Raw genomic sequence first — 72,089 nt, forward strand, 5'->3', positions numbered from 1 at the left:
GGGCCATGAAGAAGAAGGAGAAGCAAGGAGGAATGGACTGGAAGGGCACGCGCAGCCACGTACTTATAGCCGGCGAAGGCTAACCGCCAGCCTCCACGATCGCAGGTAATCATGACACGATTTGCATGCAGGGACTTGTCCAACTCGCGCGATCACCGAGGCATCATGGGGAAGTGGAGACGCCCACGTCCCATCAACCGTCACGCGGCGCCCAAGGCCGCAGGCTGTTAGGGCCCGCGGCGCTTCACCCTTGCCCTTTCGCCTCTCAGCACGGCCAAGCCCGGGCGCGCCTTCGGCCCGGGGGCTACTGTCGGCGTTCTGGGAACGGGGGTCCCCAGACTTGCCTGCCTGCGGCCTGCGGCGTGGCTCAAGGGAGGCCCAGCACGGCCCATCTTCATCAGCACAAGACTCAAGACCCTCGCGAGGGGCCAAGCCTCGCGAGGCGGACGACACGAAGCTTCCTCAGGCACGGCCTCGTCAGGCTGGCTCGCGAGGAGGCGGAGAGATCAAGGCGGTGTACCTCGCGAGGTGCCTGTGACGCAAGCCATGACGACTCAGGGCGCCAGGCGGGTGCCAACGCGCGCAACATCCTTCTTTCCTCTTTGGTGCAAAGGGGGCAAGCGCAGCCACGGAGTACCGAGGCATCAGGCAAAGGTTGCCATATCGGTGCAACGAGACCAAGGCCAGGAGGACTACGAGATGGAGGTCACCGTGGAGCCCAAGACGGCGTCATCACCGGAGCTTTGCGCAGGCGAAGACTGCTTTTGTCAGATTAGTTGATACTTGCTATCCCCCTTCAAATTAGCCCGCCATTGTTGGCTCCCTTCCTGCTCAATATTTGGGAAGAGGACCAGGGCGTCTATAAATAGGACCAGCCGCCCACGTAGCAAGGGGTTCGGTTCGTTCGTTCGGTTGGCTAGTAAGAGCAAGGGAGAGAAAGAGAGAGAGAAAGAGAAGGGTGGCTGAACTCCTCCTAGCAGTTCATCACCCCAGCCAAGAATAGACCCTCGCGAGGCTGTTCTTCCTTGTATTATTCATCATCATCAGCCACAAGAGGCAATCCACCAACCACACACTGGAGTAGGGTATTACACCACAACGGTGGCCTGAACCAGTATATATCTTGTGTCTCTTGTGCAGTTCTTTCAGTAGTCCAGATCTTTGCGAGACGGGGAGGTAGAAGGCGTAATCTCCGCGCGCACCCCAGTGTTCGAACCTTAAGGGTCTGCCGGAACCCGAAATCCGACAGAGGGTGGCGTGGTTGATGACAGTGAAGATAGCGGCAGCGACAGCGCCAGCAGCATGTCCTGGAGCGATTCGAAAGACGCGGCGAGCGACATGTCTGACTGAGCCCGCGCTCCTTTATTTTGAACCTGCATGCAAACGCTTGGGCATGGCCCCTCACATTGTAAGAGAATTTTGGGGAGGGGGGGCCCTCATGTAAATGGGCTACCATTTTACTTCGTAGGTTAGGCTTAAAACGCGCTTTTGTGAGCTTGCGGGCTTGCTGTTGTAACTTACCTTAGTCCAATCGGGCTTCAAACTGATTTGGCAGCTGCGGATGTGCATTTCTTCCGAGGGGAGTCCTTTGCGGGCTTGCGAGGTTTTGGTCTCCTGAGGGGTCTGCTAGTCCGCCCGAGAGGGCCTCGCGAGAAGCGAGCGCCAGTCATGGCGGGGTGCGCGCATAGTGCGTGTATGCCACGGCCAGCCCCCGCTCGCGAGGTGCTCGGAAGGGGGATGTAGCAGACGCAAATCTCAAAACAAGGCAGGAATCTAGAAACTCGAGAAATCAACACGAACGAGAAAGGATGCCCCCCATGCTTGGCAACAAAAATACAATTTCGAGTTCAGATCCACAAAAGGCGGCAAAACGAGCTATAGAAAAGAGGGGTTGAAAGCAAATGGCCGCGTCTGGCACCTAGCTAGTCTTCTTGTCTTCCCACCAGTGTGGAGCTAAGTGCTTTCACAGGCCATGAGCATAATCATTGGGGGACAGTGTCGACGGCCAGCGCGGAGCATGGTGCTTCCACTAGGACGTGGGCGGGAGCCCCTGAGGCCTGAGGGCGGCTCTCCGGAGACTCCGGGGCATGTACAGCCCCACTCATTATTACGTGAGAGTGTCACGGGTGGAGACCTTCACAGGCGTGAGCCTTGCTTCATATCGCCAGACAAGGGCCCCGCCTTGCGCCACCCTCGACCACCATTGGGGCGTCCAAAAACTAGGACGATACCAAGGGGCAAAGGGGACGCTAGCGGCGCCCTCGGTGACCACGGGCCCTCTGCCGGGGAGAAGGCTCGCCAGTGCCTCCCTGACAGAGGACCTACCTTCGGGTGAAGCCTTTCTCCGTGCGATGCGGAGGGGGCCTTGCTCCAGGCCCCTCCCATGCAACCCCAGTGTGCTTCCCCTGGTGGAAGTGAGGCTGCCATGCTGGGGCTGTCGTCCACCGCTGTGACCTGATCCACCTGCAACCCATGGTTAGCGTAAGCCTGCTCCTGAGAGATTAGCGGTACCCTGCGGTTGTTGTTGCCGGCGGGGTCGGCGAGGCTCCTGGGTGGCTCCTGGAAGGCCTCAACTTCCAGCATCTCCTCTTCCCAATCCGGCTCGAGGACGAGCCGGGGTCATCCTCCGGCGTGTACTCTCGGTCCAACATCCGGGGCACATAGGCCTCCGGAGCCGCCGTCCCGGAACTCCCACCGAAACGCCCCGCGCTCCATGCCACCTGGCCCAGCGCGCCGCCCCGGGGATGGTAGGGTGGCATCCTGCTGGGGCCGTAGGGGGCAACATTCGTGACTGCGCCCACTGGGGGAGGCACAGGTGCGGCTGGGTGCCCGGCTCCGCTGGCCGCGTCGTTGCCGATGAACCCTCCTGGTGCGCCTGGGAGCACGCGAGCGCGGCGAGGCCCTCCGTGCTATCTAGCCACAACTTGAGCCATAGGTAAGGAGCAGAAAGGTGGCGTACCCCTGGTTGCGGCGTCCAACAGCTCAGCGACGCGCTCCAGCAATGCATCGCGGTCCCTCTCTGCCAGTCGGCACCGCAGCAGCTTCCACGCCACTATGAGTGCGGCTCTCATGTTTGCTTGTTCCCGTCGGGTGTGCGGCGTCGTTGCCGCGGTGTAACTCGAGGCCCTTGCAGCGGCCCATGCGCGCCGCGAGGTAAGGGTGGAAGGCGCCGGACCGCGCCGCCCGTGCCCCACGGCGTTCGGCGGTGCGCGGGTCGCTTGGAGCACGGAGTTGAGGTCTTCTTGGGCGGACGGTGCCCCCGGACTGGCCAAGCTGCCCAGTGGTCGGCGTTCGTCCTCAGGTCGCCGGACATCGGCACCGCGGGATGTTGGCGGGTCGGCTGATGGAAGAGAGGCTTCGGCGCACCCCTACCTGGCGCGCCAAATGTCGGATTACGGGTTCCGGCAAAACCCTTGAGGTTCAAACTCTGGGGTGCGCACGAAGATCTCTCTCCCCCTAGCTCACGCTCTCACTTCAATCTCAAAGCTCAGCTCACCCAACCCGAAGAACAAGGGACACAAGAGTTTATACTGGGTCAGGCCACCGATGTGGTGTAATACCCTACTCCAGCGTGGCGTGGTGGATTACCTAGTAGGATTGGATGAAAAAGTACAAGGGAAGAACTGCCTCCTAACGAGATGTGTTCTTGACCTCGGTGAGCTTGTGCGTGTGAGGGTGGAATGGATCTGATCCAAGGTTTGTCCCCATCCTATGGTGGTGGCTAGTCCTATTTATAGAGGCCTCGGTCCTCTTCCCAAATGTTAGGCGGGAAGGGATCCCACAACGGCCAATTTGAAGGGGGGCATCTAGTACAAGCTTATCCTGACAAAAGGTGGTCTTCGTCTGCCAAAGGCTCTGGTGGTGACGACGTCGTGGGCTCCGTGGTGACCTCCGTCCTGCTGTCCTGCTGGTCCTGGTCTCGTTGCACCGATATGGAAACCTTTGCCTGATGCCTTGGGACTCTTTGCCTGTGCCCGCTCCTTTAGCACCAAAGAGGAAACGAGTACTCCACGCCCGCTGGCGCCCGCCTGGCCTTGGTCGTCATGGCTCACGTCACGGGAACCTCACGAGGTGCCCCTCGCCTTGATCTCTCCGCTCCTCGCGAGCCAGCCTAGCGAGGCTGCCCCTGAGGAGGTCTTGTGTCGCCCGCCTCGTGAGGCTTGGCCCCTCGTGTGGGTCTTGAGTGTTTGTTGGTGAAGATGGGCCATACTAGGCCGTTAGTGGAGCCACGCCGTGGGACACAGGCATGCAAGTCTGGGGACCCCCATTCCCAGAACGCCGACAGATCCAATGATGTGTTGCCATCCTATGATGTTTTGAGTAGATATCCTTTGTCTTTGGGTTGATTGATGATCTAGATTGGTATGAGTTGTATGTTTTATTTTGGTGTTGTCCTATTGTGCCCTCCGTGTCGTGCAAGCATGAGGGATTCCCGCTGTAGGGTGTTGCAATACGTTCATGATTCGCTTATAGTGGGTTGCTTGAGTGACAGAAGCATTAACCCGAGTAAGGGGGTTGTTGCGTATGGGATAAAGGGACTTGATATGTTAATTCTATGGTTGGGTTTTACCTTAATGATCTTTAGTAGTTGCGTATGCTTGCTAGAGTTCCAATCATAAGTGCATATGATCCAAGAAGAGAAAGTATGCTCGCTTATGCCTCTCCCTCATATGAAATTGCAATGACGACTACCGGTCTTGTTAACGATTGCCTAGGATAATTTCGCACACTGACCCATCATTATTCCACACTCGCTATTTATAATATTTAGTAATATATTCTAACTTTATGATAACAGCACCTACTTCTATATTTTAGCTCTCTGATACCATGCAAAGTTATCCTCTTCATACCCACAACGTAGTTTTATTTCTCGTTTCTAGTTGGAAGAAAATGTTCGGTGTACGTAGAGTCGTATCAGTGGCAGATAGGACTTGAGAGAATATTGATCTTACCTTTAACTCCTTGTGGGTTCGACACTCCATACTTATCACTTCCACCTTTGGGAATTGTTATGATGATTCCCTGCACTTGGGGATTATCGGTGTCCACCTGGGAGCAGTAAACGAACATGGTCGTCGCATCCTCGAGCTGGTGATCTCTAATGAAATAGCCAACTTGGAGCTCGAGATCGCACTCCAGATGTACCGCGAGTGTGTCGACCGCTTGGACAAACGCCTGCACGAGTTCAGGTAGAGCCAAGAGCTACCGTAGGCAAGGGCTGCTGGTCATGGTCTCATAGATGAGTTTTACTTTGTTTAGTCGTTTCGACGTGGATAGCTATGTATTCACAGCAATCATGCTATTGCTTTGTTTCAATGTGTGTACTCTGTTTTCCGTTCTTACATGTTCTATTTCAATGTGTTTATATACGCTTTCCATTCTGTGTATGTGCATGATAACGGCTAGATTCAAATTAGTATACAAAAACAGATAGAAAATGGAATTCATAATATATATATATATATATTAATTGTTCATTAGTTCATCACAGAATATATATATATATAATATCATCACATATACGTGATGATACTTAACTACTTGGTACAATGCATAAAATTGAAAATGAACAATACTAAAACTAATAATCCCTCTCGGGCCCAGTATTCCGGCAGCCCCTCGCCAGCAGCTCCCTGGTGCGCGGCGTCTTCCCAGTGCGGAGGCAGTACTCCGCCTCCTCCACCTCGCAGTGCTTAACGTACCGATCTGCCTCTTGCTGGTGGACGAGCGCGAACGATGTTGCCATTTCGTTGGGCGCCAACTGGAGCTTCTCATCGGAGGCACGCTGGAGCTTATCGGCCCACCTCCACGCAACGACAAGGCGCCCAACGCCTTTGACCTTCCTCGTGAAGTACCCGTCTTCGTACACCTCCTCCGCACGACGACGCGCCCGCCCCCAAAGCTCCGCCGCCTCCTTTTTCCAGGCGGCATCACGGGCTTCACAGGCCGCCTGGTACCTGGCTTCCTCCACCGCCATCTCCTTCTTGAACGCCACTTGCCTAGCTTTCTCAGCCGGTGGCAGCGACTTCCATAGACAAAGATTGTACTAGCCCAAAAACCAATCCAAAGTTGGGGGGTCCGGCGCAACCTCGTCTGGCGGCGCGTAGGATTCCTCGTCACTGTTATTCGAGTGAGCATCCTCGGGGGCCAGCGACTCCTCGTCGGCGCGTGGGCAGACCAGCGGTGCCATGGCAGAGATTTAATAGAGAAAGAGGGCGAGCGAGGGGACGATGCAGATGAGAATGCAGGCGGGACGATGTGAGCAAGGTAGTATTTATTGGCGGCCGGAATCTAGATCGAAGGTAACAGTACACACGCTGGTCGCCGGAATTTATGAGTACTGTAGTTTGAATTACACACGATTCTCGCAGCAAAATCCGTGAGTGAACATAATAGCTGATGGTTTCCAATACAGTACCGTGTCTGATTAATGATCCCCGCCACTCACCTACCAAACATCGAGCCGCGAGATAGAGTGTCAATCGTGTGGGGGCCAGTTGTCTTACCAGATCTTTAAATTTTCTTTTTTGAACACCAGATATTTACATCGTCCGATGATTTTTTAACTCGCACACAAGTACACAAAAATATGATTTTTTTAAAACTGTTATGGTTAGCCGTTGCATGTAGACGTAGTTCAAATTTGAATTACGGTCATTAAATGGCTAGAAAATCACTTAAATGTCTTTAAAAGGTCAAATGACCTCTGAATTTTTCCAAATTTTCACATGACAGTTGTATTAGTGCATGTTAAACGTAGAAAAAAATTGAAGGCCGTAAGAGGAAGCTATCTCCCGTTCGTCATCAAACATGCATTGTTCCTTCTCGGAACCACGAACCTTCTAGTGAGTTGCTCCGGTTGTGAGGGTGTGTGTCCAAACTTTCGTCAAATAGGCCAATTTTTTTACCACATCGTCTTGGTGGCATGACATTACATCAAGCAAGGTTTCATGTTTTTCTAAACATTTTTTAATTTTTTGGAATTAAAATGCCATGGCACTCCATGCATACATATGCATGTGTCCATGTCGTGAGACCAATATGCTTGAAAATTCCTTCTAATTTACTGCACATGGAATTAACTCGCACCCAAGTACACAAATATGATTTTTAAACCGTTATGGTTAGGCGTTGCATATAGATGTAGTTCAAATTTAAATTACGGCCATTAAATGACTAGAATATCACTTAAATGTCTTTAAAAAGTCAAATGACCCTTAGAATTTTCCAAATTTTCACATGGCAGTTGTAGTAGTGCACGTTAAACATAGAAAAAATTTGAAGGCCGTAAGAGGAGGCTATCTCCCGTTCGTCATCAAACATGCATTGTTCCCTCTCGGAACCACGAGCCTTCTAGTGAGTTGCTCCGGTTTGTGAGGGTGTGTGTCCAAACTTTCGTCAAACATGCCAATTTTTTTACCACATCATCTTGGTGGCATGACATTACATCAACCAAGGTTTCATGTGTTTCTGATTTTTTTTTGATTTTTTGGAATTAAAATGCCATGTCACTCCTTGCATATATATGCATGTGTCCATGTCGTGAGACAAATATGTTTGAATTTTTTTTCTAATTTATTGCACATGGAATTAACTCACACATAAGTATACAAATATGATTTTTTTACACCGTTATGGTTAGGCGTTGCATGTAGATGCAGTTCATATTTGAATTACGGTCATTAAATGGATAGAAAATCACTTAAATGTCTTTAAAATGTCAAATGACCCCTAGAATTTTCCAAATTTTCACATTAGAGTTGTAGTAGTGCATGTTAAACGTAGAAAAAAGTTGAAGGCCGTAAGAGGAAGCTATCTCCCGTTCGTCATCAAATATGCATTGTTCCCTCTCGGAACCACGAGCCTTCTAGTGAGTTGCTCCGGTTTGTGAGGGGTGTGTGTTCAAACTTTCGTCAAACATGCCAATTGTTTTACCACATCATATTGGTGGCATGACATTACATCAACCAAGGTTTCATGTGTTTCTGATATTTTTTCTTTTTTTGGAATTAAAATGCCATGGCACTCCATGCATACATATGCATGTGTCCATGTCGTGAGACAAATATGTTTGAAAATTCCTTCTAATTTACTGCACATGGAATTAATATATGATTTTTCAAACCGTTATGGTTAGCCGTTGCATGTAGATGTAGTTCAAATTTGAATTACGGTCATTAAATGGCTAGAAAATCACTTAAATGTCTTCAAAAGGTCAAATGACCCCTGGAATTTCCCAAATTTTCACAAGACAGATGTATTAGTGCACACTACATGTAGAAAATTTTTGAAGGCCATAAGAGGAGGTTATCTCCTGTTCGTCATCAAACATGCATTGTTCCCTCTCGGAACCACGAGCCTTTTAGTGAGTTGCTCCGGTTTGTGAGGGGTGTGTGGCCAAACTTTCGTCACACATGCCAAATTTTTTACCACATCATCTTGGTGGCATGACATTACATCAACCAAGGTTTCATGTGTTTCTGATTTTTTTAAAAAATTTTGGATTTTTAAATGCCATGGCACTCCAAGCTTAATTGTGTCATGGCCGTTAGACCAATATATTTGAAAATTCCTTTCAGTTTACTGCACATGGAATTAAATCACACACAAGTACACAAAATATGACTTTTCAAACCGCTATGGTTAGCTGTTGCATGTACATCTAGTTCAAATTTCAGTTACGGTTATTAAATGGCTAGAAAATCACTTAAATGTCTTAAAAGGTCAAATGACCCCTAAAATTTTCCAAAATTTGACATCACAGTTGTATCAGTACTAAAAAAATTCTCGTACATTTAAAACACCATCCGTTGCCACTTTACTCCAAATTTGCCTTTCATAGCTAATAAAAAATATCTACAACATCACACATAGTTGTTTTCTAGGAACCGTTTGCGATGAAAATATCTGGGTCTATTTAAGTCTCCCTCCTTAAGCTTCGCCGGCTCATCTGCTCCAGTACCGGCAACCTCCGAATCCACGAATCTCGATCCCCATTCCAGCACCCCCTTCTTGCAAAGATGGCGCTGTGGAAACGCTTCGTGAAGGCCCGTACGATGGCCGCGTCAAGGAAATATGCCCTAGAGGCAATAATAAAGTTATTATTTATTTCCTTATATCATGATAAATGTTTATTATTCATGCTAGAATTGTATTAACCGGAAACTTGATACATGTGTGAATACATAGACAAACAGAGTGTCACTAGTATGCCACTACTTGACTAGCTTGTTGAATCAAAGATGGTTAAGTTTCCTAGCCATAGACATGAGTTGTCATTTGATTAACGGGATCACATCATTAGAGAATGATGTGATTGACTTTACCCATTCCGTTAGCTTAGCACTTGATCGTTTAGTATGTTGTTATTGCTTTCTTCATGACTTATACATGTTCCTATGACTATGAGATTATGCAACTCCCGTTTATCGGAGGAACACTTTGTGTGCTACCAAACGTCACAACATAACTGGGTGATTATAAAGGTGCTCTACAGGTGTCTCCGAAGGTACTTGTTGAGTTCGCATATTTCGAGATTAGGATTTGTCACTCCGATTGTCGGAGAGGTATCTCTGGGCCCACTCGATAACGCACATCACTATAAGCCTTGCAAGCATTGTAACTAATGAGTTAGTTGCGGGATGATGTATTATGGAACGAGTAAAGAGACTTGCCGGTAATGAGATTGAACTAGGTATTGAGATATCGACGATCGAATCTCGGGCAAGTAACATACCGATGACAAAGGGAACAACATATGTTGTTATGCGGTTTGACCGATAAAGATCTTCGTAGAATATGTAGGAGCCAATATGAACATCCAGGTTCCGCTATTGGTTATTGACCGGAGACATGTCTCGGTCAAGTATACATAGTTCTCGAACCCGTAGGGTCCGCACGCTTAAAGTTCGGTGACGATCGGTATTATGAGTTTATGTGATTTGATGTACCGAAGGTAGTTCGGAGTCCCGGATGAGATCGGGGACATGACGAGGAGTCTCGAAATGGTCAAGACATAAAGATCGATATATTAGAAGGCTATATTCGGACATCGGAAAGGTTCTGAGTGATTCGAGTATTTTTCGGAGTACCGGGGAGTTACGAGAATTCGTCCGGGGAGTCAATGGGCCTAGGGCCGGCCTCCTCCTCCCTCCCTCCTTTATATACAGGGGCAATGGGCATCCCAAGACACAACAATTAATCATTGATCTCTTAGCCGTGTGCGGTGCCCCCCTCCACCATAATCCACCTCGATCATATCGTAGCAGTGCTTAGGCGAAGCCCTGGGTCGGTAGCATCATCATCACCATCACCACACCGTAGTGCTGACGAAACTCTCCCGTGAAGCTCTGCTGGATCAGAGTTCGCGGGACGTCATCCAGTTGAACATGTGCAGAACTCGGAGGTGCCGTGTACTTGGATCGGTCGGATCGTGAAGACGTACGACTACATCAACCGTGTTGTGCTAACGCTTCCGCATTCGGTCTACGAGGGTACGTGGACACACTCTCCCCTCTCGTTGCTATGCATCACCATGATCCTGTGTGTGCGTAGGAATTTTTTTTGAAATTACTACGTTCCCCAACAGTGGCATCCGAGCGAGGTTTATGCGTAGATGTTATATGCATGAGTAGAACACAAGTGAGTTGTGGGTGATACAAGTCATACTGCTTACCAGCATGTCATACTTTGGTTCGGCGCTATTGTTGGATGAAGCAGCCCGGACTGACATTACGCGTACGCTTACGCGAGACTGGTTCTACCGACGTGCTTTGCACACAGGTGGCTGGCGGGTGTCAGTTTCTCCAACTTTAGTTGAACCGAGTGTGACTATGCCCGGTCCTTGAGAAGTTTAAAACAACACTAACTTGACAAACTATTGTTGTGGTTTTGATGCGTAGGTAAGAACGGTTCTTGCTCAGCCCGTAGCAGCCATGTAAAACTTGCAACAACATAGTAGAGGACGTCTAACTTGTTTTTGCAGGGCATGTTGTGATGTGATATGGTCAAGACATGATGCTATAATTTATTGTATGAGATGATCATGTTTTGTAACGGAGTTATCGGCAACTGGCAGAAGCCTTATGGTTGTCTCTTTATTGCATAAGATGCAAGCGCCAAACAATTGCTTTACTTTATCGCTATGCGACAGCAATAGTTGCAAGAGCAATAGTTGGCGAGATGACTATGTGACGACACATTGATATAGATCAAGATGATGGAGATCATGGTGTCATGCCGGTGACGATGGAGATCATGACGATGCTTTGGAGATGGAGATCAAAGGCACAAAATGATGATGGCCATATCATGTCACATATTTTGATTGCATGTGATGTTTATCTTTTATGCATCTTATTTTGCTTAGTTCGAGGGTAGCTTTACAAGATGATCCCTTACTAAAATTTCAAGGTAAAAGTGTTCTCCCTGAGTATGCGCCGTTGCCAAAGTTCGTCGTGCCGAGACACCACGTGATGATCGGGTGTGATAAGCTCTACGTTCAGCTACAACGGGTGCAAGCTAGTTTTGCACACGCAGAATACTCGGGTTACACTTGACGAGCCTAGCATATGCAGATATGGCATCGGAACACTGGAGACCGAAAGGTCGAGTGTGAATCATATAGTAGATATGATCAACATAGTGATGTTCACCATTGAAAACTACTCCATCTCACGTGATGATCGTACATGGTTTAGTTGATTTGGATCACGTGATCATTTAGATGACTAGAGGGATGTCTATCTAAGTGGGAGTTCTTAAGTAATATGATTAATTGAACTTTAATTTATCATGAACTTAGTCCTGATAGTATTTGCATAACTATGTTGTAGATCAATAGCTTGCGATGTTGCTCCCCATTTATTTTGATATGTTTCTAGAGAAAAACTATGTTGAAAAATGTTAGTAGCAATGATGCAGACTAGCTCCGTAATCTGAGGTTTATCCTCATTGCTGCACAGAAGAATTATGTCCTTGATGCACCGCTAGGTGACAGACCGATTGCAGGAGCAAAAGCAGACGTTATGAACGTTTGGCAAGCTCGATATGATGACTACTTGATAGTTTAGTGCACCATGCTTTACGGCTTAGAATCGGGGCTTCAAAGACGTTTTTGAAACGCCACGGAGCATATGAGATGTTCCAAGAGTTGAAATTAGTATTTCAGACTCATGCCCATGTCGAAAGGCTTAAGACCTTTGACAAGTACTTTGCCTACAAGATGTAGGAGAATAGCTCAACTAGTGAGCATGTGTTCAGAATGTCTGAGTACTACAATCGCTTGAATCAAGTGGGAGTTAATCTTCCAGATAAGATAGTGATTGACAAAGTTCTCTAGTCACTATCACCAAGTTACTAGAACTTCGTGATGAACTATAATATGCAAGGGGTAACGAAAACGATTCCCAAGCTCTTCGTGATGCTGAAATCGACGAAGGTAGAAATCAAGAAAGAGCATCAAGTGTTGATCGTTAACAAGACCACTAGTTTCAAGAAATGGGAAAAGGGATAGAAGGGGAACTTCAGGAACAACGGCAAGCAAGTTGCTGCTCAAGTGAAGAAACCCAAGTCTGGACCTAAGCCTGAGACTGAGTGCTTCTACTGCAAAGGGACTGGTCACTGGAAGCGGAACTGCCCCAAGTATTTGGCGGATAAGAAGGATGGCAAGGTGAACAAAGGTATATTGGATATACATGTTATTGATGTGTACTTTACTAGTGTTTATAGCAACCCCTCAGTATTTGATACTAGTTCAGTTGCTAAGAGTAGTAACTTGAAACGGGAGTTGCAGAATAAACAGAGACTAGTTAAGGGTGAAGAGACGATGTGTGTTAGAAGTGGTTCCAAGAATGATATGATCATCATCGCACACTCCCTATACTTTCGGGATTAGTGTTGAACCTAAATAAATGTTATTTGGTGTTTGCTTTGAGCAAGAATATGATTTGATCATGTTTATTGCATTACGTTTATTCATTTAAGTTAGAGAATAATTGTCATTCTGTTTACATGAATAAAACCTTCAATGGTCATACACCCAAGGTGAATGGTTTATTGAATCTCGATCGTAGTGATACACATATTCATAATATTGAAGCCAAAAGATGCAAAGTTAATAATGATAGTGTAGCTTATTTGTCGCACTGTCGTTTAGGTCATATTGGTGTAAAGCGCATGAAAAAAATCCATGCTGATGGGCTTTTGGAATCACTTGATTATGAATCAGTTGATGCTTGCGAACCATGCCTCATGGGCAAGATTACTAAGGCTCCGTTCTCCGAAACAATGGAGCGAGCAACATACTTGTTGGAAATAATACATACTGATGTATGCAGTACGATGAGTGTTGAGGCTCGCGACAGGTATCGTTATTTTCTGACCTTCATAGATGATTTGAGTAAGATATGGGTATATCTTCTTGATGAAACATAAATCTAAAACATTTGAAAAGTTCAAATAATTTCAGAGTGAAGTGCAAAATCATCGTAACAAGAAAATAAAGTTTCTACGATGTGATCGTGGAGGAGAATATTTGAGTTATGAGTTTGGTCTTCATTTGAAACAATGCAGAATAGTTTCGCAACTCACGCCACCTGGAACACCACGAGCGTAATGGTGTGTCCGAACATCGTAACCGTACTTTATTAGATATGGTGCAATCTATGATGTCTCTTACCGATTTACCACTATCATTTTGGGGTTATGCATTAGAGACAACTGCATTCACGTTAAATAGGACATCATCTAAATCCGTTGAGACGATGCCATATGAACTGTGGTTTGGCAAGAAACCAAAGTTGTTGTTTCTTAAAGTTTGGGGTTGCGATGCTTATGTGAAAAAGTTTCATCCTGATAAGCTCAAACCCAAATCGAAGAAATGTGTCTTCATAGGATACCCAAAGGATATAGTTGGGTACACCTTCTATCACAGATCCGAAGGCAAGACATTTGTTGCTAAGAATGGATCCTTTCTAGAGAAGGAGTTTCTCTCGAAAGAAGTGAGTGGGAGGAAAAGTAGAACTTGATGAGGTAACTGTACCTGCTCCCTTATTGGAAAGTAGTTCATCACAGAAATCTGCTCCTGTGACCCCTACACCAATTAGTGAGGAAGCTAATGATGTTGATCATATAACTTCAGATCAAGTTACTACCGAACCTCGTAGGTCAACCAGAGTGAGATCCGCACCGGTGTGGTACGGTAATCCTGTTCTGGAAGTCATGTTACTTGACCATGATGAACCTACGAACTATGAGGAAGCGATGATGAGCCCAGATTTTGCAAAATGGCTTGAGGCCATGAAATCCGAGATGGGATCCATGTATGAGAACAAAGTATGGACTTTGATTGACTTGCCCGATGATCGGTGAGTCATTAAGAATAAATGGATCTTCAAGAGGAAGACGGACGCTGATAGTAGTGTTACTATCTACAAAGCTTGAATTGTCACAAAATGTTTTCTACAAGTTCAAGATGTTGACTACGATGAGATTTTCTCACTCGTATCGATGCTTAAAAGTCTATCCGAATCATGTTAGCAGTTGCCGCATTTTATGAAATCTGGCAAATGGATGTCAAAACTGTATTCCTTAATGGATTTCTTAAAAGAAGAGTTGTATATGATGCAACTAGAAGGTTTTGTCGATCCTAAAGGTGCTAACAAAGTGAGCAAGCATCTCGGAGTTGGAATATATGCTTTGATAAAGTGATCAAAGCATATGGTTTTATACAAACTTGCGGTGAAGCCTGTATTTACAAGAAAGTGAGTGGGAGCACTACTGCATTTCTGATAAGTATATGTGAATGCTATATTGTTGATCGGAAATAATGTAGAATTTCCTGGAAAGCATGAAGGAGTGTTTGAAAAGAGTTTTTCAAAGAAAGACCTTGATGAAGCTGCTTACACATTGAGCATCAAGATCTATAGAGATAGATCAAGATGCTTAATAAGTTTTTTCAATGAGTACATACCTTGACAAGATTTTGAAGTAGTTCAAAATGGAACAGTCAAAGAAGGAGTTCTTGTCTGTGTTGCAAGGTGTGAAGTTGAGTGAAGACTCAAAGCCCGACCACGGCAGAAGATAGAAAGAGAACGAAAGTCATTCCCTATGCCTCAGCCATAGGTTCTATAAAGTATGCCATGCTGTGTACCAGATCTATTTTATACCCTACACTGAGTTAAGCAAGGGAGTAAAATAGTGATCTAGGAGTAGATCACTGGATTGCGGTCAAAATTACCCTTAGTGGAATAAGGATATGTTTCTCGATTATGGAGGTGACAAAAGGTTCGTCGTAAAGGGTTACATCGATGCAAGTTTTGACACCGATCCAGATGAATCTAAGTCTACATCTGGATATATATTGAAAGTGGGAGCAATTAGCTAAAGTAGCTCCGTGCAGAGCATTGTAGACATAGAAGTTTGCAAGATACATACGGATCTGAATTTGGCAGACCCGTTGACTAAACTTCTCTCACAAGCAAAGAATGATCACACCTTAGTACTCTTTGGGTGTTAATCACACAACGATGTGAACTAGATTATTGACTCTAGTAAACCCTTTGGGTGTTGGTCACATGACGATGTGAACTATGGGTGTTCATCACATGGCAATGTGAACTAGATTATTGACTCTAGTGCAAGTGGTAGACTGAAGGAAATATGCCCTAGAGGTAATAATAAAGTTATTATTTATTTCCTTATATCATGATAAATGTTTATTATTCATGCTAGAATTGTCTTAACCGGAAACTTGATACATGTGTGAATACATAGACAAACAGAGTGTCACTAGTATGCCTCTACTTGACTAGCTCGTTGAATCAAAGATGGTTAAGTTTCCTAGCCATAGACATGAGTTGTCATTTGATTAACGGGATCACATCATTAGAGAATGATGTGATTGACTTGACCCATTCCATTAGCTTAGCACTTGATCGTTTAGTATGTTGTTATTGCTTTCTTCATGACTTACACATGTTCCTATGACTATGAGATTATGCAACTCCCGTTTACCGGAGGAACACTTTGTGTGCTACCAAACGTCACAACGTAACTGGGTGATTATAAAGGTGCTCTACAGGTGTCTACGAAGGTACTTGTTGAGTTGGCGTATTTCGAGATTAGGATTTGTCACTCCGATTGTCGGAGAGGTATCTCTGGGCCCACTCGGTAACGCACATCACTATAAGCCTTGCAAACATTGTAACTAATGAGTTAGTTGCGGGATGATGTATTACGAAACGAGTAAAGAGACTTGCCGGTAACGAGATTGAACTAGGTATTGAGATACCGACGATCGAATCTCGGGCAAGTAACATACCGATGACAAAGGGAACAACATATGTTGTTGTGCGGTTTGACCGATAAAGATCTTCGTAGAATATGTAGGGGCCAATATGAACATCCAGGTTCCGCTATTGGTTATTGACCGGAGACGTGTCTCGGTCATGTCTACATAGTTCTCGAACCCGTAGGGTCCGCACGCTTAAAGTTCGTTGACGATCAGTATTATGAGTTTATGTGATTTGATGTACCAAAGGTAGTTCGGAGTCCCGGATGAGATCGGGGACATGACGAGGAGTCTCGAAATGGTCAATACATAAAGATCGATATATTGGAATGCTATATTCGGATATTGGAAAGGTTCCGAGTGATTCGGGTATTTTTCAAAGTATCGGGGAGTTACGGGAATTCGTTCGGGGAGTCAATGGGCCTTAGTGGGAAGGAGAGGCATCAGCCAGGAGGTGGTGCGCGCCCCTCCCAAGCCCAGTCCGAATTGGACAAGGGGTTTCGGGCGTGGCCCCCCTCTCCCCTCCTTCTCCACTCCTCCTCCTTTCCCCCTTCTCCTAGTTGGACTAGCAAAGGAGAAAACCTACTCCTACTAGGAGTAGGAATCCTACTCCCTTGGCGCGCCCCTCCTAGAGTCGGCCTCCTCCTCCCTCCCTCCTTTATATACGGGGGCAAGGGGGCACCCCAAGACACAATAATTGATCATTGATCTCTTAGCCGTGTGCGGTGCCCCCCTCCACCACAATCCACCTTGATCATATCGTAGTAGTGCTTAGGCGAAGCCCTGTGTCGGTAGCATCATCATCACCATCACCACGTCGTTGTGCTGACGAAACTCTCCCGTGAAGCTCTGCTGGATCGGAGTTCGTGGGACGTCATCGAGTTGAACGTGTGCAGAACTCGGAGGTGCCGTGCGTTCGGTACTTGGATCGGTCGGATCGTGAAGACGTACGACTACATCAACCGCGTTGTGCTAACGCTTCCGCATTCGGTCTACGAGGGTACGTGGACACACTCTCCCCTCTCGTTTCTATGCATCACCATGATCCTGTGTGTGCGTAGGATTTTTTTTTAAATTACTACGTTCCCCAACACCGCGTCCCCCCGAGCGCCGCCGCCTGCGCCGAGAGCGTGGCCGCCTTCGCCGAGAGTGCCGCCGCATCCGCATTGAGCACAACCGCTTCCACTGAGAGGGCGTCTGCGGCAGCCGACAGGGCAGCTGCAGCAGCCAAGACAGCTGCAGTTGTTGCTGCTGTGATAGCGGCTGCAAACGCCGAGAGCGCTCGAGCTACCGTCTGTGCCGCCGATGTCGCCCTGGCCCGGGTCGAGGCCGTCCACGCCAATATCGAGGATGCACACGCCAAGATGTTCCAGGCCACCTCGGACTCCAGCATGCAATCCACGTATGAAAAGGCGGTGGTGGCCATGGAGCACCTGCTTTCCCATGAGGTCGCCGAGCGGGAGCTGGAGATGCAGGAGGCGGCGGAGATCGAGGAGCGCCGGGAGGAGGAGTTGCGCGTGGCCGAGGTCGAGGTAGAGAAGAGTCTGTCTGTCGAGGAATCGGCGGTGGAGTAACAACGCGAGCTGGCGCATCCACTACTACGAGTACTACAACCTTGAGGGCGGCGCCGAGGACGAGGACGAGGACGCGGTCAACTTCAGTAGAGGGACGCGGAGTCCACCAACGGCAGCATGTCGCCAGGACAAGTCATCGACGTCTCATCTCACACCGGCGATGCATAGGCCAGCGCGGCGACGGGATTGTTAAAATTATGCGTACTTAGGCTTTGTTTTTAATGCTGGTCTTTTGTTAGAGCAATGTTTAGGTCAACTGGCTCTGTTTAATTACTAAAATTGCTCGATTCAGTAAGTGTGGTATGTCTACTATACGCTCTTTTGTGTGCCCAAATTAGCAAGCGATGTTAAATTGTGCAATGACGTGCCCGGGGAAATTTCCACCAAAATTTGAATTATCAAACTCATCCCATGCGCGTAAAGCAGAAGAATCGTTTTGCGATGCACACAATCATTCAAAATGAATGGTCCGGCGGCACCGCGTGCAAAGTTTCCCTCCATATTTTTAAAATTTTGGCCTACCGCCAAAATATCTACTCCTGCCCCCTCCCCTCTTCCCCACCCTTTTCTCCCCGACCACAAGTCACATTTCCCCTGTTTTCTCCTTCCTTCCTAAGCTATAGCCACTTTCTCGCTCTCGCCGTCTCGCATCCTACCGCCGGGGTCACCATGGTCTTGTTCAAAGACCTCTCCAGCGGTTCCTCCTCCGGCGACGACTCCTTCACTCCCCGGGTATGCCTCTCTTCTCTCTCTCGGGTTATGACTTGGAATGAAGAATTTTTACCCGGCGGTCGATTTGAGTCATTTCTTCCTCTTGTAGCTTCCTAGAACCATCAGTGGCAACGAATGGAGCGGGGTGGCTGAAGATCTATCTGCTCATTGTCACCATCAATCTCCATGCGTGAAGTTAGTTGCGTTTGAATCTGTGGACAGTGGGAGGAAGTTTATGGCATGTGCAGAGAAGGTTAGACCCTCTTTCGTTGTTACAAAACATTTATTAGATGTGATTCAGACACTGTCATGGTCCCAACCCATTCATACCACACCTTCAACCAAACGCATCCTAAGACAGTGTCACAATTTGTACCTAGTATCTAAAATTATTGCCATCTCATCAGCGCTGCCATTAGAAAATTATTTAGCACCGCTTCAACAGTTTGTGCAGCCAACTTTGGTCCACACATCCGAGCAGCCAAGCAGTAAAATACTAAATCTTTATGGCACGAAGGAACTGGGCATCGAAGCAACTAGGTGCTCCGGAGTCCGGGTCCCTGAATTTTTCCACTGCATCGGCTCGCCCATGCACGACACCGATGCGAGATGTAGCAACAATTGTCTTTACTCCAGTTCTGGCATACATAGTGGACGGCCTTAGTGCTATTAGTTCTATGTTACTAAATTTGTGCATGTACACACCTATTAGTATCAATTTGCTGTCATCCAAACATTGTCGCTATGTTGTTGCAGTTATATTTACCTTCCTCATAAAATGGTCAATTTTTTATTTATTGTACATGACTAAGAACTTGTAGTGTTGTTGTAGTTAATATAGCTTCCGATGTTTCAGAATTTGGTTGTTGTCTCAGTAACAATTAATTCATTTGCACATTGATCTTTTTGAGAAGATATGTCATAATTAACATGTTTCTTCAGTTTTTCAAAATAAGCATTGGTGATTTTCTATGTTGCTATAAACCCATTTCCCCAACAATTGTTACCGATCTAGTTTTAAATATTATAAGATAAACGGAAGTGTTCTTACTTGGAGTGGGTTGATCAAGAGTGGCCATAGTCTTTGAAGATGTGCCTAGTGAACAGAGGTAGGCTTAGAGAAAGTGTTGTCAACGCTGAAGAATATTTAAAGGTGCGGGATAAAAAGAGGAAGGTGGAGAATGAGCTCATATTTTTTAAATTAGACTTTGCTAAGATGGTGTTGGTGAAGGAGGAGGCACTTTCCCAGTTGGCCAGTGCAAAACAAGTTCTTATTGAACTGAAAGCAGAGGTGGATAAGACGAGCCTGGATGATCTCGATTAGAAAAATAAATATATTGTTCTAATATTGTTCTTATGAAGTTGAACTAGTTATATGTTGTATTGTGTTGTTTTCATGTAGCTATCGTACTATGATGTTATAATATATTTATGCGCCTGATATGAAATTGGCAAACAACTGTTCGATATGAAATGTGAATTTGCGTAATACTGGAATTATTAATTATAAACTAATAAACTTGCTAAATGTGTCATGAAACTTTGCAAACGGTTCTAGCAGTAAAAGCGCTTGTGATGGATAGTCCAATGCCAACAGTTTTCTTTATCAAATCGTGTGTGATGTAGTTGATAAAAGCAAATAGTTAATCAAGGCAGAGCGTGTGTGATAGTTACACCTTTCACACACGAGGCTACACATAAAACTGTGTGGGATGTACATACAAACGAAAACGTTTCCGCTGGGTTGACTGCGTGGAATGTACATAAGAACGGAAACATATTTCTTCGATTGACTGTGTGTGATATACATACCTACGAAAATGTTTTTCTGGGATTCACCGTGTGGGATGTAAATACCTACGAAAATGTTTTTCTGGGATTCATTGTGTGAAATGTACATACCTATGGAAATGATTGGGTTTCGATACCTCGCCCGATCGCACACGAGCTCATTTGGTGTCCTACTCCCAGGAGGGCCTATCCCCGACGATTTTTGGGTTGTGTCGGAAGGAACCCCCTATCGTCCACACTCACTTGGCAACGGTTCCAATTGCCGTCACGGTTAGGGGTTAAAAACCGTTTGTATAACACCGACACGTACCAGTGTTATGGAGCTAGAGTTAGGGCTAACGGAGGCCTATGGGACCCACGAGCTAGTTTCATTTAAATCCTGCAAATTAGAGTCTAAAACAAGAGCAAAAGGGTTTGAAAATGTAAAAATATTTGAGACGTATCAACGAGCTCCTAAAGAATGTACAGCCGCATATGTGATTTTTTTTCAAAGTTTTCCACCATTCTCTTGGAAAATGTGAGTAATGTTTCAGATCATGAACAAAATTTTGAAACACTCCCTCCGTTCCACAACTAACCTAGTGTCATACATTATGGGACGGAGGGAGTACTTCACATTTTTTGAATTTTTGAACATTTATCGAAACATGTGAACAAAATTTGAAATTAGATCACAAATTAAAAAACAAGAACAATTTATAAAATCTGTGAAGAAAAATTGGAAAATATGAACATTTTTTGAATTTGTGAACGAAAATTGAAAACATGAACATTTTTATAAAAGCAAACATTTTAATTCTGAAAGAACTTTTGAATAAACAAACATTTTCTAAATTTGAGGAAAAATTTGAAAAACAGGAATATATTTCGAATTTTTGAACATATTATGGAAAAGACAAACAAATTTTGAAAACTTCCAATTTTTTATTAAAACCCAAACATTTATTTTAAAAGAAAACAAAAATGAAAACACGAATAACTTCATGAAACACAAACATTTTATTTTACGGCAAAACAAATCTTGAAAACCTGAACAAATTCTGAAAATTATGAACAAAATTTGAAATTCCGAATATTTTTTGGAAAATGTGAACAAATTTGGAAAACATGAAAAACAATTTGATCATTCTCAGAATTTTGAACAATTATTATAAATTATGTACAAAATTCAAAATTCCAAACATTTTTCAAAATCACGAATACATTTTGAGAATGTGAACAAAATTCGAATTTTTCGAATTTATTTTTATTATGTTGAAGATTTTGTGAAATTTTCTATTTTTTAAAATAAAAAAGAAAGGAAAAAAGAAACAGAAAGAAAACAAGAAACAAGAAAAGAAAAGAAAAGAAAAGAAAAGAAAGAAACAGAAAAACGAAACAATAAAAAACGAAAAATAAAACCATAACTGGAAAACTAAATAAAATGTTTAGGAGGCTTCTGGAAGGTTCCCAAACCGGAACAGATCAGGTACCAACGGTGGGTTACACACTTGGATGGGCTGGCCCATACAATCGATCAGGGTGTGCGATACCTCGACTATTTGCCACAAACGCGACAAATAGGAAATGCGCGTGTTGTGGACCGAGCCGCATGATATAGCGTTTCACGAAAGAGGTACAGTGAAGCAAATGGGTTTCATGAGGCCCAAAATTGTGATGAGAGCAGCGGCCTATCATGGGCAGCGATCATTAGTCAGTCGCGAAAGAAGCGAGCTTTACGTGCAATTTGGGGCTAATCGGACGGCCAAAAACACTCAAAAGTGATGCTCAAACGGCTGCAAACACTCATGGCCTGGGAGGGCTGGAACATTGAGCAGTTATAATGTTTCTAATTATCATTAACATATCCTTATTTAGTTTTTTGGTCTTTGGAAATATACTTTCTTCACGAACCTTAAATTTCCTCTTCTTATGGTCTCTTTGATAGTTATTCCGGCAATTCTCTGCATTATAAGATATACAGTCAGTTTAAATTGGTGTAATGTGATTGAATAAGCATAAAAATAGAGTATTTAACCTCCGAAAATATAGTAAAAATGCTCCTATCATTCCTCTCGCCTCTGTGCCTTCCGGCGCTAGTGAGGTGGGGGGGGAGGGGGGGAACCTGGTCTGGGGTGGCTATGTAGTCTAAAGTCACCCTAGATATACCTAGGGTTAAGTCTAGGTGTATGGCTGACGATGGTGCCATTAGTAGCGAGGAATAAGTTATCCTCATTCTAGCAATGTTGTTCGACATCGGTGGAAGGCATGTAAAGTTTCAGTCAGGGACAGATCTTGGCCCTTATTTTTTGTCTTTGTTCTGTCTAGGTGGTCACGAATGACATCGTTTGGCGAAATGAATGACGGTGGTTCGTGTTTTTGATCTTCTGATTTAATCTCTGATAGGTGATGCACGATCAGCTCTTTGTTAGGAAACTAGTGAGGTAAGGTCTTCTCGGCTCTGATTTGCCGGATCTAGGATGGTTGTGTACTCAACTTCTTCTCTGGGGGTGACAATTTGTTCCTTATGCCGTTGTCGACGATTTCTTCTGGCTACCATCGACAACTTCCTGACCGCTACGTCAAGAACGCCCCCTAGATCGGAGGGTGTTTCGAAAATCTAGATGTGGCATCGAGCTTTGCTGATGGCGTGCCCACAAGCCACGATGAGTACATGAGGAAGACGAACCTACGTGTTATCCCTACGCGGGTATATCCAAAGGACCTATGTGTTATTTTCTTCTTTTGTAAGATTTTTTTGTAAATGTTGAACAATTTTAATTAATACATGGCCTTGTACTTTTTGCAAAAGAAAAATTGTATCCCTACTGTAAGTTTTTTACAACGTGCTTTTCAAAAGATCATGTTATCCATAGAAAATCTTAGATTAATATATTTTAAAAAAAAATACCAGGTAAATCTTACTATCCACTATCATCATTCACTATCTAGAGAAAAAATTATATAAGACCAGGTCTCACGGTTAGTAGGTGAGACCCGTCCTGATGGATGACACGTGGCATTTACAAATCACAAAGCATCTAATCTCTTCCTCCGATTTTAAATGAAAGATGAGGGATGTTTTGTGATTTATGAATGTCAGGTATCATTAGGAGGATCTCGCGTGACACCTGGTCTCGTAGATTCTTTTCCCACTATCCAGAGCCTTCTCCCCTTCCGCTCCTGGCGGCCGTACCGCACCGTGACCGCCGTCGCCTCAATCTCCACCAACACTCGCCGCCGCCGACGCCGACACCGCCACCGCCATCGCCGCTCCCCTTCTTCGTCGCCCCTCAAGACATCGCGCCACTGGGTCTCCTTCCTCTGAGGTATGAGCATCTAGGTTGCTTCCCTAGGTTGCTGGTCTCTTTGTTGTTGTTAAATCAAATCAATGAATCCCGCCGGCTACTGTAGGGCAGGGAGGGGACCTTTACGATTTCTCGGTGCGCCCCGCCTAGATCCGCCCAAGGACGCGTACCCGATTAGTTTGCCGGATCGATTCCGTGTTTTTTTGAGGAATCTATTTCATTTTTCAGAAATCGATCGATTCCGTGTTCGTATTGGCCTCTCTTTCTTCCGGCCTACAATGCAATTATAAGGAAGTATCTTTTCTATCTATCTATATATACAGATCCCACCGGTTGTGCGATCTATCCCGAGACCGCGAGCGACGAAGCAGGGGAGAGGAAGGCAGCACAGCAGCAGGATCCATCGACTCCATGGGAGCCTGGTTCTCTTACCCTGGGAAGATGATACTGGATTGGATGGCGCAGCGTAAGATCCCAAGAGTATCACCTCGATCTGATGTCCCCTCGTTTGATGTGCGTAAACCGCGCACACCAGAGTACGTGACGTATATCTCAAGGAATTTTTACCTTGTTTTCTTTTCTTATATTGTCAATACATTCCTCGATCGATTGCGTTGAATCCCTGTTTTGTTTTGTTTATTATATATAATTAATCGTTTCCTTTGATGACAGAGAATTCGATGACCACCGCATTTGCAAACTCGCCCTCTATGCCCTCCGACATTACAACTCCAACCACCCGGTACAATACTCTACTACAGATCCACAGGCTACCTGCAGCTAGTCTTTTCTCCGCCTCAATTCTTGCATATATATGTATCCATGTACTGCTTTAGTTAGTTATGCTTGTCTGAGATCCATTTCACTTGTATTATATATGCAGGATGCCATGTTCTGGTTTCCTGATCAGCCGAAGGTCGCCTGTGTTGCTTTCAGGGAAGATTACTGGTATCACCTGAACTTCTCTGCCCGCCGCACAGAAGGCAGCGACGAGCAGAGCTTCTTTGCTGAGCTACGCTATGTGCAGTGTCCATACAGACTAATTGTCGAAACATGCACCATCTTAGGTATGTGTACGTGGTGGTTCTAGTAATGTTCATGATACGCAACTTGGTTGATCCTAGCTAATTCTCTGCCTTCCTCTCTCCCTCTTCAGAAAAGCTGTTGAGCCGCTTCAGAAGCAGTTGCGCACTGTGTGTGGACGGATCCAATATTTTGCACCCAAGCGACATAGAACTTGGGTGTGGAAAGGAGGGGCATGAAGAGGAACTCTACCGTGAGAGGTGTAAATATAGCTGTGACAGGCGGAGAAAGGATTACTTCAGGAAGGAGATGCTTGAGACGCCCTCCCGGTTAGGAGGAGACAAATGCCCTAACTTTGGCGTGGAAAGGAGGGACACGAAGAGCAACTCCACTGTGAAAGGTGTAAATATAGCTGGGACAGGCGGAGGAGGGAGACGCCCTTCGTTTAGGAGGAGATAGATGCGTTCCTTGTTAGGAGGAGACGTGCCTTGATGTAGACTGAATCGACCATCGTGTTCTCTTCTCCAATCCTTGTCTAGTGCCTGTAAATTATCTTTTTCTAAGTTCCTGTGTTAAGGCTGTACGACTTATGTTTCATCTATGCAATGGAGCCAGGGAGGTCCTACCTTGTTTGCCTAAAAAACTTTTGTGAGAAAAAGTAAATTGGTGACAATTGCTCTTTTAAAAAAAATATAAAATTGGTGACAATTATGGCGCAGAGAGTGAGAGGGATGTGTTTGATGGTGGTCAGGCGTGAATGTTGTGAAGTATACCCGCTCCCAGTTATATCTGTTTGTTTCTGTTGTGCCAGCGGCTGTTTGTTTGTTCAAATCAGCTTTGTAAGATGTGCAACTATTGTTGTATCGATGTGGACTCTGTTTTTATCGACTCTGTTTCGTAAGTCAAGTCAATAACTTGTAAGTCTTGGCAGTGGAAAGTATTTTGTATGCGAAGTGTCTGAATGTGTTGGTAATATGCGATGGTGCTCTCTCAACCTTCATGTAACAACTAGAATCAGATGGATATGGTCTGCTTGGAACTCGGAACTGCAGCAGAACGCTCTGTTTTCTTGTTGTCTTGCTTTGAACCTCTGCCCTGTCGGCAGAAATATGATATGTGAGCTCAGTTTTCACTGGTGACATGGCATCAGTTGTACACAGTATGCAGGCATATCAACTTTCTAATGAACTTGATCAGTCTTGTTTAACTTGTGATCTAATCACGCACACATGTGCGCGCACACAAACAGGCTGTACACGAAAAGCAGAATGTTCTGACCATGAGGAGCATCCAGAGGTTCGTGTGCTGACGCGTCAATGGGCATGTTTGCCTCTTCGCTGCTGCTCAAGTTGACGGCCAGTTGACAACCGTGGCTGGAGAAGATGAGAGCCCTGGAATCGAAGATGGTGACTTTGAAGGCAATGGAGGTCGACATGGAGTTGAGTGCGCCCAAACTATGCGGCTGATGACGGATTGATGTTCGCCTATGCCCCAAGCTGCAGATGAACATTGAAAAACAAGAAGAGGATCAGGCAGCGGGTAGTACTCCAGAATTTTAACAGAATTTTACTCCAGAAACTTGCTGCCAAAAACATCCATGTTGGCGCGATTTACACCAACATTCAGAGTATTTAAACTTGCTCTGAAACATCCATGTCGGTGCAATTTACACTTAAGACTTGTTGTCAGAAACTAGAGCATTTGAACTTGATCTGAAACTGGAGTAGTCACTGTAGGAAACAATCTACATTCAGACTACTTTCACATTCAGACTGGAGTAGTCATTGTAGGAAATAGTCTACTCCAAGTTGTGAATTCAGTTTGTGAACATAGGACATATTCACAAGAGTACATTCAGAACATACTTTAGCGTTCAAAAATGAATTCAGTTTGTGAATAAATTACATCAGGCTTAACAACCAAAGTCAACAGATATTCCAGTGTTGTAGTGATAGTGTTGACCACATATCCCAGAATGGAACGGGCGAGTAAATAGCGCCTTCTTAATGTCGATGTGCTCTCACACAACTTATCGCCGCGGGGCGTAAATCTGTAAGCCAGCCCAGGGAGCTGAATATCCTATCGGCTATGGGTGCCGTAAATACCCTATCGGCACAGGGCCATCAATTCTTGTTCACCAGGGCGGCGTAAATACCTCTCGAGCTAGGGCACGGAAGGGTGAAAGACTCGTATCATAGACCCAACCACGCATCTTGAATGTGCAAGGTTATGGACCAGGCAAAAGGTCTAAGTTAATCGTTCAGGTAACCACACCTCTGTAGAGTAATGAATTATGGCTTGTCACTCCCTGATGTGGGAAAGATCTGCGAACACGGAGGGAAAGGAGTCTATCGGAGATTCTATCAACCCGTTAAGTCTAATGACCACATGTTTTAAGTGAAATTTGATTTCTATAAGATACTTTCCAAAACCATTGCCGTGACCGATCTAGAATCGGTATTAGCTATAATGCATATCCACTGCACAATATTTATGGACTTGCTGAGTGTCTGGGTTAAATCTGGCAAATCTCAGGTAGGGGGTCCCGAGCTAGTGAACTTAGCTAGATGGTAAGAGGAGGAACAAGGGAGACGGTGTTTACCCAGGTTCGGGCCCTCTTGAAGAGGTAAAACCCTACGTCCTACTTTTGTTGTATTGATTGTGTTTGAGTACAGGATGATCTACCTCGAGATCGTATGCGAATGTCTAATTCTCTACCCTATGTTCTAAACCCCTCGGCTTATATAGGGACCAGGGGTACTAGGGTTCACATGAGGTCGGTTACATCTAGGGATAATCATGCCGAAGATTCATACAAGTCTTGAAGTATGCGCCAAGTCTTCGGAGGATTCCATCTCGAGTGCGCCTTGGGGCATGGCAGTCTTGGCCCATTTGTTGATGATCCAAGGGTCCTCGGCCAGGCCCACTATGATGGGACCAACATGGTTAGCACCCCCTAGTCCGGGACACCGTCAGTAGCCCCTGAACTGTTCTTCAGGGCGTGGACATCGAACTCTTCGGAGTGGTTTTGTCTTGAGTCTCCGGCTTCATAGGCAAGTTCTATAAACTTGATGCTCCGTCTTGATTCCGTGTCCGAGGACTCCCTTGGATTCGGTGTCTCTCGTGGGTTTATTCGGCTCCTTCTCTTTGGCATTTTCCTCTACTATAACCATGTCCTTTGCTTTTAAGTCCGAGAAATTAGATACTCCGGGCATCCGAGGAGGTCAAACCCATAATCCTCGAGAAGTGTTTTTATCCTATGTAGGATCCGAGGACCCTATCAATCGTAGGTAGCTAAACAACAAAGTTTTGTAGTGCTAGCACATGTGGGTCGATTGGGTTGTGCTCTGACAACTTTGACCGAAAAATGAACCGTTGCCATGCACTATAGAACTGAATGGTCCCATCGTTAGTCATTATGCTGAGTTTGCCGTGGGTCGAGGCCGTTTCCATTGGCATGTTCTGTCAATAAAGCATAGTGCTCCGGATTTTTGGCAATATCATCAACAAAATACCTCGACCCACGTGCGCATATAATGCAGAACGTGGTTGGGAAACGACAAAATTACCTCACGCCGTGAAGCCCCTTGGTATTTTACTAGGCTATAAAAGCGAAGGATGAACCCAGTTTGCTTCATGCCTTCCCATCTCCTTCAGCACCCAAATTCCTCATGCTCCAGCGCTCGGTGAACAGAGCCAGACCCGAACCTTCTCCTCCTCCCACCTCCTTCCCATCTCAAAAGATGGTCAGCAAGGGAAAGGGCGCCACCGAGGAGGCGACTGAGGAGAAGATGGTCAACGAGAGAGGCTTGTGGATGAGCTCCACTGTCACCACCGACAACATTGCAGAGCTTTAGGCGGGTGGTTATTGAGGGAGTCCCCGGGCTATTGTTTTACGGCCCTAGCAAGGTGTAAGACATTGTTTCAAGTATTGTCATCCTTAGTTTTAATCCCATAGTTGGCCTTCATAATAGATTCATATGGTGGTTTAATTCTATTTCTAGGGAAATGTTCCATTCCTTTCTTTAATGGAAATTGGAATTATATTTCCTTCTTTCATATCAATAATAGCACCTATGGTTCGTAGGAAAGGCCTACCAAGTATTATAGGACAAGATGAATTACATTCAATATCAAGCACAATGAAATCCATGGGTACATAATTCATATTAGCAAGTATGAGCACATCATTTATCTACCCAATGGTTTCTTACTAGTTGAATCCACTAAGTGCAAATTAAGTGAACATTCGTCCATATCAATGATACGTCCATTTTGCATCATGTTTACCTACTGTTATTTATGATGTTTTTATCAGTAATAATGCTTTTTGGAGTAATTCTAATGCCTTTTGTCTTATAATATGCAAGGTTCACACAAAGAGGGAGAATTCCGGCAGTTGGAAATCTAGACCTGGAAAAGCTACATCGGGCCACCTATTCTGCACAACTCCAAACAAGTTGAAACTTCATGAGGTTTTTTATGGAATAGATAAGAAATATTGGAGCAAATAACCACCGGGGGGGGGGGGCACCTGGTGAGCACAAGACACCAGGGCGTGCCTGGCCCCCCCAGGCGCGCCCTGGTGGGTTGTGCTCAGCCCAGCCCACCTCCGATGCCCATCTTCTGGTATATAAGTCATTTTGACCTAGAAAAAAAATAAGGAGAGGACTTTCGGGACGGAGTGCCACCGTCTCAAGGCGAAACTTGGGCAGGAGCACTTTTGCCCTCTGGCGGAGAGATTTCGCCGGGGGAACTTCCCTCCCGAAGGGGGAAATCATTGTCATCATCATCACCAACAACTCTCCCATCTTGGGAAGGGAAATCTCCATCAATATCTTCAACAACACCATCTCCTCTCAAACCCTAGTTCATCTCTTATGTTCAATCTTTGTACCAGAACTATAGATTGGTGCTTGTGGGTGACTAGTAGTGTTGATTACATCTTGTAGTTGATTACTACATGGTTTATTTGGTGGAAGATTATATGTTCAGATCTAATATGATATTTAATACCCCTCTAATCTTGAGCATGATTATCAATCATGTGAACTTGATATGTGTTCGATATTTTGCTAGTATGTATGTTGTGATTCCCTTAGTGGTGTCATGTGAACATTGACTACATGACACTTCACCATATTTGGGCCTAAGGGAATGCATTGTGGAGTAGTTATTAGATGATGGGTTGCGAGAGTTACAAAAGTTTAAACCCTAGTTTATGCGCTATTCCGTAAGGGACCGATTGAATCCAAAAGTTTAATGCTATGGTTAGAATTTATTCTTAATACTTTTCTCGTAGTTGCAGATGCTTGCGAGGGGGTTAATCATAAGTAGGAGGGTTGTTCAAGTAATAACATCACCTAAGCACCGGTCCACCCACATATCAAATTATCAAAGTAGCGAACACAAATCGAATCAACATGATGAAAGTGACTAGACGAAATTCCCGTGTATCCTCAAGAACGCTTTGCTTATTATAAGAGACCGTCTTGGCTTGTCATTTGCCTCAAAAGGATTGGGATACCTTGCTAAACTTTTGTTACTATCATCGTTACTTGCTTGTTACAAATTATCTTGCTATCAAACTACTCTGTTACTTACAATTTCAGCACTTGCATACATTACCTTGCTGAAAACCACTTGTCATTTCCTTCTGCTCCTCGTTGGGTTTGACACTCTTACTTATCGAAAAGACTACAATTGACCCCATATACGTGTGGGTCATCAAGGCTATTTTCTGGTGCCGTTGCCGGGGAGTGAAGCGCTCTTGGTAAGTGGAAATTTGTAAGGAAAAATTATTACTACGTGCTGAAATTTATTGTCACTTGTTACTATGGAAAGCAATCCTTTGGGGGGTTTGTTCGGGGTATCTTCACCTCTACTGGAACCACAATTAGTTACCCCTCAACCTACTGCACCTACTGAAAATATTGAATATGAAATTCCTTCGGGTATGATAAAACAACTGCTAGCTAATCCTTATGCGGGAGATGGAAGCGAACATCCTGATATGCACTTGATATATGTGGAAGAAGTTTGTGGATTGTTTAAGCTTGCAGGTTTACCTGGAGATGAAGTTAAGAAGAAGGTTTACCCCTTTATCTTTGAAGGGAAAATCATTGGCATGGTATAGGCTATGCGATGATATTTGATCTTGGATTTGGAACCGATTGAAATTGGAGTTTCACCAAAAAAAAATATCCTATGCATCTAGTTCATCGTGATCGGAATTACATATATAATTTTTGGCCTCGTGAAGGAGAAAGTATCGCTCTAGCTTGGGGGAGGCTTAAGTCAATGTTATATTCATACCCCAATCATGAGCTCTCAAGAGAAATTATTATCCAGAATTTTTATGCTCGGCTTTCTCATAATGATCGATCCATGCTTGACACTTCTTATGTTGGTTCTTTTATGAAGAATACTATTGAATTCCGGTGGGATCTTTTGGAAAGAATTAAACGCAACTCTGAAGATTGGGAACTCGACGAAGGTAAAGAGTCAAGTATTAAGCTTAAGTTTGATTGTGTTAAATCTTTTATGCATACCGATGCTTTTCAAAAGTTTAGCACTAAATATGGACTTGACTCTGAGATTGTAGCCTCCTTTTGTGAATCTTTTGCTACTCACATTGATCTCCCTAAGGAGAAGTCGTTTAAATATCACCCACCTATTAAAGAAGAAATTAAAGAACCGGTACCAGCTAAAGAGGAGACTATAATTTATAATGTTGATCCAGTTGTTCTGTCACACCCTAGCTAGTTCAAGAATTAGAGTGTGCATCAAGTTTAAATTCCTTTTAAATTTGAAATGGGGATAACAGAACCCCCAGCACCCCCTGGAAACAACTAGGGTTTACTAAAATTATTTTCAATGAACCCAAAATGCCCTTCACAAAATGTTCATCATTTCTGGATTGGGCTAAAACCCCTGGCAAAAATGGTGCACTCTTTTCTAGGACATTCTGGATTTTCTTGAATTAAATCATAGGTATTTGAATTTGGGCATTTAAATGCTATAAAATAATTTAAATGCTCAAATAATTCTGGAAATAAGTGTGGGCTGTTGGAAATAATCTAAACAGAGCCCCTGATTATTTTCAGGATTTTAAAAGATGTCTAGATATTTTTAATAAAGCCCAGCAGTTGCAGAAAAATAGAAAAACAAAACAAAACAGAAAAAAGGAGAGAGAGAGAACTTACCAGGCGCAGCCCACCAGCCCACCTGACTCGACCCAGTCGACTGGCCTTGCCAGTCTTCCTCCTCCTCTCGCCAGGAGGATGAGGAGCGCGTGGCCGGCGCCCGCGGCCACACGCCGGCCACCTCCTGCTTCCGCCGACGCCCTGGAGGCGTCTACGAGTGCCACACCGCCTCCCACGTCTCCCTCTCTTTCTTCCCACACTCCCCATGGCATCTCTCCCTCTCTAGCTCTCTCCCCCTCTTCCTGCCGAGCGCAGCCGTCGCCGCCGACAAGCTTCACCACAGCCACCGCCGTCCATTTGCTGCCCCGACATACCAGGAAGCTCCGCCGTCGTCGACTGCATCAAGTAGGCCGAGCCCCGTGCGCTCGCTCGCCCCGGAGATGCTGCACCGAGCTCGTTCTCAACTCCGGCCACCGGAGATCCCCTTCGCCGCACCGCTCGCTCCAGCCCTTCCCCGAGCTCGCCGATCGCTCCCCTGCAACCGCTGTGAGCTCCGCCACCGTTTCCCCCTCTCCCCGTGCTCGTCCGCGTCCTCTAACCCCCTCTGCCATCAAAGCCGAAGCTCGCCGCCGCCATCGCACGTCGCCGTCGTGGCCATAGCCACGTTGGGACGCCACCGAGCGCGCCTTTGTCTTCCACGCGCTCCCAGGAGCCTAACGCACCACTCCCCGCGCCTCGCCGTGCCCCATAGCTTCAGGTTTATCCTCGCCCGAACTCCGGCGACCGCCAAGGTCGTCGCCGGCGTCGTTCCAAGCCTCCCCGAGCTCCACTTTCTCCTCCAAACGACGCGGCTCGCTCCCCGTGTCATGTAGCTGCTCTCCGCCATCGATTTGGTCGCCGGAGACGCAAACCCGAGCCCCTCCGCTGCGTCTGTCGTCGCCAGCGTCAAGCCGCCGGCGAGTTTGACTCTGTTTGACCCCTGTGTGGGCCCAGGTAGACCCCCTGAGTCTATGACAGGTCGGGCCGGTCTGCTAATCAGTTTAAGATTAGTTTTAACTAATTCTAATTAGTTTAGACACTGACATGTGGGCCCAGGCCCCACTGACAACTAATTAGTGTTAATTTAATTCTGTTAACTAGTTGTGACACTGACAGAGAGGGCCCACCAGTCAGGTTTGACCTGGCCGACCCAGTTGACCCGCTGACGTCACACCTATGTCATGCTGACGCATTAATTCAATTACTGGATTTATTCTTCCATAGGAAATTCCAGAAAATAGTCAAAACTTCTAAAAATCATAGAAAATCAACCATAGCTCCAAATGCAAAGATTTATATATGAAAAATGATCAGAAAAATTCAATCTATCCATCTATAATGGTTTCATGCATGACAAAACAAGTTAACCTTGCTGTTTAAGCAGAATAAGGTAATGCACTAATAAGGCCATGTTTAATGAACTAATATTTGAATCTTTGATTCAAATGAGTTCATCCCCTTCTTTTTTAGCTTGCATTAGGCCAAGACACTTTCATCTTGCTATGTCATAGCATGCATCATATTGTTGCATATTGCCATGTGTTGATTATGTTCGGTGTGTCTTTCGTGGTAGGTTCTGCCTCCGAGGATAACCCTGAGTATCCGTCTGAAGGGCAGTACCCTACTACCTCTACAACAGGCAAGCAACCCATTGATCATTCCGATACAAACCCATGTTCTCGCTTCTGCTCTTGTTTACTGCATTAAGACAACGCGATTCAAACTGCTGTGTGCTACGGTAGTTGAACCCTTATCCTCTGCATGACCTGTCATTGCCACAGTAACTAGATGAAACCCACTAGCATGTGTAGGAGTTGATTGAGCCATGTATGTGATTCCTACCTTGCCATGCCTGCTATGCTTAGAGTTGTGTCAGGTCTGGTTCATCTGGGTGATGGGCTAGAGTGAAATGTTTATGTCGGTAATGTGAGGGATGTGTTGAACATGTTTTGGTAAAGGTATCGATGAGAGGCCATGTAGGAGTACATGGTGGGTTGTTTCATTGAGACCGTCCATAAGAACTGAGATTTGTATGTGTGATTTAAGATGCAGTTACTACCGTACATTAGGCCCGAAACCAATGGACCCTCTCGGCTTCTTAATCACCCTAGTACTCTATCCAGGAGTTGCAAATAGTTTCTGGTGTTTGTAGGTTATGTGTTGGCGGCCGTGCGTAGCACTGACCCTAGGGGTGGGCTATGTTGTGGTAGATACACCGTGGCCGGGTATGCCGGGCACCCGTTTGGCGTCTCGGGACCCTGTTCACATCGTTCGGGGCCGTATGTGGAAACCTCGGCCGGACTCCCTGCGGATGGAACCTGGATAGGCGATAAACCTGGACTAGAGACTTAAGTGTTTAGGTAGGCCATGGCCGACACCCTCGCTGGGCTTCCGCTTGAAGGTTGCCGAGTACATGTCGTGTAAACGGCGGTAAGTGGTGAAAGCGTGTATGAAGAAGTATACCCTTGAAAGGTTAACATCATCTATTTGAATAGCTGTGTCTGCGGTAAAGGACTACTTGGTTGCCTATACAGTTCATAGACAAGTAAATGGTTACTACTAAAAGACTCAAGATAAGTGTGAGTACCGAGGATGGCCCTCTCGTAGGATGACGAGAGAGGATCCCCGGTGGAGTATTGTGATGGTGAGTATTGGACTCGTGTGCGAAAACTATTTTACTAGTGGAGTTCTGTAGGATAGCTTAGCCAAGAGTCAAAGCTGGCTTGCTGCAATAACCCCACCACCTTCTTGAGAATGAGCATGTATATTAGGTTCTGATGTAAGACTTGCTGAGTACCTTGTACTCATGTTTGTTTATTTATTGTTTTCAGACAACAACACCGCCCCTCCGATGGGTTTTATGTAGACCTTGATGTCGACGAGTGACTAGCCACCCAGGTGGTGATCCTGGCCATGGAGGGCCCTATGTAGATAGACAGGCTTCGAGGAGCCTTCTTTCTTTCTAGTGTCTGTACTCAGACTAGTTGCTTCCGCTTGTGCTTGTATGATTGTATAACTTGAGTGTCGGGTCATGTGACCCCTATCTGTATGAACATGTTATGTATGGCTCTCTAGAGCCTTTAAATAAAGTACTTGAGTTGTAGAGTTTTGTTGTGATGCCATGTTGTATGTACTCATATCGGGCATATTGTGTGTATGATTGAAATGCTTGGTATGAGTGGGATCCGACAATCTAGTTGTTTATCCTTGGCAGCCTTTCTTATGGGGAAATGTAGTCTAGTGTTCCTCGAGCCATAGTTGTCCGCTACAGCCCGGTTCACCGGAGTCCTGCTAGCCCAGCACTACTGCTCAGGACGCTTGACTGGCCGGCATGTGTTTCACGTCCTTCCTATGTCTGTCCCTTCAGGGAAATGTCACGCGGTGACATCCGGAGTCCTGCCTAGCCTGCTACAGCCCGGGTTCCCCGGAGTCCTGTTAGCCCAGTGCTACAGCCCAGAATCACTCGCTGATGATCGACATGCTCGATGTGATTCATGTATGCCTGTCTCCATAGGTCTGTGCCGCTTTGGGTTCACGACTAGCCATGTCGGCCCGGGTTCTCTGTCATATGGATGCTAGCGACACTATCATATACATGAGCCAAATGACACAAATGGTCCCGGGCCATGATAAGGCGTCACCTATGGGATACCGTGCCTGAGGCCACAAAGTGATATGAGGTGTTACCGGCTAGATCGATGTGACTTGGAATCGGGGTCCTGACATGTTCCTACTGCTTATATTGAGAAATCACCTGTGAAAGTACAATCATGCCCTTACATCATGTTTTGATGTTGATGACAATCTACATGTGGGGGACTAACTATGTTTGTCAAGTAAATCTCAGGTATTAGTCCCCGTTTCATCAAAATGTGTGGATCAAGAGCATACGAAGTGATTTTACTCAAGGATGAAGTATCAAAATTGATTACATATTTGTTTTCTTGAGTATAGGATCCCATACTATTAAGAGGGGATCGATAGGGTTAGCTTAAGGCTTGCTCTTGCCACAAACCTCCGTTCCAAATATGCTTTTGTTCCATCTTTATATTCTCTGGGATGTTTCTGTCTTTGGCCTGCCGGATGTCCGGGCTTCACCCCGGATGTCCGGGCCTCACGCCGGATATCCGGCCAGCTGGCTGGATATCTAGACCTAGCTATCTAGAAAGCACTTTGTGCTGGGGCTATTTGCCGGATGTCCGACCCTCTATACCGGATGTTCGGGCTCTCCTTGCACCCCGGATGTCCGGGCTTCCCTGCTGGACGTTCGGCCTGTGCTATCCAGAGGCTGTTTTAATTTGGTAAACTTGCCAGATGTCCAGCCATGTGCCGGATGTCCGGCCATGTGCCGGATGTCCGGGGTTTCCTGATATGCCGGATGTCTGGGCTTGGCCCCCAGATGTCCGGCCCCTCTGCTTTTACCTCTTCTTCTACTCTGTTCTTCAAGTGCCTCGCCTTGCCGGATGTCCGGTCCCCCTTGCCCGGATGTCCGACCTTCCCGTTCACTTGCACTACAACGACCACATTTGTGCTCACACTATATATAGCCCTCCTCCCCCACGGGAGAGGGTTGACCATTCACTTTGAAAAAACCCTAGAACACATTTCACTCTCTTTCTTACTCCTCCACACCAAATCTTAGATCCCCAAGGGATTTGAGAGCATTTGAGAGAAGTTGTTCGATCAAGTGATAGATCCACTCCTTCCCCTTCTTTGCACCAAAGGAATTTGTGATTTGAGCAAGTCTTGAGCTTTTCCCCATCGTTCTTGTTACTCTTGGAGGTTGGAGACTCCTAGGCGGTAGGAGTCTTTCGGAGAGGAATCGACCATTGTGATTACCCCCGGAAAAGTTTGTGAGGGTTTGGAGAACACCCCAAGGTCTACCACTAGTGGTTGAGAAATGCCTCCGTGGTGTTGTCTCAAAGGGAGAATAGGGTGAGCCTTCGTGGCGTTGGTGTGCCTTCGTGGTAACATCCACCTCTCTAACGATGACGTAGCTTCCCTCCAAGGAAGTGAACATGGGCATACATCCTCATCTCCCAGAGTTGCGGTTATTCCTAACTCTAACTCTCTATGTGTGGTTACTTGTCTCTTAGCACTTACTTATATCCTATTGTGCTTGCTTACTCACATACTCGTGTTACTTGTTTATCTTATTTAGCTCTTAGAATCACACTTGCGATTGTTAGGCTCACTTTCATATTCCACATTATTGCCTAAAATTACTAAGTAATAATTAAAATTTGTAATTGTACCTATTCACCCCCATCCAGGTCCATCTCGATCCTTTCAATTGGTACCAGAGCCTCATGCTCTATTCTTGTGGCTTAACCGCCCTAGAGCGAGATGAACCTCGATGGGACTCCCCTTGTTATAGATCCAAAGAATACGGGCGCGGCTTCCACGGAAGCCAAGTCCTTCACTTTAGAGGATCTAGAACGAGCTCTTTCTAAGCAAAAGGAGGAGCATGATGCCTCTCTTGAGGCCTTGGTCCAAATGAGGATGGCCACGCTAACCACGATGCTTGCACCACTTTCTGGTGGTGCGGCCTCGAGGCCAGCTATGCCTACTCCTTGACTTGGCCAACAACCTCCTAGCAATGAACATTCTAGTGTTCCTTGGCTTTATGCAAGACCTCAAATAGAGAAACCTAAGTATAACCCTCAAGGCAAACCTCCTTTACTTGATGACACTACCGATTTTGCTTTGTGGAGAGTTGCTATGCAGGATCATCTTCGATATGGAAATGATGAGATGTTGGAGATCTTGGAGTATGGCTACCAAGCTGTTGACCCGAAGAATCTTACTCCAAGAGAGGTATATGACAAGAATCTCAACAACACAGCAACCATGTGCATAAGAAGAGGTATGACTGACAAGCAAAGGAGACCATACATACATATCACAAGCGCCATGGAATTATGGGATAGCATTGTGAGAACCAAGACCGGTACCTCCACTCTCCGGCTTGCTCAATATGAAATTACCAAGGGTCAATTGCAAAACTTTTGTAAGGAGAAAGGTGAATCTCCCAAGCAACTTCTTGAGCGTCTCATGACTCTCACCACCGACATCGAGTCATGTGAACGTGACAAGACACAAGATGGATTCAACTTGACTAAGCGATTTCTCGTGGATAAGTTGCTTCACGCACTTGCTCTGTATCATCACCAAATGGTGTGGGACATAATACAACACCATGGATTCAAGGAAATGACTCCGGATGACATCATATCCGCCTTCCAACTATTTGAAGAGTCAAAGGCAAATGCTACAAAACATCTTGCCATGCATGGTACCTCAACATCAAAGATCAATCTTTCATTGAAGGCCAAGCATGTATGTGAAGAAGAGCAAAGTGAAGAAGAAGAAGAAGATGATGAGGATGGTGATGAGGTTGACTCAGATGAGAGCCTGTCATATGAAGACATTGCTCTCTTTTTAAAGAAGTTTAGCGCGGGAAAATTCAAGGGAAGATTCCAGAAGAAGAAAGTGAGAAAATGCTACAACTGTGAAGAAACCAACCACTTCTCCAATGAGTGCCCTTATGAGAAGAGAGAAGATAAACCAAGGTTTCCCAAGACCATTCCCAAGAAGTTGCCAAATCCTTTGAACTCCAAGCTCAAAAAGAGAGATGGGAAAGCAATGGTTGCTCATGAAGAATCTGATCCGGATGATGTTAGTGGTGTTGCCGGAGTTGCTCAAGATTCTCAAAACACGTTGAGGATAGTCAACAAGAGTGGTGATGTTCTCACATACAACTATATGAAGGACTCACTACTAGGAAAACCCTAGTAGTAGCGCGGGTTTAATGCCCTCTAGTAGCGCGGGCAGCCGCGCTACTAATAAGGCGCTACAGCTATTACTTAGCAGTAGCGTGTGCGACACACGCTACTGCTAAGACACATAGCCGCAGTGCTTGTCCACTACCGCGCTGCTGCTAATCTAGCTAGTAGCAGCGTATTTACTATCCATCGCTACTAGTATTCTTTTTTAGTGTATTTATACACCGTTATACAAATTTTGGTACAATACCAATTATGAGGTTTATATCATTATGTCCATAACAGTGTGTCAAATGAAGGTGGATTAGGTTCAAGTGGAGGCAATATATGGTGCATGTCAAAAGTATACTACTAATCCAAACTTGATCTAGTTTGGACTAGTAGTACTTTCGATGTGCACCACATGTTGCCTCCACTTGAATCTAATCCGCCAGCACAAGCTATTTAATCATCATCATAGTCATTACCACCAACAGTATTTATTTAATCATCATAGTCATAGTGTAGCACATCATCATCTTCAAACTCATTCTAGCTAGCTAATCACCACCAACACTAGCTGCGGTAGCTATCTAATCACCACCAACAAGTTCAACTAGTTCTATTAATTCAACTAGTTCTTACAATTAAATCTAGTCAATTAGTTCTATACCTAATAAAATGAATAATGACATAAAAAAGGCCTATGCTTTGCAGGAATGTTAACTCCTTCCCGGTGCGGCAAATCCCGGGCACTCGATATGTCCTAGTTTGTAGCACAAGTCATGCCGAAATTCACGGAAAATTTCAGCATAACTTTTACTAAAAAGTGGACAAATCGAGAACCTGAAATTTGCCGGAACGGAAATGAATCAACATTCCGGCAAAACATAGGCCACTCGACTTCATTCCCTGGAAACAACAAAGCAACTTGGGCACAATCGAACCACTTCAATAATGGAATATGCAAATGAACATCAATGACATATATCATATAACAACAATCTTGTTTTTTGTTTACATAGCAACAATTAGTTTAACCAAGTTTTTGAAAGAAAAACAATTCCATTTTTTGTTTGTAGCTAAATGCCATAGCTATTGTTTTTTATTTATAGCTAAATGCTATTGTTTTTTGTTTATAGCTAAATGCTACTGTTTTCTATAGCTAAATGTTATTGGTTTATTTATAGCTAAATGCCATTTTTTATTTATAGATAAATGATGCTATTTTTTATTTATAGCTAACGTATATACCCTCTGTTAATGCCCTAGCTAAATGCTATTATTTATATACCCTCTGTTAATTTAAAGCTAAATGGAATTACTGTTTAGGCATTTTCATAAAAAATTGCCCTAGCTAATTTCCTAAAAAATCTATTTTTTCCTTAATGTTAAAAAAATTCCTACTGTCCTAAACAAATCTAGGGTTCATATGAAAACCTAGGGTTCATGAACATCATCACAGCAGCAACATATATATGAACACATCTAGCTAGGGTTCATATGAACAAATATATATGAACAAATCATCACAACAGAGAGCAGAGAGAGAGGAGGGTAGGGGAGAGGAGAGGCAGAGCCTTACGGTGACTGCGGCGAGGGAGGGGCAGGCAGCGTCGAGGTCGGGGCCTGGGCTCGAGCGTGTGGCGGAGGGCGGCGTCGAGATCGGGGTCGGGGGCGGCGTCGAGGTCGGGGTCGGGGGCAGCGTCGAGGGTGTGCGACGGGCGGCAGCGGTGGTGAGGTTGAGGGCGGCGGTGGGTGGCGGCGGTGAGGTCGAGAGCGGCAGGGCGACGACGGTGATGGAGCAGTTGGGGGAGAGGGGGAAGTGGAGGGGAAGGACTTAGCAAAATTTTGAGCCCGTGTGGCCGGAGGTTAAGTCAAACTAGCAGCAGCGCGTTTGGCTGGAACGCGCTATAGCTAAGTTAGCTATAGCGTGTTAAGTGAAACGCGCAACATCTATTCCTTTCTGTTTTATAATATCAGTAGCGCTTTGCCCTGAAAAAACGCTACTGCTAAGTCTAAGCATGTAAAAACTTCAAATATATACATTGATCATCATTGATCTTTTTGTGTAGAATCTAAATAGTCAACATGAATCCTCACAGTACCTGTATAGGCACTGGTGAAGATTCATATTGCAGCCACAAATCCTACACATATAGTTCAATGAAGACCAAGTGCTTGAGATAGTTTGAGAAGTAACATATTTAAGGTGGTAAACACCTCGTTCGCTTAGCAGTATGGGACTAAACTTAATTAGGTGCAATACTTAGCAGCAGCGTGTTTTGAAGAAAAACGTTGCTACTAGTAATTTAGCAGTAGCGCGTCCTTGGAAGGGCGCTACTACTGTATCTAGCCGGGGGCAACGCCGTGGCAATTATAGTAGTAGCACTTGTTTCACCTAGACCGCTACTGCTACCGTGCTATTAGTAGCGCGGTTTCTTGAAGCTCGCTACTGCTAAATAGCAGTAGCGTCTGTTTTTAAACCGCGCTGCTGCTAAGATTCTATGTATAAGGTTTTCCCTAGTAGTGACTACAGGGGAAACGCTCACAAGTGCCTAATGGCAAAGGCCGTGGTTGAAGATGGAGAGGACCAAAGCTCTCCTGACAAGGTCAAGGTAACCCCACGTTCAAACCCTCCTCTTTTCACTCCTCCTACTCCTAGTGATGAGTATCTTGATGCAGAGGATAGTTATGAGGATGATGATATAGATGATCCTATGCTTGCTAAACTAAATAAGTTCATGTGCTCCCTTAAAGGAAAGAAGCTCACTATGTTTCGTATGCTTATGGAGATGGTGAGTAAGCACACCATCACTATTAAGGAACTTGAAACCCCCGTCACCGAGGAAAAGGAAAAATATGAAATCCTTGAGCGGAAAGTCCAATATGAGGAAGCACGAAATGATGAACTATGCTTGAAAATTGGTGCAAACATTGATGTTCATACTAAAGATCTTGCCTCCTTGAAAAAGGCTATTGACTCTTGCGAAGAGTTGATGAATGATAAAAGTAAGCTTGTGAAGTCTAATGCTTCTCTCTCTAAGGATTGTGAGCTCCTATCCGTGTCTATCAAGACTAAGGAAGAAGAGATCACCCTTCTTACAAAGAGTTTTGAGATGCTCAAACTTACTTATCTTGAAACTCTAGCCAAGGCTTACTCTTCTCCTATTATCAATGTTGATGCTTGTACTACTAACTCTAGTTGTGATCTAGCATATATTCTTGAGGAGAATCGCTTTCTCAAGGCTCAAATCGAGAAAGGTCTCATGACATGTGTGCTCAAGGGAAAAAGAACCTTAATGAGGTATTGAGCCAACATAATGAGGTGTTTGCCAAAGAAGGACTTGGGTTTGACCCAAGCACAAGCAAGAAGAAGACGACCTCTCAAAAGTGCACCACCCCTCTAAAAGAAACTTTTGTACGAGAAGGGCACAAGGAGAAAGGTAAGGTTGTTAGTGGGAAGGCCACAAGGGACATGCCCACTCTCAATAAGAAAAAAGAGTTCATGCCTCCATCCTATGTACTTCGTAAGACTAAGGATGGAGAAGTTTATGCAAAGTTTGTTGGTCCTCGAAATGCATTCTGGTTTTATGCTATTTGGGTCCCTAAGACCCTTGTGACTAACTTGAGAGGTCCCATTTCAAAATGGGTGCGTCTAACCAAGTCATAATTGTGTGTAGGTTTCCTTCTCCGGTGGAGTAAAATGGGTGATTGATAGTGGATGTACCAATCATATGACCGGAGATAGAAAATTGCTCTATGATTTCATGGAAGCTATTCAACCATTTATGAGCATTATGTTTGGTGGAGGATCAAAAGGACATGTACTCGGGTTGGGCAAGGTGGCTATCACAAATGACATGTCACTTGCAAATGTCATGCTTGTCCAATCCCTTAAATACCATTTGCTTTCTGTTCGCCAATTGGCTTCTGTTGGTTATGATACACTCTTTGGACTAAGGGATGTGAAAGTCTTTAAGAGAGATACTCTCTAAGTGGCCTTTGTTGGAGAGTTGGATGGCAACCTTTACACGGTTGATTTCTCGAAAGAGAGCACATTCCATGAAACTTGTATAATGGCCAAGGCCGACAAGGAGTGGCTATGGCATCGCTGGCTAGCCCATGTCGGCATGAGAAATCTTCAAGATCTCTGAAAGGGTAATCACATCCTTGGACTAACAGATGTCTCTTTTGAGAAAGATCATGTGTGTAGTGCATGCGCAACCGGGAAGCAACATCAATCAAAGCACCCATCCAAGAATATTGTGTCTACTTCAAGGCCTTTGGAGCTCCTTCATGTGGATCTTTTTGGGCCTCCGTCATGGGATAGTCTTGGTGGGAAAAAAGCATGGGCTTGTCATTGTTGATGATTACTCAAGATATACATGGGTCTTTTTCCTCAAGTCCAAGGACGAGACGAAGATCACCTTCATGATTTTGCCAAGCAAGCACAACGCAAGTTTGACAAAGAAATCTTGGCAATAAGAAGTGATAATGGCTCTGAGTTCAAGAACTACACCTTGGAAGAATTTCTTAGTGATGAAGGGATTGAGCATCAATATTCAGCTCCATACACACCTCAACAAAATGGTGTAGCAGAAAGGAAGAACCACACACTTGTGGAGATGGCGAGGTCCATGTTGGATGAATACAAGTCCCCACATAGTTTTTGGGCCGAGGCTGTCAACACCGCATGCCATGCATCAAACTGACTCTTCCTCCGCACAATATTGGAAAAGACTCCATATGAGCTCCTAACTAGGAACAAGCCAAATGTCAAGTACTTTTGTGTATTTGGGTGTAAACGTTTCATCCTCAACAAAAGAGAGTGGTTAGGAAAATTTCAATCCAAAACAATTGAGGGCATATTCGTGGGCTATGGATCAAACTCTCACGCCTATAGAGTCTACAACAAATCCGATGGATGTGTTGTAGAAACTTGTGACATGGTGTTTGATGAATTTAATGGCTCCCATGGGGAGCAAGTTGATCTAAGTGATGTAGGTGGAGAAGATTCTTCTCAAGATATTCTGGCCATGGGTGTTGGTGCACTTCTTCCAATGGAACAAGAACCTCATGATGATGAAGAAGAAGATGGAAGCCTCACACATCAACAAACTACTTCAACACCTATACCATCACAAGCTCCTATTGGTCAACCAATGCCCTTAGTTCAAGTGCAAGAACATGATCAAGTTCCTCTTCATGATAATTCTCATGAACAAGATCATCATCAAGGGCAAGAACAAGAAAGTGCAATCATTGATGATGAACCTCAACAAATGCAATATGAAGAAGAAGATCTTCCACCACATATTAATGATCCATATGTTGAGGACGTGGATGATGGGCATGAAGTTGAACCCCGTGAAACCTTAACCTCCATCATGCCTCGAGTGGCCGGTCATGTTGATGTTGAAAAAATTCTCACCGGCATACCGGAAGGTAGAGTCACTCGTAAACATTTGATAAACTTTTGTGCTCACTTCTCATTTGTGTCTAGTGTTGAGCCTCTAAAGGTACATGATGCATGATGTACAACGATTGGCTTGTTGCTATGCAAGAATAGTTGAACATTTTTGAACGCAACCAAGTGTGGTCATTAGTTGAGAGGCCAACTACGGGGCACAATGTCATTGGAACAAAATGGATTTTCAAGAACAAGCAAGATGATAATGGTGTAATCATCCGTAACAAGGCAAGGTTAGTGGCACAAGGGTACTCACAAGTTGAAGGTTTGGACTTTGGTGATACCTTTGCCCCCGTTGCCCGTCTTGAATCCATTCGCATCTTACTTGCTTATGCTGCTTTCAATGGGTTTACATTACATCAAATGGACGTGAAGAGTGCTTTCCTTAATGGTCCTCTACAATAAGAAGTATATGTATCACAACCACCTGGGTTCGTTGATCCTGATCACAAAGACTATGTGTATAAACTTCATAAGGCTTTGTATGGTCTCAAACAAGCACCTCGTGCTTGGTATGATCATCTTAAGAAGTTTTTACTCGATGATGGTTTTGTGAGAGGGGTGATCGATCCCACTCTTTTTACTAAGAGGGACAAGGGTGATTTGATCTTATGCCAAATCTATGTAGATGATATCATTTTGGTTCTCCTAACATTCATTTGTGCAAGAAATTTGCGGCCTCCATGACCAAGAATTTTGAAATGTCAATCAATACGGATTTGAAGTTCTTTCTCGGATTTCAAATTCAACAAGTTCAAGAAGGAATTTTCTTGTCTCAAGCAAAATACCTCAAGGATACCCTAGAGAAGTTTGGCATGTCTGATGCTAGTCCATGTAAGACACCCATGCCAACCAAAATTGTAGTCACTGAAGACACAAATGGTATTCCTTTCAACCCATCTATTTACCGTTCTATGATTGGTTCATTGCTTTATCTTTGTGCATCTAGACCATACATCATGTTTAGTGTATGCATGAGTGCTAGATTTCAAGCTTTCCCTAGGGAAAGTCATCATAAGGCGGTTAAGCATATTCTTAGATACCTTGTTCACACCCCAAAGTTGGGTCTATGGTACCCCAAGGATGCTAAGTTTGATCTCATTGGGTACACGGATGCAGATTGGGTTGGAGACAAAGTGGATTGTAACTCCACCTCCCGTGCATGTCAATTTCTTGGACGCTCCTTGGTAAGTTGGTCCTCGAAGAAACAAAATTGTGTTTCCCTCTCCACCGCCGAAGCTAAATACATTGCAACCGCCAGTTGTTCAACTCAATTGCTATAGATGAGGCAAACTTTGAAGGATTACGGTATCACCTATAGAAATGCGCCTCTTCTATGTGATAATGAAAGTGCCATCAATGTTGCTGAGAACCCCAAAGATCATACTCGGACCAAGAACATTGATATTATGTATCATTTCTTGAGAGATCATGTGGAAAAAAGGTTACATTGATATTGCTCATGTTGGCACAGATATGCAACTTGCAGACATTTTCACCAAGCCATTGGATGAAGCAAGGTTTTGTCAACTTAGGCGTGAACTTGGTATCTTGGAGCTTGACAACATTATGTGAAATCTAGTGCCCATGCATGCATTCTCATAATGTCTTGTCTTGATGTAGGCATATATTTAGGGGAAGACACTCAATTCATGAGTACTCTCACCCTACATAATGCATAAATAGAACAAACACTCTCAAAGCTATCATGGTCCATTTTTGAACTATGGTGCTTTAAAATGATGGAGTCGTGACTATGTACCCAAATGTCGCAATCTTTGTGGTACTATGTCACATATGCTCAAACATGGTGACTTCGGTCATCGCTCGTGGATTGTGTATATGAGCCTTTTTCTTATTTCATATTGTTGGGTTATTATTGCATATCTTAGTATGGCCATCGTTTACTCAAGTTCTCATTCCTACGTACTCTAAATCTCCTTGGCGGAGTCTATATCGATATATTTTAGTTGGCCCCTCCTCCTTACAAAATCTTCTCCTGATTGGGTTCTCTATCCAGTGGCCGGACATCTAGCTCCGCAGCCGGACATCTGAGCCCTGGCAGGATTCTGCTACTACTCTATCCCATCGAGAGCCTCTAGTGGCTGGACATCCGGGCCCTAGCCAGACATCTGGGCCCTAGACCTTTTGCTCTCAAACTTCTTCACGTCAGATATCCGGGCTTGGTCCCCGGATGTCCGACCCGTCAGCCTTGGTTTTCTGCTCTCTGACCTCTGCTCGCCGGATATCCGAGCTTGGACCCTGGATGTCCGGCCCGTCGCCCGCAGCCACACATAACAGGAGAGGGCTCGGGATCGGGGGGCAGTTCCCCATTCTCTCCCTTTGCTCTTCCCATCTCTTCCAACAGCCGCCGCCGCCGGGCTGTGCTCCGGCGCTGCCTCGGACTTCTCCTCCGTCCTTCGGCACCGATCTCCTGCCCACAGCTTCTTCTCCTTCGGATCTATGTTTCCATCCAATCCATTCCTTGGGTTGTGGTGTGAATCACCCGGGAGGAACCGGTGACTTGTGGATCGACCGCCGGAGTCCGTCATGGCGCGTACCAAGCAATGCGGCCCTCCTCCTTCTTCCAGGGGTATGGTTGTTATCTACTCTTGCCTCTGTTGTGTTTGGCCCAACCATCCTAGTTTTTTTCTTTATGTCTCATGACTATCTTGATGTATATGTCTCTTTGTGACATTTGATGTCGCTTGCCTAGCCTAAACTTCTCTCTATGTACTTGGCTAAACAACTTAATCATGGGGATGTCAATATTTTGATCCACCACTTGGACTTGTCCTATGGTCATGTTCAAAAATGTTCATCCCACGGTTTAAATTGCTTTACCCTTGTTCATACCTTTTGACTCCTTCTCATTGGTACCCTTATCATGTATCCGTTTCAGTCGATCACCGACAAGGTTCCACCAACTCTGATGTACATGCTCGACCTAAGAAGAAGAAGACCACCACTAAGAAGAATCATCGGGCCCCATCCCCTAGTCCGCCGGCCTCTGATCCGGATAATGTGGACTATGTTGGGGAGGAAGAGGAAGAAATTGCCCCCAGGAGCTCTGTTGGTCAGTCAAAACCGGGCACCCGGAGGGGGCCCGTGCCTCAGGTTCGAGGCTCTACTATACCTGTTGCCCATGGTCACCACATGTCCATGGAGATCCCTTTCAGCGGGAATCGCCCCATTCACGATTTCACGACCGTGGGGCTGGTCCATACCTTGAGTTTCGCCGGGACATCAACCAGTTTGAGATGAGGGCTAATGCTGAGGATCCACGGTTCCGTACTCGCATGCAGCAGGACCTCTATTCTAGCTTCGTCCGCGGCCACAGACTTGCTCCTCACAAATTCTTGGATCTTCAATTAATGCGTGATCATCCTGCCATGTTTCCTAACAACCCGGTCAAGATCATTGATGATATGACTCTCGGTCCTGCAATGACTTTCAAGTGTGATTGGAATGAAGCGGCCATCATCCAGTTCTATGCCATTGGTCCAGACAACACTCTCACATGGATGAATGATGACACTATGCTAAGCATCACCTATGATCAGTTTGCTTAGATTTTGGGCCTCTCCGGTGTTGGCCATCACATCCACATTATGGATCCAGAGTATAAGCCCAAAGGGATTGATGCATGCATGCCTCTTGTTAAGCCTGTCACTCAGCTCACTCCAGAGGAACGTGAATATCCTCTCAATGAGGTATCCATCTTCCGGGCTCCTTACTACATTCTCTATCAGTGTGTGCTTCGCACTCTCTATCCTAAGAAGGGAGATCGCCCAAGGGATCGCAACTATTGCATTGACTTGATGGTTCGTATGCATGACGAACCTACAGAGCCTCTAGACACAGCTCATTACATTTGGCATGAGATTCGTCTTTCCAGTTTCATTCAGACGCGCCAATTCCCTCATGATCCATTCATTCAGGCTCTGATTGATCACTCTGCTCCCTTTGCGATGGTTAAGACTGTTGTGCACTCTGTTTGGAAGCCCCCTACTCATATGCGCGTGCTGGCTCCTACATCGTGTGTTGCACCTACTCAGCCTAGGAGGTCCACTAGTGGGACTCAGCCTAGGAGATCCACTAGTGGGACTCAGCCCATGGGTTCCTCTATTCCTTCATCCTCGACTACTCCCCGTGGTCGCCTTGCCTTCTTCTTAGGCAAGGCTCAGTCTTCCATCATGAAGGCAATCACTTTCAACTGTCAGCAGAATCATGATGTTCATAAGCGCCTCATCATCTCCAAGAATCAGCTCAAGCAGCGCCTTCGTGACCGTGGGAGTCCAGTGAGTGATGACGATCCGATTCCCACAACTCTGTCCTCTTCCACCTTCGGTTTCCTGTCTCGTGACGAGTACACTGAGATCTTTGATGGTGATGATGACATCCACCAGGAGTGACAGAGTCCGTCTAGTTCTTCTCCCCTTTTTACTTGTTGTTGTCAAAAGGGGGGGAGTAGTATCTTAGTATGGTCATGCTATATGTTGGCTATTTGTGTTAGCTATTATTCAAACATGTATGTTGCTACTTATGGTACTTGATCGTTTAAGACTATGTTGTTATCCTTGTGGCTGTGAAATATTTTAGTCTATGTGTTATGGTGGTTTCATATGTGCGTGTATCTCACATTTATATCTCTTTGAGCTACATATGCTACCATGAGAGTTTGTGCTGTACATCCTAACATATTCATCTCATGCACACAATGAGGGGGAGCTAAAGCAAATAGGAACATAAACATATTTTATATTTTTGCTCTCATGATTGTCAATGGTAAATTTATTTATTGCATCTATGATACTACATGTATGATTGTCATCAACAAACAAAAAGGGGGAGATTGAAAGTGCAATCATGCCCTTACATCATGTTTTCATGTTGATGACAATCTACATGTGGGGGACTAACTATGTTTTTCAAGTAAATCTCAGGTATTAGTCCTCGGTTCATCAAAGTGTGTGGATCAAGAGCATACGAAGTGATTTTACTCAAGGATGAAGTATCAAAATTAATAACATATTTGTTTTCTTGAGTATAGGACCCCGCACTATCAAGAGGGGATCGATATGGTTAGTTTAAGGCTTGCTCTTGCCACAAACCTCCGTTCCAAATATGTTTTTGTTCCATCTTTATATTCTCTAGGATGTTTCTGTCTCTAGCCTGCCGGATGTCCGAGCTTCACCCCGGATGTCCGGGCTTCACGCCAGATATCCGACCAGCAGGCCGGATATCCGGACCTAGCTATCCAGAAAGCACTTTGTGCTGGGGCTATTTGCCGAATGTCCAGCCCTCTATGCCGGATGTCCGGGCTCTCCTTGCACCCCGGATGTCCGGGCTTCCCTGTCTGACATCCGACCTATGCTATCCAGAGGCTATTTTAATTGGGTAAACTTGCCAGATCTCCGCCCATCTGCCGGATGTCCGGGGTTTCCTGATATGCCGGATGTCCGGGCTTGGCCCCCGGATGTCCGGCCCCTCTGCTTTTACCTCTGCTTCTGCTCTGTTCTTCAAGTGCCTTGCCTGGCCGGATGTTCGCCCCCCTTGCCCGGATGTCCGGCCTGCCCGTTCACTTGCACTACAACAACCACATTTGTGCTCACACTATATATAGCCCTCCTCCCCCATGGAAGAGGGTTGACCATTCACTTTGAACAAACCCTAGAATGCATTTAACTCTCTCTCTTACTCCTCCACACCAAATCTTAGATCCCCAACGGGATTTGAGAGCATTTGAGAGAAGTTGTCCGATCAAGTGATAGATCCACTCCTTCCCCTTCTTTGCACCAAAGGAATTTGTGATTTGAGCAAGTCTTGAGCTTTTCCCCATCATTCTTGTTACTCTTGGAGGTTGGAGACTCCTAGGTGGTAGGAGTCTTTCGGAGAGGAATCGACCATTGTGATTACCCCCGGAAAAGTTTTTGAGGGTTTGGAGACCACCCAAGGTCTACCACTAGTGGTTGAGAAACGCCTCCGTGGTGTTGTCTCAAAGGGAGAATAGGGTGAGCCTTTGTGGCGTTGGTGTGCCTTCGTGGTAACATCCACCTCTCTAACGGTGACGTAGCTTCCCTCCAAGGAAGTGAACATCGGCATACATCCTCGTCTCCCGGAGTTGCGGTTATTCCTAAGCCTAACTCTCTACTTGTGGTTACTTGTATCTTAGCACTTACTTATATCATATTGTGCTTGCTTACTCACATACTTGTGTTACTTGCTTATGTAGCGACCAGACCTCAAACGGTCCAATCTCTGTGCTCAGGTGTCATCCCTGGATCAGTAATGCTGACACCACACAGTACTTGAAGGATTTATAACAGAGTAGCAATCACACACTTATTACATCGAGTGTCTCAAAAGAGAACTTATTACAATAAATATGGCTTAAGGCCATCTAATAACGATAACAGCGGAAGGCTTGGAAGATAAGTGAGTCCATCAACTCTAGCGACATCACTGAGTATAGAACCACAACCTAAGGCACCTTAATCGTCATCTGAAAAGTCTGCAACATTAACGTTGCAGCCCGAAATGGGTCAGCACATGGAATATGCTGGCAAAGTAACACATAGAGAGTAATACAAGAATATGGCTATTCTATATGCATATATGGCTGGTGGAAAGCTCTATGGTTACAGTTTTGCGTAAAGCCAATTTTTCCCTACTGCAAAGGAATAAATTTTATTTAACTATCATGGTAGTTGTTAAACATTGAGAATGGTTGACAGCATTCTCAATCCCATTTAAGCATCATAATTAAAAACCCAACAATTAACTTTAGAGTAACTTGATGAGATTCACATGATAATCCAGGTACTAGATACTAAAGATGTCCATAACCGGGGACACGGCTAACCATGATTAGTTTATACACTCTGCAGAGGTTTGCGCACTTTTCCCCACAAGACTCGATCTCCTCTGTTGGTCTTCTCGCACTGCATGGTGTTTGAGAAACGGATGACCGAGACATAGTCTTTCAGAAGCGCTAGCACCTTACGAACGGGTAGACTGTACCAACCTACATCCCCTACATCTGGTAGTCTACCACTGTAAGAGTTCACACGACTTAGTCAACTATGCTAGAGCCCATAATAGCTTGTGGCTGCACACGGAAGTTTCTAGTATGAATAATCTCATGATCCCTTTAATCCCGGGTGGCGGTCCAAAAGAAAACAGGCAATCGCTGGAATACCCAGGTGCCTCAATCCACCCAGATGTGTGTTTAGGTTGCCACCTTAAATAAACCATTAATTAACAATCTCACATCTGTCATGGATACACTCACCCAATCCACGTCTACTAGCATATCATAGCAATAATAAGCAAACATAGAGTAACTCCCAAAGGTTAGAAAATAAACAGGTAATAGGTTCTACCTCAACTACTCCCCAAACCCACAAGTTAATTAGATCCTAATCATGCAATGTGTGAGGATTGATCTAATGCAATAAAACTGGGTAGTAGGAGGTATGATCAAAGTGTTACTTGCCTTGCTGATGATCCGGGAAACCTAGTGATTCGAAGTAGCAAGCGGCGCACTCCGGGTACTCTATCGCAAACAAAAAAGCACACAATAAGTACTTAGCTAATGCACAGGTAAAACTCGAACAAAAGATCTAACCAGAAAGTTCAACTTAAGAACTCCGGTTGGCAAAAAGAATCAAAACGAACGAAGCAACGAAAGACAAACGACAAAAGAAACAAGCTTCGTTTACTATTCTGGATCTAGAGAAATTTTTACAGTGGCCAAAAACTTGTTTGAGTTGGTTAAATGGAAAGAGGGTTTTGAGATGAAACTCCAGGCGCTTGAATCGCCCGATTCCGATAAACGAGCGAAAAGTTAAACTAAAACGAACCTCGGATCAGGGATCGCGATCAGAAAAACCGCGGGTTTAATCCGAGAAAAATAAAAACAACGAGCAGTTAACGAACGAACATTCATTAACAGAAACTAAACGAGAAATGCGTTCGTTAAAACGAACGGACGAACGGGCGCTCGCTAAATAAATAAACAGGAAAAAAACCGATCTATTTATTTAAAAAAACAGAAACTAGGATTTTCAAAAAAAACCGAATCGGTTTTTTTTGAAAAAATCAGCCGCGGCTACCTCGGGGCGGTGCTCCGGTGAGGCTCCGGCAGGGCGGCGGGTGGCGCGAGGCGGCGGGGCGGCGGCTCCGGGCGGCGCGGGGCGGCGGGGCGGCAGCGGCTTGCGGCGGCTCGCGGCGACGCGGTGGCTCGGGGCTCCAGGGGGGCCCCGAGGTGCTATTTAAGGAGGGGGGGGGTCGGCTGGCTTGGGGAGGGGGTCAGCGGCGGCGGCGGCTCCGGCTCGGACTCCTCTCCGAGTCCGACGGGGAAGGCGGTGGCGGCTGGGCCGGCCTGGCTCGGCTGGGCCCTTGGCCCAGTCGGGCGCGGTTTTTTTAAAACAATTTCGCTGCGCCTAAAAAAATTATCTAGAAGAAAAAAAATAAAAATCAAAAAATTCCAAAACAAATTTTCTCCGTCTAAATAAAATATTTAGAACACGATGAACATTTTTTTGGCTCTAAATGCAATTTTCAAAAACGTGCAATTTTTCCTAAATTCAAATAAAATAGCAAATAAAACCAAATAAAATCTTATTTGATTTTTTATTAAATCCTCAATATTTCTTTATTTTGGGAAAGTCATTTTATTCCCTCTATCATATTTTGATAATAGAAATAAATGAAGATAAAATAAATAAAATCAAATGATCCCTATTTCAAAATTTGAGAAAACTCAAATATGAAAATAAGGAAATCCCCAACTCTCTCTGAGGGTCCTTGAGTTGCGTAGAATTTCTAGGATCAACCAAAATGCAATAAAATATGGTATGCAATGATGATCTAGTGTATAACATTCCAAATTGAAAATTTGGGATGTTACAAACCTACCCCCTTAAGATGAATCTCGCCCTCGAGATTCGGGTTGGCTAGAAAATAGGTGAGGGTGGTCCTTCAGCAATTCTTCCTCTCGCTCCTAGGTGGCTTCATCCTCCGTGTGGTGGCTCCACTGGACTTTGTAAAACTTGATAACCTTGCTGCGGGTGACTCGACTGGCATACTCTAGAATCTTGATTGGTTTCTCCTCATAGGCCAAATCACTGTCTAACTGAATTGCTTCCAGCGGCACTGTATCTCTCAGCGGTATATCAGCCATCTCTGCGTGGCACGTCTTCAACTGGGAAACGTGGAACACGTCATGAACTCCTGATAATCCTTCAGGCAATTCCAACTTGTAGGCTACTTCTCCCATATGTTCCAAAACTTTGTATGGGCCTACAAAACGTGGCGCTAACTTTCCCTTAACTCCAAAACGCTTAACTCCTCGAAGTGGTGATACTCGAAGATAAACTCGGTCTCCGACTTCGTAAACTGTCTCCTTGCGTTTAGAATCTGCGTAGCTTTTCTACCTGGACTGGGCTACCTTGAGCCTGTCGCGAATCAATTTCACTTTCTGTTCAGACTCCTTAATCAGATCCGGTCCAAACAACTGACGGTCTCCAACTTCATCCCAAGACAATGGGGTCCTGCACCTCCTTCCGTACAAGGCTTCGAAAGGGGCCATCTTCAAACTGGATTGATAACTGTTGTTGTAAGAGAACTCTGCATATGGCAAATTCTCGTCCCAACTAGATCCATAATCTAGCGCACAAGCTCTCAGCATATCCTCCAAAATCTGGTTGACTCTCTCGGTCTGTCCATCTGTTTGCGGATGGAAAGCGGTACTAAACTCTAGTCTGGTACCCAAAGTTTCATGCAACTAATTCCAGAACTTTGAGGTAAATTGGGTTCCTCTGTCTGACACAATGCTCTTTGGAACTCCATGCAGACATACGATTCTGGTCATGTATATCTTTGCCAACTTTGCATTGGTATAGGTAGTCTTCACTGGAATGAAATGGGCTACCTTTGTCAAACGATCGACTACAACCCATATTGAGTCATAGCCTGAACGAGTTCTGGGTAAACCCGTAATAAAATCCATGCCTAACTTATCCCACTTCCATTCAGGTATCGGCAATGGCTGTAGCAATCCTGCTGGCTTCTGATGCTCTGCCTTTACTCTCTGACATACATCACAAATTGTTACATACTCCGCAATATCCTTCTTCATTCCGGTCCACCAGAAAGTATCCTTCAAATCCAAATACATCTTGGTATTTCCTGGGTGAATCGAATATGGTGAATCATGTGCCTCTTGCAGAATTAACTTCCTGATCTCCGAATCATTAGGCACATAAACACGGTATTCAAACCATAGGGTATCGTGCTCATCTTCACGAAATCCCTTAGCTTTTCCTTTGCTTATTTTCTCCTTTATAGAGGCAATCTCCTTGTCAGTCCTTTGAGCTTCTTTGATCTTATCCATCAAAGTAGACTGAATCTCTAATGCTGCTACATAGCCTCTCGAAACTACCTCCAAATATAGCTCACGAAGATTTTCAGCTAACTCCCTTGGTAAATCTCCCGTCATTAAGGTGTTGACATGGCTTTTACGGCTCAACGCGTCAGCTACTACGTTGGCCTTTCCGGGGTGATAATGTAATCTCATATCATAATCCTTGATGAGCTCCAACCATCTTCTTTGCCTGAGATTCAACTCTTTCTGCGTGAAAATATACTTCAAACTCTTGTGATCTGTGTACACCTCACAATGATTTCCAATGAGAAAGTGTCTCCAGGTTTTCAATGCATGCACTACGGCTGCTAACTCCAAATCATGCGTAGCGTAATTCAACTCATGAGGCTTAAGCTGTCGTGAGGCATATGAAACAACTCTTCCTTCCTGCATAAGCACTGCTCCAAGTCCTCGACGTGAAGTGTCGCAATACACCTCATAATCCTTGGTCTGATCTGGCAAAATCAACACAGGTGATGTAACCAAACGTTTCTTCAATTCCTGGAAACTGGCCTCACATTCCTCAGTCCATATGAACTTGGTATCCTTTTTCAACAACTCCATCATAGGCTTCACAATCTTTGATAAATTCTCAATGAATCTCCGGTAGTATCCTGCGAGTCCAAGAAAACTCCGGATCCCTCCAACTGTTGTTGGCGCTTCCCAATTGGTCACGGTATCAACTTTAGTGGGATCTACTGCTATACCTTCTCCGGATATAACGTGTCCGAGAAATCCAACTTCCTTCAACCAAAACTCACATTTGCTAAACTTGGCATATAATTGATGTTCTCCGAGTTTACCAAGCACCAAACGCAAATGCTCCTTATGCTCCTCTTCATTCTTTGAGTAAACCAGGATATCATCAATGAACACTACCACAAATTTATCCAGAAACTCCATAAACACCTTGTTCATCATGTTCATGAAATATGCTGGTGCGTTAGTCAGACCAAATGACATAACGGTATACTCGTACAACCCATACCTGGTGGTCAAAGCCGTCTTAGGTATATCTTGTTCTCAAATCTTCAACTGGTGGTATCTTGATCGCAGATCGATCTTGGAAAATACCTTAGCTCCCTGCAATCGATCAAACAGATCATTGATCATTGGTAGTGGGTACTTGTTCTTGATGGTTACTTCATTCAATCCTCGATAATCAACAACCATCCTTAACGATCCATCCTTATTTTCTACTAGAAGTACTGGCGATCCCCAAGGTGAAGAACTTGGGCGAATATAACCCTTATCCAGTAACTCCTTAATCTGCTTCTTAATCTCCACCAAATCCTTTCCGGGCATCCTATATGGTCTCTTTAATATTGGCCTTGTGCCTGGCAAAAGCTCAATCAAAAACTCAATATCTCTATCCGGTGGCATGCCTGGCAATTCCTCGGGAAATACATCAGGGAAATCCTTCACTATTGGTACTTCCTCCTGCACAACTCCTGTTAGGCAATTTACTTGAGTCCTTTTTGGCACATGCAGTGATACATACTTGATCCTTCTTCCTTCTGGGGTGGTAAGCAAAATTGACTTACTAGCACATTCAATATTCCCTTCTTACTTTGACAACCAATCCATGCCTAATATCACATCCAATCCTTGAGATTCCAACACTATTAGGTCTGAGGTAAATACGTAGTTACCAATCCTTAATGGTAACCGATCACACCATAGACTAGCCATATACTCTGCTCCAGGCGAGGTTACTAACATGGGTGACCTAAGGGCTTGGGTCGACAGTTTATACTTATCCACAAATCCCCTTGATATGTATGAATGCGATGCACCAGTATCAAAAAGAACGAGTGCAGTAAATGACTTAACCAAAAACTTACCGATTACTGCATCCGGCTGCTCTTCAACCTCCTCCACATTAACGTGGTTCACCTGTCCCCTGTTGAAAGGGTTCGGCTTCTTCCCAGAGCTTCCATTGCCATTTCCATTCTGTGATTCAGGACATTCGTTGGCATAATGTCAGGTCTTCTGGCACTTAAAACAAGTGACTTGGATTAGGTCTTTCTTGGCTGGGGTTGTTGGGTTGGTGCTGTTCTGGCCGTTGCTTCCTCCATTCCCATTACCAGTCTTGGGGCCATTGTGATTGTGCGAGCTACCTCCTCCATGGGTATGCTGGAAATGTCCTCCCGGTCTAGGGGTAAAACGTGGCTTCTGCTGAGCTCCAGAATTGTACTTCCCTTGTCCATACTTCCTCTTGCGGTTCTCGATCTGCTGCAGCTTTCCTTGAATCATGAGAGCATGATCTACCAATTCCTGGTAGTTGTTGAAGGTTGCTACCATCAACTACATGCTCAACTCATCATTCAGTCCTTCCAGAAACTTCTCTTGCTTAGTTGCATCCGTAGCAACGTCATTTGGGGCATAACGTGCTAGCTTACTAAAGTCCTCCACATACTGGCCAACTGTCCATCCTCCTTGGCGCAAGTTGCGAAACTCTCGCTTCTTCATGGCCATAGCTCCTGCTGAAACATGGGCAGTATGAAAAGCTTGCTGCTGGTCCCACGTGACAGTGTCGATAGGGAAAGTGGCTATGAAATTCTCCCACCATGATGCTGCGGTTCCTTCCAGCTGATGTGCGGCAAACTTCACTTTTTCCGCATCTGTGCATCCTGTCGCGGTCAACTCTCTTGCTGTCTTGCGGAGCCAATCATCTGCTACTATCGGCTCGGTGCTACTGGAAAACACCGTCGGATTCAGCCTAAGAAAACGGGCTAAGTGATCAACAGGTGGTGGTGCTGGTGGGTTGTTGTTCCCCTGATTCTGATTCTGGACTAGTAACTGCATCAATGTGTTCTACTACTGGATCAACTGAGTGAGCTCCGGTGGGAAAGTAAATCTGAGGTCACGTCTCGGAGGCATCTGAGGGTTTAGAAAAGATGAGATTTAAGAATAGAGGGGGTCTAAAGAGAAAACACTACCCATATGCACATGAGGCAAAAGCAAACAATTCACTTCATTCAATCGATCAAACAAGGGCATACAATCGATCTAACTATCGCAAAAGTGCTCGGACTACTATATTTACGTGGTGGACTACTACTACTGTTGGGGTGGTCTACTAGAAATACTCTTCGGTTGCAGACTCCATGATATCCGCTCCAGCTTCATCAACATAGTCATCATCACTATCATCTGGATCCGAGTTGGTGTCAGCGATGATGACGTAGTCTTCCGGGCGAATCTCCTTGGGTTCTTCGTCTTCTTCTACTGGTGTAGGGTCTCCCATGAATATTCCAATCTTCTTGATTAGATCGTCATTCTTTTCCACTAATACTTCGATTTCCTCTTCATAATCTTCACATGTAGCCTTGAGTTCCTCCTCCACTTCCTAGATTCTTGTCCTCGCCTTCTTCAGATCTATCAGATCTGCGTACATCTGGTTCTCCTGACGTCGAATGTGCTGGTTTAACTCCTGGATATAAGCTGCAATTGATCTATCCTTCCTGGTGCTGATCATCTCCCAGTGCTCATCTCGGCGCCCACAAATCTGGTAGATAGTATCCTTGAGATCATTGCGATAAACTTCTCCAATGCATCCCATGGCGATGTGAGCTGCCATGCTCTTTCCTAGACTCCAAGTTAGTGCATCAAAAGAAAACTCTATGGGCTTAGTGACTGGCATGAACGTCCTTCCTGGAATTTGAACTTGAATCATCCAGCGCTCTTCTTCAGGTAATGTGGCGTTGTAGGTTCCAGTGAAGCTTGGTACTCCTATGTTCAGGTATCTAGTGACTTCCTTCAAGTGACGTCCAAAGGGTGTGTCTTCATCCGGTTGTATGAACTTGTTCCTTGCATCCGCCATCCTAAAAGAGTAGAAAAGATGAGAGGTCAGAAAGAGAAGAGTGAGTAGTGATCTAGGGCTTTAGCTTAGTGGTCGTGTCCTACAGTCAGCGTGTGCTCTGATACCATCTTGTAGCGACCAGACCTCAAATGGTCCAATCTCCATGCTCAGGTGTCATCCCTGGATCAGTAATGCTGACACCACACAGTACTCGAAGGATTTATAACAGAGTAGCAATCACACACTTATTACATTGAGTGTCTCAAAAGAGAACTTATTACAATAAATATGGCTTAAGGCCATCTAATAACGATAACAGCGGAAGGCTTGGAAGATAAGTGAGTCCATCAACTCCAACGGCATCACTGAGTATAGAACCATAACCTAAGGCACTTTAATCGTCGTTTGAAAAGTCTGCAACATTAACGTTGCAGCCCGAAACGGGTCAGCACATGGAATATGCTGGCAAAGTAACACATAGAGAGCAATACAAGAATATGGCTATTCTATATGCATATATGGCTGGTGGAAAGCTCTATGGTTACAGTTTTGCGTAAAGCCAATTTTTCCCTACCACAAAGGAATAAATTTTATTTAACTATCATGGTAGTTGTTAAACATTGAGAATGCATGACAGCATTCTCAATCCCATTTAAGCATCATCATTAAAAACCCAACAATTAACTTTAGAGTAACATGATGAGATTCACATAATAATCCAGGTACTAGATACTCAAGATGTCCATAACTGGGGACACATCTAACCATGATTAGTTTATACACTATGTAGAGGTTTGCGCATTTTTCCCCACAAGACTCGATCTCCTCCGTTGGTTTTCTCACACTGCATGGTGTTTGAGAAACGGATGACCGATACATAGTCTTTCAGAAGCGCTAGCACCTTACGAACGGGTAGACCGTACCAACCTACATCCCCTACATCTGCTAGTCTACCACTGTAAGAGTTTGCACGACTTAGTCAACTATGCTAGAGCCCATAATAGCTTGTGGTTGCACACGGAAGTTTCTAGTATGAATAATCTCATGATCCCTTTGAGCCTGGGTGGCGGTCCAAAAGAAAACAGGCAATCGCTGGAATACCCAGGTGCCTCAATCCACCCAGATGTGTGTGTAGGTTGCCACCTTAAATAAACCATTAATTAACAATCTCACATCTGTCATGGATACACTCACCCAATCCACGTCTACTAGCATAGCATAGCAATAATAAGCAAACGTAGAGTAACTCCCAAAGGTTAGAAAATAAACAGGTAATAGGTTCTACCTCAACTACTCCCCAAACCCACAAGTTAATTAGATCCTAATCATGCAATATGTGAGGATTGATCTAATGCAATAAAACTGGGTAGTAGGAGGTATGATCAAAGTGTTACTTGCCTTGCTGATGTTCCGGGAAACCTAGCGATTCAAAGTAGCAAGCGGCGCACTCCGGGTACTCTATCGCAAACAAACAAGCACACAATAAGTACTCAAATAATGCACAGGTAAAACTCAAACAAAAGATCTAACCAGAAATTTCAACTTAAGAACTCCGGTTGGCAAAAAGAATCAAAACGAACGAAGCAACGAAAGACAAACGACAAAAGAAACAAGCTTCATTTACTATTCTGGATCTAGGGAAATTTTTATGGTGGCCAAAAACTTGTTTGAGTTGGTTAAACGGAAAGAGGGTATCGAGACGAAACTCCAAGCGCTTGAATCGCCTGATTCCGATAAACGAGCGAAAAGTTAAACTAAAACGAACCTTGGATCAGGGATCGCGATCAGAAAAACCGCGGATTTAATCCGAGAAAAAGAAAAACGACGAACAGTTAACGAACGAACGTTCGTTAACAGAAACTAAACGAAAAACGCGTTCGTTAAAACGAACGGACGAACGGGCGCTCGCTAAATAAATAAACCGGAAAAAACCGATCTATTTATTAAAAAAACAGAAACTAGGATTAAAAAAACGAATCGGTTTTTTTCTAAAAAACCGGCCGGCGGCTACCTTGGCGGCGGCGCTCCAACGAGACTCCGGCAGGGCGGCGGGTGGCGCGAGGTAGCGGGGCGGCAGCGGCTTGCGGCGGCGCGGTGGCTCGGGGCTCCAGGGGGGCCCCGAGGTGCTATTTAAGGAGGGGGGGGGTCGGCTGGCTTGGGGAGGGGGTGGGGCGGCTCCGGCTCAGACTCCTCTCCGAGTCCGGCGGGGAAGGCGGCGGCGGCTGGGCCCTTGGCCCAGTCGGGCACGGTTTTTTTTAAAACAATTTCGCTGCGCCTAAAAAAAATCTAGAAGAAAAAAAAAATCTAAAAATGCCAAAACAAATTTTCTCCGTCTAAATAAAATATTTAGAAGAGGATGAACATTTTTTGGCTCTAAATGCAATTTTCGAAAACGTGCAATTTTTCCTAAATTCAAATAAAATAGCAAATAAAACCAAATAAAATCTTATTAGATTTTTTTATTAAATCCTCAATATTTCTTTATTTTGGGAATGTCATTTTATTCCCTCTCTCATATTTTGATAATAGAAATAAATGAAGATAAAATAAATAAAATCAAATGATCCCTATTTCAAAATTTGAGAAAACTCAAATATGAAAATAACGAAATCCCCAACTCTCTCTGAGGGTCCTTGAGTTGCGTAGAATTTCTAGGATCAACCAAAATGCAATAAAATATGCTATGCAATGATGATCCAGTGTATAACATTCCAAATTGAAAATTTGGGATGTTACAGCTTATCTTGCTTAGCTGTTAGCATCACACTTGCAATTGTTAGGCTCACTTTCATATTCCGCATTATTGCCTAAAATTGGGAAGTAATAATTAAAATTTGTAATTGTACCTATTCGCCCCCCTCTAGGTCCATTTCGATCCTTTCAACCTTTTCCTGTTAGGATGAAGGAACATGCTAAAGTTTCAACAGTGATCAACAAAAGTTATATTAGAACTCCTAAACCTGACGAACAAATCAAGGTAGAACCTAGTGTTTCTATGGTTAAGGATCTCTTGGAAGAAAATATAGATGGTCATGTTATTTACTTCTGTGATGAAGCTACTAGAATTGCCAAACCCGTTAAAAAGGATAAACATAGACCTGTTGTTGGCATGCCCGTTGTCTCAGTTAAAATAGGAGATCAATGTTACCATGGTTTATGTGACCTAGGTGCTAGCGTGAGTGCTATTCCCTATATCTTATATCAAGAAATTATGAATGCATAGCACCCGCGAAGATAGAAGACATAGATGTTACTATTAAAATTTATAATAGAGACACCGTTTCACCAATTGGGATTGTTAGAGATGTTGAAGTCTTGTGTGGGAAAATAAAATACCCTACTGATTTTCTTGTTCTTGGTTCCCCACAAGATGACTGATGACCCACAAGTATAGGGGATCTATCGTAGTCCTTTCGATAAGTAAGAGTGTCGAACCCAACGAGGAGCAGAAGGAATTGATAAGTGATGTCTACTACACAACCTTCTTCTTGTAGACGTTGTTGGGCCTCGAAGTGCAGAGGTTAGTAGGACATTAGCAAATTTCCCTCAAGTGGATGACCTAAGGTTTATCAATCCGTAGGAGGCGTATGATGAAGATGGTCTCTCTCAAGCAACCCTACAACCAAATAACAAAGAGTCTCTTGTGTCCCCAACACACCCAATACAATGGTAAATTGTATAGGTGCACTAGTTCGGCGAAGAGATGGTGATACAAGTGGTATATGGATGGTAGATAAAGGTTTTTGTAATCTGAAAATATAAAAACAGCAAGGTAACTAATGATAAAAGTGAGCGTAAACGGTATTTCAATGCGTTGAAACAAGGCCTAGGGTTCATACTTTCGCTAGTGAAAGTTCCCTCAACAATAATAACATAATTGGATCACATAACTATCCCTCAACATGCAACAAAGAGTCACTCCAAAGTCACTAATAGCGGAGAACAAACGAAGAGATTATGGTAGGGTACGAAACCACCTCAAAGTTATTCTTTCCAATCAATCCGTTGGGCTATTCCTATAAGTGTCACAAACAGCCCTAGAGTTCGTACTACAATAACACGTTAAGACACAAATCAACCAAAACCCTAATGTCACCTAGATACTCCAATGTCACCTCAAGTATCCGTGGGTATCATTATGTTGGAAATATGCCCTAGAGGCAATAATAAATTGATTATTATTATATTTCCTTGTTCATGATAATTGTTTATTATCCATGCTAGAATTGTATTGATAGGAAACTCAGATACATGTGTGGATACATAGACAACACCATGTCCCTAGTAAGCCTCTAGTTGACTAGCTCGTTGATCAATAGATGGTTACGGTTTCCTGACCATGGACATTGGATGTCGTTGATAACGGGATCACATCATTAGGAGAATGATGTGATGGACAAGACCCAATCCTAAGCATAGCACTAGATCGTGTAGTTCGTATGCTAAAGCTTTTCTAATGTCAAGTATCATTTCCTTAGACCATGAGATTGTGCAACTCCCGGATACCGTAGGAGTGCTTTGGGTGTGCCAAACGTCACAACGTAACTGGGTGGCTATAAAGGTACACTACGGTATCTCCGAAAGTGTCTGTTGGGTTGGCACGAATCGAGACTGGGATTTGTCACTCCGTGTGACGGAGAGGTATCTTTGGGCCCACTCGGTAGGACATCATCATAATGTGCACAATGTGATCAAGGAGTTGATCACGGGATGATGTGTTACGGAACGAGTAAAGAGACTTGCCGGTAACGAGATTGAACAAGGTATCGGGATACCGACGATCGAATCTCGGGCAAGTACAATCGTACCGCTAGACAAAGGGAATTGTATACGGGATTGATTAAGTCCTTGACATCGTGGTTCATCGACATCGTGGTTCATCCGATGAGATCATCGTGGAACATGTGGGAGCCAACATGGGTATCCAGATCCGCTGTTGGTTATTGACCGGAGAACGTCTCGGTCATGTCTGCATGTCTCCGAACCCGTAGGGTCTACACACTTAAGGTTCGATGACGCTAGGGTTATAAGGAAGTGTATGTGGTTACCGAATGTTGTTAGGAGTCCCGGATGAGATCCCGGACGTCACGAGGAGTTCCGGAATGGTCCGGAGGTAAAGATTTATATATGGGAAGTCCTGTTTTGGTCACCGGAAAGTTTCGGGGTCACCGGTATTATACCGGGACCACCGGAAGGGTCCCGGGGGTCCATCGGGTGGGGCCACCTGTCCCGGGTGGGGGGGGCACATGGGCTGTAGGGGTGTGCACCTTGGCCTATATGGGCCAAGGGCACCATCCCCAAGAGGCCCATGCGCCAAGGGATAAGGAAAGGAAGAGTCCTAAAAGGGGAAGGCACCTCCGAGGTGCCTTGGGGAGGAGGGACTCCTCCCTAGCCGCACCCTTCCTTGGAGGAAGGGCCAAGGCTGCGCCCCCCCTCTCCCTTGCCCCTATATATATGTGTGGGGGTGGGAGGGCAGCCATACCTTTGCCTTTGGTGCAGCCCTCCCCTCTCCCAAGTCCTTCTCCTCTCCCGTGGTGCTTGGCGAAGCCCTGCAGGATTGCCACGCTCCTCCACCACCACCACGCCGTTGTGCTGCTGCTGGATGGAGTCTTCCTCAACCTCTCCCTCTCTCCTTGCTGGATCAAGGCATGGGAGACGTCACCGGGCTGTACGTGTGTTGAACGGAGGTGCCGTCCGTTCGGCACTAGGATCATCGGTGATTTGGATCACGACGAGTACGACTCCTTCAACCCCGTTCTCTTGAACGCTTCCGCTTAGCGATCTACAAGGGTATGTAGATGCACTCTCCTTCCCCTCGTTGCTGGTTTCTCCATAGATAGATCTTGGTGACACGTAGGAAAATTTTGAATTTCTGCTACGTTCCCCAACAGTGGCATCATGAGCTAGGTCTATTGCGTAGATTCTATGCACGAGTAGAACACAAAGTAGTTGTGGGCGTTGATTTTGTTCAATATGCTTTGCCGTTACTAGTATTATCTTGATTCGGCGGTATTGTGGGATGAAGCGGCCCGGACCAACCTTACACGTACGCTTACGTGAGACCGGTTCCACCGACAAACATGCACTAGTCACTAGTTGCATAAGGTGGCTAGCGGGTGTCTGTCTCTCCCACTTTGGTCGGATCGGATTCGATGAAAAGGGTCCTTATGAAGGGTAAATAGCAATTGGCATATCACGTTGTGGTCTTTGCGTAGGTAAGAAACGTTCTTGCTAGAAACCCATAGCAGCCACGTAAAACATGCAAACAACAATTAGAGGACGTCTAACTTGTTTTTGCAGGGTATGCTATGTGATGTGATATGGCCAAAAGGATGTGATGAATGATATATGTGATGTATGAGATTGATCATGTTCTTGTAATAGGGAATCACGACTTGCATGTCGATGAGTATGAAACCGGCAGGAGCCATAGGAGTTGTCTAATTTATTTATGACCTGCGTGTCAAACATAACGTCATGTAATTACTTTACTTTATTGCTAACCGTTAGCTGTAGTAGTAGAAGTAATAGTTGGCGAGGCAACTTCATGAAGACACGATGATGGAGATCATGATGATGGAGATCATGGTGTCATGCCGGTGACGATGATGATCATGGAGCCCCGAAGATGGAGATCAAAAGGAGCAATATGATATTGGCCATATCATGTCACCATTTGATTGCATGTGATGTTTATCATGTTTATGCATCTTGTTTACTTAGAACGACGGTAGTAAATAAGATGATCCCTCATTAAAATTTCAAGAAAGGTGTTCCCCCTAACTGTGCACCGTTGCGACAGTTCGTTGTTTCAAAGCACCACGTGATGATCGGGTTGTTTGATTCTAACGTTCACATACAACGGGTGTAAGACAGATTTACACATGCAAACACTTAGGTTGACTTGACGAGCCTAGCATGTGTACAGACATGGCCTCGGAACACAGAAGACCGAAAGGTCGAGCATGAGTCGTTATGGTAGATACGATCAGCATGAAGATGTTCACCGATTAACTTGTTTTTGCAGGGTATGCTATGTGATGTGATATGGCCAAAGGATGTGATGAATGATATATGTGATGTATGAGATTGATCATGTTCTTGTAATAGGAATCACGACTTGCATGTCGATGAGTATGACAACCGGCAGGAGCCATAGGAGTTGTCTTAATTTATTTATGACCTGCGTGTCAACATAAACGTCATGTAATTACTTTACTTTATTGCTAAAGCGTTAGCCATAGTAGTAGAAGTAATAGATGACGAGACAAATTCAAGAAGACACGATGATGGAGATCATGATGATGGAGATCATGGTGTCATGCCGGTGACGATGATCATGGAGCCCCGAAGATGGAGATCAAAAGGAGCAAATGATATTGGCCATATCATGTCACTATTTGATTGCATGTGATGTTTATCATGTTTACATCTTATTTGCTTAGAACGACGGTAGCTTAAATAAGATGATCCCTCATAAATTTCAAGAAAGTGTTCCCCCTAACTGTGCACCGTTGCGAAGTTCGTTGTTTCGAAGCACCACGTGATGATCGGGTGTGATAGATTCTAACGTTCGACATACAACGGGTGTAAGACAGATTTACACATCAAACACTTAGGTTGACTTGACGAGCCTAGCATGTGTACAGGACATGGCCTCGGAACACAGAAGACCGAAAGGTCGAGCATGAGTCGTATGGTAGATACGATCAACATGAAGATGTTCACCGATGTTGACTAGTCCGTCTCACGTGATGATCGGACACGGCCTAGTTGACTCGGATCATGTAATCACTTAGATGACTAGAGGGATGTCTATCTGAGTGGGAGTTCATAAGATGAACTTAATTATCCTGAACATAGTCAAAAGGTCTTCGCAAATTATGTCGTAGCTCGCGCTTTAGTTCTACTGTTTAGATATGTTCCTAGAGAAAATTAGTTGAAAGTTGATAGTAGCAATTAAGCGGACTAGGTCCGTAAACTGAGGATTGTCCTCATTGCTTCATAGAAGGCTTGTCCTTAATGCACCGCTCAGTGTGCTGAACCTCGAACGTCGTCTGTGGATGTTGCGAACATCTGACATACACGTTTTGATGACATACATGATAGTTCAGTTAAACAACGGTTTAGAGTTGAGGCACCGAAGACGTTTTGAAACGTCGCGAAACATATGAGATGTTTCGAGGGCTGAAATTGGGATTTCAGGCTCGTGCCCACGTCAAGAGGTATAAGACCTCCGACGATTTTCTTAGCCTACAAACTAAGGGAGAAAAGCTCAATTGTTGAGCTTGTGCTCAGATTGTCTGAGTACAACAATCATTTGAATCGAGTGGGAGTTGATCTTCCAGATAAGATAGTGATGTTTCTCCGAAGTCATTACCACCAAGCTGCTAGAGCTTCGTGATGAACTATAATATATCAGGGACATATATGATGATCCTTGAGATATCGCGATGTTTGACACCACAAAAGTAGAAATCAAGAAGGAGCATCAATTGTTGATGGTTGGTGAAACCACTAGTTTCAAGAAGGGCAAGGGCAAGAAGGGATACTTCATGAAACGGCAAATCAGCTGCTGCTCTAGTGAAGAAACCCAAGGTTGAACCCAAACCCGAGACTAAGTGCTTCTGTAATAAGGGGAACAGCCACTGGAGCAGAATTACCCTAGATACTTGGTAGATGAGAAGGCTGGCAAGGTCGATAGAAGTATATTGGTATACATTGTGTTAATGTGTACTTTACTAGTACTCCTAGTAGCACCAGGGTATTAGATACCGGTTCGGTTGCTAAGTGTTAGTAACTCGAAATAAAAGCTATGGAATAAACGGAGACTAGCTAAAGGTGAGCTGACGATATGTGTTGGAAGTGTTTCCAATGTTGTATGATCAAGCATCGCACGCTCCCTCTACCATCGAGATTGGTGTTAAACCTAAATAATTGTTATTTGGTGTTTGCGTTGAGCATAGACATGATTGGATTATGTCTATCGCAATACGGTTATTCATTTAAGGAGAATAATGGTTACTCTGTTTATTTGAATAATATCTTCAATGGTCTTGCACCTAAAATGAATGGTTTATTGAATCTCGATCGTAGTGATACACATGTTCATGCCAAAAGATATAAGATAGTAATGATAGTACCACCTACTTGTGGCACTGCCACTAAGTCATATCGGTATAAAACGCATGAAGAAGCTCCATGTTGATGGATCTTTGGGCTCACTCGTTTTTGAAAAGTTTGAGACATGCGAACCATGTCTATTGGTGTATATGCATGAAGAAACTCCATGCAAATGGACCGTTTGGACTCACTTGATCTTGAATCACTTGAGACATGCAAATCATACCACATGGGCAAGATGACTGAAAGCCTCGTTTTAGTAAGACGGAACAAGATAGCAACTCGTTGGAAGTAACATTTTGATGTGTGCAGTCCAATGAGTGCTGAGGCGTATAGTGGATATCGTTATGTTCTTCACAGATGATTTGAGTAGATGTTGAGTATATTTACTTGATGAATCACGAGTCTGAATTATTGAAAGGTTCAAGTAATTTCAGGGTGAAGTTGAAAGATCGTCGTGACAAGAGGATAAAATATCTATGATATGATCATAGAGATGAATATCTGAATTACGAGTTTGGCACAGAATTAAGACATTGTGGAAATCGTTTCACAACTAATACAGCCTGGAACACCATAGTGTGATGGTGTGTCCGACATCATAACTGCACCCTATTGGATATGATGCATACATGATGTCTCTTATCGAATTACCACGATAGTTTATGGGTTAGGCATTAGAGACAACCACATTCACTTTAAATAGGGCACCACGTAATTCCGATGAGATGACACCGTATGAACTATGGTTTAGAGAAACCTAAGCTGTCATTTCTTAAAAGTTTGGGGCTGCGACGCTTATGTGAAAAAGTTTCAGGCTGATAAGCTCGAACCCAAAGCGGATAAATGCATCTTCATAGGACACCCAAAACAGTTGGGTATACCTCCTGTCTCAGATCCGAAAGCAATAAGGGATTGTTTCTAGAATCAGGTCCTTTCTCGAGGAAAAGTTTCTCTCGAAGAATTGAGTGGGAGGATGGTGGAGACTTGATGAGGTTATTGAACCGTCACTTCAACTAGTGTATAGCAGGGCACAAGAGTTGTTCCTGTGGCACCTACACCAATTGAAGTGGAAGCTTATGATAGTGATCATGAAACTTCGGATCAAGTCACTACCAAACCTCGTGAGATGACAAGGATGCGTACTACTTCAGAGTGGTACGTAATCCTGTCTTGGAAGTCATGTTGCTAGACAACATGAACCTACGAGCTATGGAGAAGCGATGGTGGGCCCGGATTCCGATAAATGGCTCGAGGCCATAAAATCCGAGAGAGGATCCATGTATGAAAACAAAGTGTAGACTTTGGCAGAACGCTCGATGGTCGTAAGGCTGTTGAGTACAGTGGATTTTAAAAGGAAGACGGACAATGATGGTAAGTATCACCATTAAGAAAGCTCGACTTGTCGTTAAGATGTTTTCCGACAAGTTCAAGGAGTTGACTACGGTATGAGACTTTCTCACTCGTAGCGATGCTAAGAGTCTGTTGGAATTATATTAGCGATTACTGCATTATTTATGAAATCTTGCAGATAGGATGTCAAAACATTGTTTCCTCGACGATTTTCTTGAGGAAAGGTTGTATGTGATACAACCGGAAGGTTTTGTCAATCCTGAAAGATGCTAATAAGTATGCAAAGCTCCAGCAATCCTTCTAGGACTGGAGTAAGCATCTCGGAGTTGGAATGTATGCTTTGATGAGATGATCAAAGATTTTGGGTGTATACAAAGTTTATGAGAAACTTGTATTTCCGAAGAAGTGAGTGGGAGCACTATAGAATTTCTGATGAGTATATGTTGTTGACATATTGTTGATCAGAAATGACGTAGAATTTCTGGAAAGCATATAGGGTTATTTGGAAAGTGTTTTCAATGGAAAGCCTGGATTAAGCTACTTGAGCATTGAGCATCAAGATCTATAAGGATAGATCAAAACGCTTAATGGTACTTTCAAATGAGCACATACCTTGACATGATCTTGAAGGTGTTCAAGATGGATCAGTCAAAGAAGGAGTTCTTGCCTGAGTTGTAAGGTATGAAGTTAAGACTTAAAGCTCGACCACGGCAGAATAGAGAGAAAGGACGAAGGTCGTCCCCTATGCTTAAGACATAGGCTCTACAGTATGCTATGCTATGTACCGCACCTGAAGTGTGCCTTGCCATGAGTCAGTCAAGGGGTACAAGAGTGATCCAAGAATGGATCACAGGACAGCGGTCAAAGTTATCCTTAGTAACTAGTGGACTAAGGAATTTTCTCGATTATGGAGGTGGTAAAAGAGTTCGTCGTAAAGGGTTACGCCGATGCAAACTTTGACACTAATCCAGATTATTCTGAGTAGTAAACTGGATTCGTATAGTAGAACAGTTATTTGGAATAGCTCCAAATAGAGTGGTAGCTGCATCTAGAGATGACATAGAGATTTGTAAAGCACACGGATCTGAAAGGTTCAGACCCGTTGACTATAACTCTCTCACAAGCATAACATGATCAAACCCAGAACTCATCGAGTGTTAATCACATGGAATGTGAACTAGATTATTGACTCTAGTAAACTCTTTGGGTGTTAGTCACATGGGGATGTGACCTTGAGTGTTAATCACATATCGATGTGAACTAGATTATTGACTCTAGTGCAAGTGGGAGACTGTTGGAAATATGCCCTAGAGGCAATAATAAATTGATTATTATTATATTTCCTTGTTCATGATAATCGTTTATTATCCATGCTAGAATTGTATTGATAGGAAACTCAGATACATGTGTGGATACATAGACAACACCATGTCCCTAGTAGCCTCTAGTTGACTAGCTCGTTGATCAATAGATGGTTACGGTTTCCTGACCATGGACATTGGATGTCGTTGATAACGGGATCACATCATTAGGAGAATGATGTGATGGACAAGACCCAATCCTAAGCCTAGCACAAGATCGTGTAGTTCGTATGCTAAAGCTTTTCTAATGTCAAGTATCATTTCCTTAGACCATGAGATTGTGCAACTCCCGGATACCGTAGGAGTGCTTTGGGTGTGCCAAACGTACAACGTAACTGGGTGGCTATAAAGGTACACTACAGGTATCTCCGAAAGTGTCTGTTGGGTTGGCACGAATCGAGACTGGGATTTGTCACTCCGTGTAAACGGAGAGGTATCTCTGGGCCCACTCGGTAGGACATCATCATAATGTGCACAATGTGATCAGGAGTTGATCACGGGATGATGTGTTACGGAACGAGTAAAGAGACTTGCCGGTAACGAGATTGAACAAGGTATCGGGATACCGACGATCGAATCTCGGGCAAGTATCGTACCGATAGACAAAGGAATTGTATACGGGATTGATTAAGTCCTTGACATCGTGGTTCATCCGATGAGATCATCGTGGAACATGTGGGAGCCAACATGGGTATCCAGATCCCGCTGTTGGTTATTGACCGGAGAACGTCTCGGTCATGTCTGCATGTCTCCCGAACCCGTAGGGTCTACACACTTAAGGTTCGATGACGCTAGGGTTAAAGGAAGTTGTATGTGGTTACGAATGTTTTTCGGAGTCCCGGATGAGATCCCGGACGTCACGAGGAGTTCCGGAATGGTCCGGAGGTAAAGATTATATATAGGAAGTGTATTTGGCCATCGGGACAAGTTTCGGGGTCACCGGTATTGTACCGGGACCACCGGAGGGTCCCGGGGGTCCACCGGGTGGGGCCACCTGCGGGGGCCACATGGGCTGTAGGGGGTGCGCCTTGGCCTATATGGGCCAAGGGCACCAGCCCCAAGAGGCCCATGCGCCAAGAGAAGGAAAGGAGAGTCCTAAAGGGGGAAGGCACCTCCGAGGTGCCTTGGGGAGGATGGACTCCTCCCTGGCGCACCCTTCCTTGGAGGAAGGGCCAAGGCTGCGCCCCCCCCCTCTCCCTTGGCCCTATATATAGTGGGAGGGTGGAGGGCCCAACACACCTTTGCCTTTGGTGCAGCCCTCCCCCTCTCCCAAGTCCTTCTCCTCTCCCGTGGTGCTTGGCGAAGCCCTGCAGGATTGCCACGCTCCTCCACCACCACCCCGTTGTGCTGCTGCTGGATGGAGTCTTCCTCAACCTCTCCCTCTCTCCTTGCTGGATCAAGGCATGGGGAGACGTCACCGGGCTGTACGTGTGTTGAACGCGGAGGTGCCGTCCGTTCGGCACTAGGATCATCGGTGATTTGGATCACGACGAGTACGACTCCTTCAACCCCGTTCTCTTGAACGCTTCCGCTTAGCGATCTACAAGGGTATGTAGATGCACTCTCCTTCCCCTCGTTGCTGGTTTCTCCATAGATAGATCTTGGTGACACGTAGGAAAATTTTGAATTTCTGCTACGTTCCCAACAGATTATACGATATGCATCACACAATCTCAGATTTATCTATTCAACCAACACATAGAACCTCAAAGAGTGCCCCAAAGTTCTACCGGAGAATCACGACGAAAATGTGTGCCAACCCCTATGCATAGGTTCATGGGCGGAACCCGCAAGTTGATCACCAAAACATACATCAAGTGAATCAGATATCCCATTGTCACCACAGATACGCACGGCAAGACATACATCAAGTGTTCTCAAATCTTAAAGACTCAATCCGATAAGATAACTTCAAAG

General features: G+C 44.7%; 1 protein-coding gene across 1 annotated transcript; it reads left to right on the forward strand.

Moving 5' to 3' along the window:
- The first annotated feature begins 23,474 nt into the window (after nucleotides 1-23,474).
- LOC125512584 lies at nucleotides 23,475-25,279 on the forward strand. The gene is made up of 5 exons (XM_048677674.1): nucleotides 23,475-23,678; nucleotides 23,981-24,193; nucleotides 24,330-24,399; nucleotides 24,541-24,724; nucleotides 24,814-25,279. Exons 2-5 carry the CDS (start codon nucleotides 24,069-24,071, stop codon nucleotides 25,137-25,139), a joined length of 705 nt encoding a protein of 234 aa, XP_048533631.1. The 5' UTR covers nucleotides 23,475-23,678; nucleotides 23,981-24,068; the 3' UTR covers nucleotides 25,140-25,279.
- Nucleotides 25,280-72,089: the final 46,810 nt, after the last annotated feature.

Source organism: Triticum urartu, chromosome 6 (genome assembly GCF_003073215.2).
Source record: "Triticum urartu cultivar G1812 chromosome 6, Tu2.1, whole genome shotgun sequence".
Lineage (NCBI taxonomy): Eukaryota > Viridiplantae > Streptophyta > Magnoliopsida > Poales > Poaceae > Triticum > Triticum urartu.

Bases quoted from the DNA above. Each gene is read 5' to 3' on its own strand.
- LOC125512584 (XM_048677674.1), top strand. From the start codon at position 24,069: ATGGGAGCCTGGTTCTCTTACCCTGGGAAGATGATACTGGATTGGATG. The intron at 24,194-24,329 runs GTACGTGACGTA...CTTTGATGACAG, and splicing joins CGTAAACCGCGCACACCAGA to AGAATTCGATGACCACCGCA. The intron at 24,725-24,813 runs GTATGTGTACGT...CTCCCTCTTCAG, and splicing joins CGAAACATGCACCATCTTAG to AAAAGCTGTTGAGCCGCTTC.